General features: G+C 43.8%; 3 protein-coding genes and 3 pseudogenes across 7 annotated transcripts; 4 read left to right on the top strand and 2 right to left on the bottom strand.

The window, feature by feature from the left end:
• The first annotated feature begins 4,123 nt into the window (after nt 1–4,123).
• Nucleotides 4,124–10,619, top strand: LOC125522241 (annotated as a pseudogene).
• Nucleotides 10,620–11,967: 1,348 nt separating this feature from the next.
• Nucleotides 11,968–13,059, top strand: LOC125519624 (receptor-like protein EIX2). The gene has a single exon (XM_048684366.1). The coding sequence runs from the start codon at nt 12,355–12,357 to the stop codon at nt 13,057–13,059; it is 705 nt and encodes a 234-aa protein (XP_048540323.1). The 5' UTR covers nt 11,968–12,354.
• Nucleotides 13,060–28,072: 15,013 nt separating this feature from the next.
• On the top strand, nt 28,073–29,516 carry LOC125519622 (annotated as a pseudogene).
• Nucleotides 29,517–44,291: 14,775 nt separating this feature from the next.
• On the bottom strand, nt 44,292–44,430 carry LOC125526115 (annotated as a pseudogene).
• Nucleotides 44,431–45,507: 1,077 nt separating this feature from the next.
• Nucleotides 45,508–51,682, bottom strand: LOC125519621 (probable disease resistance RPP8-like protein 2). Its single transcript, XM_048684365.1, has 6 exons — nt 51,580–51,682; nt 48,237–49,433; nt 48,081–48,146; nt 47,558–47,980; nt 45,994–46,191; nt 45,508–45,728 (listed from the first exon to the last, which is right to left on the bottom strand). Exons 1-6 carry the CDS (start codon nt 51,680–51,682, stop codon nt 45,508–45,510), a joined length of 2,208 nt encoding a protein of 735 aa, XP_048540322.1.
• Nucleotides 51,683–55,223: 3,541 nt separating this feature from the next.
• LOC125524925 lies at nt 55,224–57,442 on the top strand. 5 transcript variants are annotated; one of them, XM_048689951.1, is made up of 6 exons: nt 55,227–55,648; nt 55,733–56,034; nt 56,333–56,464; nt 56,563–56,667; nt 56,854–56,962; nt 57,076–57,442. In XM_048689951.1, the coding sequence occupies exons 1-5, from the start codon at nt 55,300–55,302 to the stop codon at nt 56,923–56,925; spliced, it is 960 nt and encodes a 319-aa protein (XP_048545908.1). In that variant the 5' UTR covers nt 55,227–55,299; the 3' UTR covers nt 56,926–56,962; nt 57,076–57,442. The 5 variants fall into 5 exon arrangements, 4 of the variants coding, with proteins under 4 accessions (XP_048545909.1, XP_048545908.1, XP_048545907.1 ...); XM_048689950.1 differs by having other exon boundaries at nt 56,854–56,971; XM_048689952.1 differs by having other exon boundaries at nt 55,224–55,648; nt 56,854–57,442.
• Nucleotides 57,443–72,089: the final 14,647 nt, after the last annotated feature.

Raw genomic sequence — 72,089 nt, 5'->3', positions numbered from 1 at the left:
AGGTACACATTCTTCCTGCATTTGTCCAGGTATATACTTCCAGTGTCATCTAAATAGTGTGTGCATGCGTGGTATCCTTTGTTTGTCTGTCCTGAAAGGTTACTGAGAGCGGGCCAATCGTTGATGGTCACGAACAGCAACGCCTTTAGGTTAAATTCCTCCTGTCCGTGCTCATCCCACGTACGTACACCATTTCCATTCCACAGCTGTAAAAGTTCTTCAACTAATGGCCTTAGGTACACATCAATGTCGTTGCCGGGTTGCTTAGGGCCTTGGATGAGAATTGGCATCATAATGAACTTCCGCTTCATGCACATCCAAGGAGGAAGGTTATACATACATAGAGTGACCGGCCAGGTGCTGTGATTGCTGCTCTGCTCCCCGAAAGGATTAATGCCATCCGCGCTTAAAGCAAACCATACGTTCCTTGGGTCCTTTGCAAACTCATCCCAGTACTTTCTCACGATTTTTCTCCACTGCGACCCGTCAGCGGGTGCTCTCAACTTCCCGTCTTTCTTACGGTCCTCACTGTGCCATCGCATCGACTTGGCATGCTCTCCGTTTCTGAACAGACGTTTCAACCGTGGTATTATAGGAGCATACCACATCACCTTCACAGGAACCCTCTTCCTGCGGGGATCGCCGTGAACATCACCAGGGTCATCTCGTCTGATCTTATACCGCAATGCACCGCATACCGGGCATGCGTTCAGATCCTTGTATGCACCGCGGTATAGGATGCAGTCATTAGGGCATGCATGTATCTTCTCCACCTCCAATCCTAGAGGGCATACGACCTTCTTTGCTGCGTATGTACTGTCGGGCAATTCGTTATCCTTTGGAAGCTTCTTCTTCAATATTTTCAGTAGCTTCTCAAATCCTTTGTCAGGCACAGCATTCTCTGCCTTCCACTGCAGCAATTCCAGTACGGTACCGAGCTTTGTGTTGCCATCTTCGCAATTGGGTTACAACCCTTTTTTGTGATCCTCAAACATGCGATCGAACTTCAGCTTCTCCTTTTGACTTTCGCATTGCGTCCTTGCATTGACAATGACCCGGCGGAGATCACCATCATCGTGCACATCATTTGGTTCCTCTTGATCTTCAGCACCTTCACCCGTTGCAGCATCATTGGGCACATCGTCTGGTTCCTCTTGATCTTCACCAGCTCCCCCCGTTGCAGCATCACGGTATTCAGGGGGCACGTAGTTGTCATCGTACTCTTCTTCTTCGTCGTCTTCCATCATAACCCCTATTTCTCCGTGCCTCGTCCAAACATTATAGTGTGGCATGAAACCCTTGTAAAGCAGGTGGGTGTGAAGGATTTTCCGGTCAGAGTAAGACTTCGTATTCCCACAATCAGGGCATGGACAACACATAAAACCATTCTGCTTGTTTGCCTCAGCCGCATCGAGAAACTCATGCACGCCCTTAATGTACTCGGAGGTGTGTCTGTCACCGTACATCCATTGTCGGTTCATCTGCGTGCATTATATATAATTAAGTGTCCAAATTAATAGAAGTTCATCATCACATTAAAACCAAAGTACATACATAGTTCTCATCTAACAACATATAGCTCTCCAGAGCATCTAATTAATTAAACCATACATTGAAACTATGTAAAACATTTAAATGCGAAAACAAAGGCGATCATAATCGCAACCAAGGTAACAATTGATCCAACGGCATAATGATACCAAGCCTCGGTATGAATGGCTTATTTTCTAATCTTTCTAATCTTCAAGTGCATTGCATCCATCTTGATCCTGTGATCATCGACGACATCCGCAACATGCAACTCCAATATCATCTTCTCCTCCTCAATTTTTTTTATTTTTTCCTTCAAGAAACTGTTTTCTTCTTCAACTAAATTTAACCTCTCGACAATAGGGTCAGTTGGAATTTCCGGTTCACATACATCCTAGATAAATAAAATCTATGTCACGTTGGTCCGCATAATTTTCATAAACAATAAATGAACCAATAGTTATAAAGATTAATGTATATACCACATCCGAATCATAGACAGGACGAGGGCCGACGGGGGCGGATACCAAAACCATCGCACTATATAAGATGCAATAATAAAAGTAAGAAAATGATACAAGTATCTATCTAAACATACAAGTAAGAATATTTTTCCTTTCAGAAAGAAGATAAGAACAAGAGGCTCACCACGGTGGTGTCGGTGATGAGATCGGCGCGGGTGATCGAAGGCGGTGAAGACGGGGGTGGGGCGTGACGGACCGCTAAATCTAGACAAATCTCGAGGAAAATGGAGTTTTGAGGTCGAGCTTCGAGAGGAGAAAGCTTAACTAGTGTGGCTCGGGCATTTCATCGAACACCTCATGTGCATAGGAGGTGAGCTAGAGCACCACAAACCCCTCCCCTCGCCGGCCAGAGAAAAACAGAGCACAGGAGTGCTCTCCTCGCGGGCGAGGGTATATATAGGCACCTCATTGGTCCCGGTTGGTGGCATGAACCGGGACTAAAGGGGAGCCTTTGGTCCCGGTTCAGGCCACCAACCGGGACCAATGGTGGTGGGCCAGGAGCCAGGCCCATTGGTCCCGGTTCGTCCCACCAATCGGGACCAAAAGGTCCTGATGAACCGGGACCAATGGCCCACGTGGCCCGGCCGGCCCCCTGGGCTCACGAACCGGGTCCAATGCCCCCATTGGTCCCGGTTCTAGATTGAATCGGGACTAATGGGCTAACCCACCCTGGACCGTTGCCCCCTTTTCTACTAGTGTTACTCCCTCCGTCTCATAATGTAAGACATTTTTTGACACTACTACAGGTGCCAAGTTAATGTTACTTCCTGCCTGCCCCAAAGGTAGAGTAATAAACTAACTAGACTTATCTAATCTCAAGAAAAGTACCCTGCATCTCTCATCAACTAGTTGTCTACCTAATTATGATGTAAATGTTTATGTATTCAAACAAGACTTTCAAGCTAGACGAGCCCAAGTCATTCTTGTTAACAAGGCAGCAGTTGCATCAAATATTAATTGATTTGTCATATAACCTAAGAGCTAGCTAGACAACACGCCACATACGATGGAGGACTTAATCAATCCTTGCCAGTTCATTGAATCCACACCACGGTGCATGTGATTAGATGGATAAGAGCGTGCTGCACGACTAGTCGCAGGCAGGTTGTCCGGCATAAACAACTCAAAACGCACTGGCCCAATACTCATATTAGTTGTTTCGAGTTGAGTTGCTCCTATTATCCAGCTCGATCCGAGTGTGATGGCGAATACCAAAATTTAGCCAACATGCATCCTCAAAGTAGACTTTGTTGATTTAAGAAACTTGGGGGTTGAGTTGCTAGCTATCATCCAGCTCGATCTGACTGTGATGGCGAATACTAAAATAAAGCCATCGTGCATCATCAAAGTAGACTTTGTTTTGCGTGCATACCTCTCCACACAATCTATATACTGTACAAGAAGTAGCCATAAGAAGTCTTGACATCAATCGACGTCCTACATAAGAAAGCTCATTTATTTTTCTCAGCCAATCTATGGAGAGCTCTGTACGTTCACGCTAACAAAATGTGGACCAATTCTGGAATTAGCTAAAACGTAGATTTACATCTGAAAGTTAGCGAAGTAACTTACCGGATGGAACAACTGAGAACCCATACCCGCAGCTCATACCGGATGTAATGTTGATTTCGAACCTATTCATTAGTTCGTTTTTCCAGCGAGTCTAGCACCTATATTTTGAAATCTGCTACGATTCACTATGTGTTGACTTTGAACTCTGTTTGTAGACAAGAGTATGCACTTGATGGCTCATGAATTTGTAATTTAAGTTGTTGGTTTTGAACTATTGTTTATGTGAATTTTTGGTTCCCATGGATGACTGCGAAACATGAGTTGGGTTACGTTTATACTGCATCGGTTTAAAGTTTCAGTTCACTTTGCTTGTTGAGTTGTACATGGTCCATCTTCCCAGCTCTCCTTTTGTTCCAAACGGCATGTGGATGGATCAAGTAGCGATGTGGATGGAAAGTTAAACTAATGGCTAAAATTACTAAACAAGATCAGCAACATGACATCAGACCATGTTATGTACTTAGTTAATTATAATAAGCCCCGCCCAGTTCAGCTGTCTGCAGCTCTTATTACTCCATTCAATGCCCCCCGCAGTCTCACGCCTTGCTCCTTCCCGTCCATTTCCACCCACCTGCACCGTCGCCTTTGCCTTTGCCAGAGAACACCTGCTGCTACACCTGTGGCTGTGTAGCTCCACACGGAGGCGACACGCCGAAGGAGGAGCTAAACTGCTGCTCGCGGTGCCGGAACGCCAGAGGGGTTGCTAAGGTGCTGCTCCCGGAGGCGACGCGGGAGAGGAGCTGAGCTTCTGCTCCCAAGGCGACAACCCATCGGACCGACAACGCATTTTCTCCGCTGACCCCCGCGTCTTCTCCATCGTCGTCAATCATCTATCCGTCTCAGAGATTGGTGAGGCAGTTCAAGTGTTATTTGTCTCTCTTTACAACTATGTAGCCAAGTTTCCTGCTTAGATTTAATAATACCTTTATTATTACAGAAAAAATAGACAGCAACAATGGCGATGGTGTTGGACGCATTTGTGTCCTACCTGGTGGACATGGTCACGCAGGTGGCAGCAGATGAGGTAGGGGCTATGCTCGGAGTCTCGGGTGAGATCAACAAGATGGGTGACAAGCTCCGAGACCTCAAAAACTTCCTGGATGATGCCGATAGGAGGAACATCACCGACAAGATCGTCCAAGAGTGGGCGGGGCAGCTGAAGCGTGCCATGTACGAAGCTACTGATATCCTTGACCTCTGCCAGCTGAAGGCCATGGAGCATGGATCATCCTCCATAGATGCAGGGTATTGCAATCCCTTGCTCTTCTGCATGCGAAACCCCTTCCATGCTCGCGAGATCAGCATCCGCATCAAGGCACTCAACCAGAGGCTCGAAGCCATCAAGCAGCGAAGCGACACTTTCGGTTTCATCAATCTCGGGTTTTATGAAGATCGTAGCGGCAATGCCCTTTCCTCTGGCTATGGTAATCCAATTCGGGAAACGATAGGAGACTTTGACAGGTCGGTTGTTGTTGGAGACAAGATTGAAGACGACACAAGAGCATTGGTTGCCCATATCATCCAGACAGGAAAGGAGGTCAACAATGACATCATGGTGGTCGCCATTGTAGGTGTCGGCGGGATTGGCAAGACCACACTTGCTCAGAAGATCTTCAATGATGAGGCAATCCAAGGTGAGTTCAGTAAAAAGATATGGTTGAGCGTCAACCAAAACTTCAGTGAGGTCGAGCTGCTCAAAAGAGCGATCATCGAAGCCGGAGGAGATGCCCGGCTAGCTGGAAATGCAAAGGCCACGCTCCACCGAAGCCTCAAGGATGCCTTGATTGGCCACAAGACCTTACTGGTAATGGATGATGTTTGGGACCATGGAGCATGGGAGAGTGTGCTCAAAATACCCTTAGCCAATGTTGCTGCTTCAGGTAGCCAAGTCCTCGTCACCTCTAGGGATGAAGGTGTTGCTCGAGGGATGATGGCCAGATGGCCCTATCACCAAGTCGACACATTTATTGCCTGAAGATGCTTGGTCATTGCTCAAGAAAGAGGTATGTACTTAATTAAATACTAATCTCTGCCTCAAGTTAATTAAGGAGTGAATTTCGGTTTTTACCCTCTATTTTAACATTTTTGACAATAATTACCCAATTTAGCGAGATTTCATCCATTTTACCCCATTTAGCAAAAGTTTTGCCACAATTTTACCCTATTTAAATTTTTGTGAGCGTTCTGACTGGCGGTCCCAATTGTCGGGTCCAGATGGCATGCCACATCAACGGTTTTTTCCTGCCTATTTTTCTCCCTGCTGAACCGGTCCTTACATCTTCTCCTGACCAGCCCAGCCTGATATGATTGCACTAGAGCCTGTCGCTCACGTCCAACACACATCTCCCGAGTCGGGCCGCACCATACTGTCCTCCAATATTGGCACGCATTGCTCGGACCATGTTGGAGGTACGAAATTGCACAGCCGGCCCCTCACAACTAGCCGATGTCGCTGCTACCCCCAGTGTCGCTGCCACTGCCTGACAATCCCTAACCCTAGGTTCGAGCAAGACTGACGGGTGCATGCGGTCGGAAGCCTACGCAGGCGATGCAATCGAATGGGGGCGACCAACGCAAGCAATAAGCGATTGGAGACCAGTGTGCCGCGCATGGGCGCGTTGTGTGTTAGACGCCGGGCCGGTCCGGCCGGTCGGGAGAAGATGTGCGACCCGATTCAGCAGGGAAAAAATAGCCAGGAAAAACCACAGACGTGACATGGCAACTGGACCTGACAATTGTGAAACATCGGTCAGAACGCTCACAAAATTTTAAACTGGGTAAATTATGGTAATTTTTTTGCTAAATGGGGTAAAATGGATGAAATCTCGCTAAATGGGGTAATCCATGTAAAAAATGTTAAAATAAGGGGTAAATACCGGAATTCACTCTTAATTAAATAGTACTGTGTAGTTAATTAAGAGAAATATTAGTATGCTCCCAAATTAATATGAGCCATTAATTACGTGTAGTTCAGTGACTTGTATGTCCTATTACCTCTTGGAAGGTAAGAGTTTGTTGATAATTTTGTAAGGCTAAGTATTACTTTATAAGTGTCAGCAAAGCATGGTGCTATACTAGGAAATATGCCACATCGCCTATTGGGCTTTCCGCATTTATTTATGCCAACATGACACATGTTTTTTTTTTTTCCAAGCTTCAGTAATAATTAGACATTCAGATAATTATACATGTGTCGTTTTTACCAGTGAGGACATATGGGTCCTATTTTCAGGTAGTGACTAGCTTTTTGCGAATATCTAGTTTCATTTTCCCACTTACGGAAGAAAGTTCTAAGAACTCAGGTACTCAAAAGTGTCATAGGATATAATATAAATGAAAATTTATTTGAAGATGGGAAAATTAACAATTTCGGTGAGCCGCTGCCAATACAACAAAATAATACTAGAATAGAAGTTGGTAGTAATTTTGCTAGAAAATTTGCATGCAAATTTATTCATTAATGTTTGCCCTAGTATTATGCATTTCAGGTGATTGAGGGATAAGATAATTTCACATGACCGTAAAATATGAGAACTAATAAATAATATACAAATTCTGCTAAATTTGGAGTACAACTTTCTATAATGACGATCGCAGAGTAGTGCAAAAGTATATTTTCTAGCAATACACTCCATTTTGTAAAAATAAAAGGAAAGAAGAACTGTTTTTTAGGTATAAAGTACGTATGCTATATATGGAAGCCATTGCACAAATCTTTGGTATGTAGGAGCAAGATTAAAGACATTTAATAACATTTCGTTTGGACATGTACTTTCTATACTTTAAGTATTGACAGTCAATCATACCTTGTACTGTATGTTGCAGGTACTCTCAAGTGAGATAGATGAAGAGCACATCAATACGCTAATGGATATTGGATTGAAAATTATACAAAAATGTGGTTGTTTACCTCTTGCCGTTAAAGTAATGGGAGGACTCTTGCGTGAAAGAGGGTGGCTCCGTCATGACTGGGAGCAGGTTTTGGATGATTCTAATTGGTCAATAACTAAAATGCCCCAAGAGATCAACCACACAGTATATATAGGCTATGACTATATGCCGCCTTATTTGAAGCAGTGCTTTCTATACTACTCACTGCTTCCTAAGAGTAAAGTTTTTCATATGGATGAAGTCATTGCAATGTGGATGAGCGAAGGATTTATTCATGGAAACTCTATTGATTTAGAAGAATTGGGAAAGAACTACTACAAGGAGTTGATATCTAGGAACCTTATAGAGCTAGATAAATCATATTCTCATATATGGGTTTGCAGCATGCATGATGTTGTTCGCGCATTTGCTCAATATATGACTAAAGATGAAGCACTCATAGCTCAAGACGGAGACAATGATATTCCTACAAAACTTAGTTCACAAAAGTTTCTTCGGTTATCCATAGAAACTAACTGATCACAATCAGGTGATCTTGATTGGACATGTCTGCAGGCGCAACAATCAGTGAGAACATTAATCTCAACTATTCAGATCAAGATGAAGCCTGGTAATTCATTGGTTACCTTTTCAAGTCTGCGAGTCTTATATATACAAGCTGCGGATGTGGCTGCATTGGTTGAATCGTTGCATCAACTCAAGCACCTGAGGTATCTGGCACTATTAGATACTAATATTTCTGTACTTCCTGGGAGCATTGGCAAGATGAAACTATTGCAATTCCTTGACCTTCGTGGATGTACAAAATTGGTGAATCTCCCCGATAGCATCGTGATGCTCAGCCAGCTGCAATTTCTTTACATTCCCAACATATATATGATACCTAGAGGGTTCCGTGTTCTGAAAGGAATAAGGAAACTAATTGGGTTTCCAGCCCACATGGATGGTGATTGCTGCAGTTTGGACGAATTGGGGCCTCTTTACCATCTCAAAAATCTTTTCTTAAATGAACTAGAAAATGTTTCTGCTGCCTCATTTGCTGCTAATGCTAGGCTTGGTGAGAAGATGAATCTTATCGAACTATTCTTATGGTGCACCAGCAGACTAGGAGATGATGGGCTGATTAAAGAGAACGAAGGTGTCTCTGAGGAAGAGCAGCGACGAATCGAGAATGTGTTTGATGAGTTGTGCCCTCCGTCCAGTGTAGAGATTATTAATATCAAAGGGTATTTTGGCCAGCAACTCCCGAGTTGGATGATGTCTACATCAAACGTGCACCTCAACACCTTGACGACTCTATTTTTTTCTGACCTAGCATGTTGCACACAACTTCCTAATGGGTTGTGTCAGCTCCCCTACCTGCAATTACTTCAGGTTAATCGTGCTCCATGCATCAGGCGGATTGGGACTGGATTCTTGAAGGCTGTATCAGCTCCATTTCCGAATTTAAAAGAGATGAACTTGGCAGGAATGGTGGGATGGGAGGAATAGGAATGGGAGGAAAAAGTACAAGCCATGCCCCGTTTGGAGAAGCTTCGGCTTATAAATTGCAGACTGAGGGATGTTCCACCAGGCCTTGCCTCTAACACAAGGGCTTTGAAGCAATTAACTCTAGAACATGTCCAGCATCTCAGTTACATTGGGAGCTTTCCTTCAGTTGTTGAGCTTACAGTGGATGGAATCCCCGACCTAGAGAGGGTCACCAATCTCCCCAATCTGCAGAAGCTTACCATCACCAATTGCCCAAATTTGAAGGTGCTGGAGAGTATCCCTGCACTCGATAGGTTGGTACTGGAGGATTACGTCATGGAAGAACTCCCAAAATACATGCGAGATATAAAGCCAAGGCATCTACAACTACTCTGCAGGAGATGGTTGCTATCTTCATTAGCCACGGGACAGTGTGGTCCTGAGTGGCATAAGTTCAGCCATGTGGAGCATGTCAAGGCATATGCACCTGATGGAGGCAACCAAAGAAAATGGTACATGTTGTACACAAGAGGAGAAAACTACAAGTTGGATTCAAATATTAGTGGCTCTACCATATTTGAAGGTAAAGAAAATCAAACATAGGAGCTTTTGTCTTAATTTGAGCACTCTCCTCTCACTCTTCCAGTTTATAAATTTATTTGATTTTATCTCCTGACATTTGTCCACATATACTGCATGATGACTGAACATATTTCGTATGTTTTCTTGTTTCACATGAGTAAGCATAAACAATGGTTGCTCAGTTGTTCTAGACATGCAACTTAAGTATTAGCCACAACACTAGCTGTACCTGTGGGTTGTTTAATGGCTACTTTCTGATTTGGTTGCACTTCCTCACATATGTTGCTAAGTATTTGTCTTTTTACTTGTTTTGCTAGTTTTACCCCGAGGCTCGAGTTTAACAAATGTTGAGTAGTACTTCCCCTGCAAATAAACTATACTATTAAACTGATTAACCTGGTATTCATCTTCCTCTAGTGGCAAATAAACTACACATCACACTAATTAATTAATGTCGGTTGGAACAATTATTATATCCCTTGGCGATATATGTTGAATTGACATGGAAAGAAACTAATCTGATCTATACTTGAACCTATTTCATTAGCAATTTTCTTTTATTTCGAAAATACTAGCAATTTGCTAAGAAGAACATTACGTATTAGGACCGGCTCTCATGTATTCCCTTTCTGCGCAGGCCCTGACTATGCAGCCAAATTGGTGCTGCCACATGAATGAAAAGGTGGATCGCGAAAAAGACAAGTGTCGTGTAGGATTCGTCACATTCTTTGGCAAGACAAGTATCGTGTATTGTGTATCATTGGCAATAAGCTTCGATGTGTTGAGAGAACAATTAATAATGTAGGTGCACAGAGGCTAAAGACTATTTGTGTTGGGTTTGCATGTTGCTTTCTTGTTTGCAAGTTTTAACGGTTGTATATACATGATGGTTGCATCATACGGATGTGCACTGAATGTATGTTCAGGTTACATCAATGGAACTATAGTAGATTCAGAAGAAAAGAATGCTCGTCCCTCAAGCCTCAACTGTGTAATGGTGCCACAGACAGATGGCACTCACCTGTGGAAGAGAAGCCAGGGTTCCGTTTTGTACCTTGCCAACTGCAGAGTAGTGATTGCGGAGGTGCACAGGGTCAGGAGCTGAAACTTCCAAAGAAATCAAAATAGTAATGGCGCACTTGCCCACGGTGCGCCATTAGTATCTTCCCGCCTTCAAAATTCAAAATAAATCAAAAAAAAATAGTAATGGCGCACTTGCCCACGGTGCGCCATTACTATGTCGTATATATGGCTGGGCGCACCTCCTCCACTCCACCTCTCCTCCACTCCATCTCCTTCTCTCCTCTCCTCCACTCCATCTCCTCCTCTCCTCCACTCCATCTTCCCTTCTCTCCTCCACCATACTACCCTCCTCCTCTCCGGCGACCTCCTCCTCCTCCTCTCCGGCGACCTCCTTCTCCTCTCCGGCGACCTCCTCCTCCTCCTCTCCGGCGACCTCCTCCTCCTCCTCTCCGGCGACCTCCTCCTCCTCTCCGGCGACCTCCTCCTCTCCGGGAACCTCCTCCTCCCTCCTCTCCTCCCCTCCCCTCCCCTCACGGTTTCTCCTCCCTCCTCTCCGGTGAGCTCCTCCTCCCTTCTCTCCTCCCATTCCCTCATGGTTTCTCCTTCCTTCTTAGCGGCAGCGTCGTCTGTGGCCTTCTTCTTAGCGGCGGCGTCGTCGGCCATGGTGTCGATGCAGAGGAAGTAGTGGAAGTAGAGGCGAACGGAGTTGGGGACGGATCGGGAGCAGTCACATCGAGACGCTCCCCAAAAACCTTATTGCCGTTCTCCCGGGCAGGATCTCGAACGACAGGGTTCCGGAGGCACCTGCTCTCCCGACCAACCGTGCACGCGGTCGTCGGGATGGGATCACCGGAAGCAGCACAGAGAGAGGAACAGTAGATGACGGCTAGGGTTGTACGAGAGGGAGTGAGTGAACTGAGTTAGGGTTCACTTCCACTGGCCAGCGCCTTCTTATATAGGCCGTCAGGTAGATGGGCCTGGGCCTGGCCCACGACCGAGTCCGCGAACAGCCCATGGTCCAACGTCTGATACGAGATTAATTAACCATTCCTGAGCGGCAAAAATAAGCTTCGGCTCGTTCCCGCAACCGGCGGCGCGCGCGTCGTGACGAGGCGAGGCGAGGTGAGGCGGGCGGCGGAGGAGGAGGAGCGCGCGTGTACAGCTCCTATCCCCAAGCTCCCAATGGCAAGTGGTAGAGCAGCCCTTATAAAGAGGTCTCACTCTTCTTACTGTAGCAGTACGGGACTAAACTTCTCACACTTCCCACCACTTGCCGTACACATGCATGGGCCTTAGAGATTAACTAGGGATTATTGTCTTATATGGGCCTAAGCCCATCCATAATCCATCACTTTATGCCGATTAACTAGTCTGAAACGGTTGGACCTATCAGGAAACAAGTTCAAATCAGGAGATGTTATGCAATGCTTCAGGGAGTTTGGTGCAAACTCTGCAAATCAGTTTGGCTCCCAAATGCTCAGTCTAGCCTTGAACAACAATGATCTCTTCGGTGAATTCCCCAAAATTCTTCAAAGTGCATCACAATTAAAATTCCTTGATCTTTCATACAATAGTTTCTCTGGAGGATTACCAATGTGGTTACCCGAGAAAATGCCCTGCTACAAATATTGAGGTTGAGATCAAATATGTTCAGTGGCCATATTCCGGACAATCTCACTCCCTTGCCCGTCTTCATTATTTGGACATATCAGGCAACAATTTAACAGGAAGCATACCATGGTCACTCTCAAACTTGAAGGCAATGATGACCATAATATCCAAGGACACTACAGAGGAATACAACTTTGAAGAGAGCATTCCAGTAATCACGAAAGACCAAAAGCGTGACTATAGCTTCCAAATCTACAAGCTATTGGTGAATCTTGATTTGTCCAGTAACAGTTTAACAGGACGAATCCCAGAGGAGATAAGTTTACTGATTGCCCTCACCAATTTGAATATATCAAGCAATCAGTTGACAGGAACAATCCCAAATCAGATCGGTGATTTAAAGCATTTGGAATCCCTGGACTTATCATACAACAAATTTTCTGGTACAATCCCATCAGGTTTGTCGGCACTAACTTCTTTGAGCCACTTGAACTTGTCATACAACAATCTATCAGGTCCAATACCATCTGGACCACAGCTACAAATTCTTGACAACCAGATGTACATATACAGCGGCAACCCTGGTCTTTGTGGTCCTCCTCTCTCCAAGAACTGTTCAGCAAATGATGCACCACAAAGCGGCATTGAGGATATAAATCATATGTCGTCTGTTTACCTTGCAGTGGGCATAGGATTCGTGGTGGGTCTTTGGATAGTGTTCTGCACCATTTTAATGAAGAGAACCTGGAGGGCTGCCTACTTCCAATTTATCGATATGATATATGACAAGGTTTATGTGCAAGTGGTTGTGAGGTGGGCTCGCCTGATGAAAAATGCTCAAGACGATGCACCATGAGCAAGAAGTGCCCAATTTCACTGCAAGCTAATTGTTTGAGACTTGCATCTAAATATATTTATTCGGTTTTCTGTACTTTTGCACTGTATCTGTATTTGTAGTTTTTTCCCCAATGATACGGGATGTATCATGATATGTATTTGTAGCTTTAAGTGGATATTTGCTGTGTTGTAAACTTGTAATGCAATTTGTATGTTTCTACCCTACCGAATGAAGAGTGCAGTTATTGTTGGACTATTTAAGCTGAAATCGGGAAAATTATTTGTACTGTCAGGAGAAACATATACAACCCATAAAAGAATGGTCGCGGCATATGCTTGTTTCATAATATTGGATGTACCTTGATTTTAAATGAACTATTGGTGTGTTGAGGTTGCCATCTTGCTTCTCTGCAAGTCTTACGATTTCAATGATGGTTGGATCATGTGGATGTCGACTGAACGTATGTTCAGTTTACACCTATGGAACTAGTGGATTCAGAAGAAAAAAATGCTCGTCCCTGAGGCCTCAACTATGTAATGGTCACACAGACGACGCTGCCGACCTTGGCCTCGTCGATCCGCCTTCTTTTGCCAACGGTCTTCCATCCAATTCTCATGGAAACACTTCATTCATTCATTCATTCATTCATTCATACATTCAAAAGAAGAACTGAGATTGCCATGATCTCACGAGAAAGAAGAGAGCAGAGTTGAGGTCGCCTTTTTACATGTTCAGTTTACGCCCATGTTGTTGTTGGTCACAAAAAAATAATAATCAGGGATTCAGTTGAGAGGAGACAAAAGTGTTGATTAATATAAGTATTCACCAATCCTGCAACCTCAAAAATTAATTAACTGAGCGAGGTGAGATTAGCAAGCTCATGGCTAAGTCGTCTCTGCTCTGTAGTCTGTACAACACTAAATATTCAGAAATTTCAGTTTCTTTAGCTTGACTCAGTTCTGGACCCCTTTTAATAAAAAGAATTTGGTTGGTGTCACCAACTGAAAACATCTGCAAACCCAGACACATCAGCTGAGAATTTGATATGTTTATTCAGAGTGTTTATTGTTAAGAATATATGTTCAGGAGGTTATGCGCCATATGTATTGGCTGGAAATCCTGAAATAAATCCAGGAATAATGCGAGCACCAGGATTTGAACCCTGATGGGTTGGGGATACCACTGTCCACCTAACCAACTCAACCACAGGTTGATTCGCTCCTTATCTCTATCTTAAACCTCCTGTATATCTCTTGCGGTTGTTCCCAACAACCTTGACTTGTAACCCAAACAATCATATCAATATAAATCATGCGGGTGCCCGTGTATGGGCATTGAGACGCTTCCACAATATTTCACATGGTAATCAGAGCCTCCCTCTTCCGCCACATCTAGCATCTATCTTCCTCCCTGCCGCATTTCCTGATCATCCTCTCCACCAAACCAAACCATGTCTTCCTCCACCCAAGTTCCATCCATAGGCCTGTGCAGTACCACATCCGAGCCTCTCACAAGAACCAACTACATCCTATGGAAAGCCCAAGCTCGCTCCCAAATCATGGGCGCCAGACTATATGGGTACCTAGATCAAACCACACCCGAGCTAGCCAAAACCATCATCACCAAAAACTCAGAAGGAAAGGAACAGATTGTTCCAAACCCTGCCTATAACCCATGGCCGATTCAAGATCAGCAGATTGTAGCCTTTCTCCTTCGAAATCTCTCAAAGGAGGTACTCATCCAGGTTGCTTCTTTAGAAACTTCCCACGCCATATGGTCAGCCCTAGCAAAGATGTTCACCGCACAATCTCTCTCCCATGTAAACAACTACCGCATAACCCTATCCAATGCTCAGAAAGGTTCACAGAGTGCCACAACCTATTTTGGTCAGATGAGGGGCCTCTCTGATGAACTAGTTGCAGCTGGGAAACCCATCGGAGAAGGAGAACTTCTTTCCTTTATCATTGCAGGGCTCAACATGGACTATCAGCCGCTGATCTCAGCACTGGATGTGCGCACCGAACCCCTCTCAGTGGATGACCTCTTCGGCATGGTTGCAATTTTTGACCAACGCGTTGAGATGTTCCATGGGACAGGGGCAGGTGCCTTCAAATCTTCTGCCAACGTTGCAGCTCGAGGTCGCGGCAACAACTCCAGAGGCTATCAAGGCTACCGCAACCCTAACAGGGGTGGTGGTGGCGGTGGCTCCCGCGGCGGTGGCAGCAGTGGCGACGGCTCCTACAACAACTCCAACAACGGTGGTGGCAGCGGCCACTACAACAACAACAACTCCAACGACGGCGGCGGTGGCGGTGGTCACTACCAGAACGGCGGCGGCAACAACAGGCGTCCCTACTACAACAACAATAGGGGGCGCCCCTTCCAAGGGTATGAGGAGTATGAAAATAAATGTCAGATTTGCAAGAAAAATAATCATATTGCAAAGGACTGTGATTGGCGTTATGCTGAGAACAACTCCAGGAAAAAGGTTCCAGCGGCTGCAGACACATCATATGGGGTTGACACCAACTGGTATGTCAACTTCGGTGCCACAAATCACATCACCAACGAGCTCGAGAAGGTGACAATGAGCGAGAAGTATCATGGCCATGATCAAGTCCACAATGCCAACGGTGAAGGTATGAACATTGATCATATTGGTCATGCAATTGTCAAAACCCCTCATGGCAATATTCATCTTAGAAATATCTTGCATGTTCCAGACACAGAAAAAAATCTTCTTTCTGTTCACCGTATTGCCATTGATAACAACGTGTTTCTTGAATTTCACCCTTATTTCTTTTTGATCCGAGATCAGGTCATGAGGAACATTCTCTATCGAGGTAGATGCGTGCATGGGCTGTATCCGTTGATTTCCCAATTTAGAAGCTTCAATAAACAAGTCTGTGGTGTCATAAGACTCTCTCCCGAGCGGTGGCATGCAAGATTAGGACATCCATCTTTTATCGTTGTTCAACAAGTGCTTAGAAATAATAAACTCCCATGTGTTGGTGAGCATAATTTTGAAACTATATGTGATTCCTGTCAAAAAGCAAAGTCGCATAAGTTGCCCTATCCAGTTTCAACTAGTATTTCTACTAGACCTTTGCACTTGTTTTCTCTTATGTGTGGGGTCCTGCCCCTATGTCTGTTGGTCGCCATACTTACTATGTTAGTTTCATAGACAATTTTAGTAAGTATACTTGGATCTACGTTCTTAAAAACGCTCTGAAGTTTTCCAAGTCTTCCAACATTTTCAAGCGCTTGTTGAACATCAATTTGATAGCAAAATTCTTGTCGTCCAATCCGATTGGGGCGGCGAGTACGAGAAACTAGATTCGTTTTTCCAAACCTTGGGCATCTCACATCACGTGTCCTGCCCCCACGCCCACCAACAAAACGGCTCCGCTGAATGCAAGCACCGGCACGTAGTTGAGGTTGGGCTAGCCTTACTTGCCGGTGCCTCCATGCCCCTCAAGTTTTGGGATGAGGCCTCCCTCACCGCGGTCCATCTCATCAATATGCTTCCTAGCTGAGTCATCCAAAATGATACACCCATGCACCGACTGCTTAATACTCGACCAGATTATGCCTCTCTTCGTGTGTTTGGCTGCGCTTGTTGGCCCAATTTACGTCCCTACAACAACCGCAAACTTATATTCAGATCCAAACAATGTGTGTTTCTTGGTTATAGTGCCAAACACAAAGGAGTTAAATGTCTAGATGTCTCCACTGGCCGTGTCTATATTTCCCGTGATGTTGTCTTTGATGAAACCGTGTTTCCTTTTGCCAATCTTCATCCTAATGCCGGTGCTTTGCTTCGCAAAGAAATTCTCCTTTTATCTTCTCATTTAACCGGTTATCAGCACGGGGATGACAATTGTATTGATCATATGACTAATGCTTCTAACCATGCAAATGAGGCTTGTGATGCTGCAGGATCTCATCTAGAAGGAACAGAAAAAAAATCCAATGCAAAACAGTGCAGAAAACGTCCCGAACGGACTACATTTTATGTGCCCGCTACGTGACAACGCCGCTGAATTTGCACCGGGATCCGCGGCCGCGTCAGATCCGACAACATCAGCCTCGGGATCAGGGGCGCCAGACCCAGCAACATCAGCCTCGGCCACGAGGCCTCGGCAGGGGTCTTCGGCACGCGCGCCTAGCCAACCCGCAACGAACCTGTTCGGCGCGACACCGCGCGTCTACGTCAGGCGCGCTGACCATCAATCAGGCATTGGCGCTGATCTCCACCCTGATACGGAGGCGCGTGGATCTGGCGTGGAGTCCGGAGCCACGGGATCTTCTGCGCCGCTCTCTTGTTCACCGCGTGGCGGCATGGCCACAGAAGATCCGGTCGCAGATGACAGCAACGAATCTGCGCCAGGATTGATGGGATCCCCTGCAGCCGTCTCTCCCAGATCCTCTGCGCCTGGTTCTGGCGTGGTGGCCCAGCCTGTACAAACACAGCCATGCACCAGACTACGAGCAGGTGTCTTTCAGCCGGTTAATTATAAAGTTAAGTATGGTTTAACTTGTTCTACAGGAGAGCCTAGTACATTTCAGGAAGCATGCAAGGATGCAAAGTGGATGAAAGCTATGAAAGAAGAATTTCAAGCACTTCAGAAAAATAAAACATGGCACCTCGTTCCTTCACAGCAAGGTAAAAACTTGATTGATTGCAAATGAGTGTTCAGAATAAAGAAAAAGTCGGATGGTACTATAGATAGATACAAGGCCAGGCTAGTTGCAAAGGGTTTTAAGCAAAGGTATGGTATAGACTATGAAGATACATTCAGTCCTGTTGTTAAAGCTGCCACTATACGTCTTGTTTTGTCTATTGTCGTATCCAGAGGATGGAGTCTTAGACAGCTAGATGTGCAGAACGCGTTTCTGCATGGTGTTCTGGAAGAGGAAGTTTACATGAAACAACCTCCTGGTTTTGAGGACAAAAACAAACCCTTTCATGTATGCAGGCTGGATAGATCTTTGTATGGACTGAAACAGGCTCCTAGGACTTGGTACTCATGCTTGAGCTCAAAGTGGCAAGCACTTGGGTTTGTTCCTTCAAGGTCTGATACATCATTGTTCATCTATAATAAGTCACGTACATCTGTTTTTGTGCTTATTTATGTTGATGATATCATTGTTACAAGCTCATCAATTGAAGTTGTGATAGCCTTGTTGAAGGATTTGAATTCAGAATTTGCTCTTAAAGATTTAGGAGATTTGCATTATTTTCTTGGTATAGAAGTTAAAAGAAACAAAGAAGGAGGACTTCACTTGTCACAGGAAAAATATGCAACCGATCTTTTGAGCAGAGTTGGTCTGCAAAATTGTAAACCATCACCAACTCCACTATCCAGCTCAGAAAAGTTGTCTCTTGCAGAAGGAGAACTCTTGGATCAAGAGGATAGCACAAGGTGCAGAAGTATGGTTGGTGCACTTCAGTACTTGACTTTGACTAGACCAGATATTTCCTTTGCTGTGAACAAAGTTTGTCAATTCCTTCATGCACCCACAACATCACACTGGACAGCTGCCAAACACATACTTAGATATGTGAGGAGTACTTTAAATGTTGGCTTAACTTTTAACAAGTCGTCATCCACACTTGTGAGTGCTTTTTCTGATTCTGATTGGGCTGGTTGTCCGGATGATAGAAGGTCTACAGGTGGTTTTGCTATATTCCTTGGACCCAATCTCATCTCATGGTGTGCAAAGAAGCAAGCCACGGTATCCAGGTCAAGTACTGAAGCAGAATACAAGGTTTTGGCTAATGCAACGGCAGAGATCATATGGGTCAAATCCATGCTTAAGGAACTTGGCATACACAATTCTCAAACCCCTTGTCTTTGGTGTGATAACCTTGGTGCTACGTATCTCTCAGCTAATCCTGTTTTTCATGCAAGGACCAAACATATTGAAATTGATTATCATTTTGTGAGGGAAAGAGTTGCAAGCAAAGAGCTAGAGATACAGTTTGTTCACTCAAAGGATCAAGTTGCGGATGGTTTTACTAAAGCACTTCCCACGAGGGCGTTTGAAGAATTTAAACGTAATCTTAACTTGGTGAAGTTCTGATTATGGGAGGGTGTTAAGAATATATGTTCAGGAGGTTATGCGCCATATGTATTGGCTGTTATTGTAACTAGAGATTAGTCTAGATCTTCCTTATCTCTATCTTAAACCTCCTATATATCTCTTGCGGTTGTTCCCAACAACCTTGACATGTAACCGAAACAATCATATCAATATAAATCATGCGGGTGCCCGTGTATGGGCATTGAGACGCTTCCACAATATTTCACATTTATTGCATGACAGATTCAGTTGTAGTAGCTGTTAGCATAAAGGCTGTTGTGCATAATATGCTATCCTCGATAATGTGTTTGATGTCAGCTATTTAGAGAAGAACATTCTAGATAGATGACAGTACACATGTCTAGAGTGTTTGTGACGGTTCAAATTGCAAAGCTGTGCTGCAACAGTGTTTGACAGGGATGGCGTCAGAGTTGTCCGAAGCCGGGGTGAAATCGGAGCCAAGTGCTCCTACATTTGTACGGATTCCAGTCAGGTTGCTTTGTCCAGTTAGTAGTATATACTCTATGTTGTAATCGACTGGCCATGAGTAATGCAGAGGAGCAAAAACATGTTCAGTTCCATTTTCTGTAGCAAATCTTGTTACAGAGTTGTGATTCCCTGCATCCTGCTGCATGTCAAAGTTCGTTATTTGTATTAAGGGAGTGATGTCACTGGACTGGAGTCGTCCTCTCAAATTATTTGGGAAGTTTCTTCTTTTAAGCATTTTGCTAAGCAAAGCATTACTACTTAATTGCAGGTTCAGTTTTCCTTTTTCATCTTTTCTTGATGGTCTATTCTCTGTCGAGAATGTTTACCGCATACGCCTGTTTCACCACTATTCATGGAGAATGTTTGATTTGAAATGATGTGGTGATGTGTTCAAGTTGGCATGTTGTTTGTTTGCAAGCCTTAGACTTGTACTTGATGTTTGGATTGGAACATATGGTGTGGACTGAATCTATGTCGAGATTGCAACAATTAAAGTGGATTCAGAAGGGAACAGATGGCGTCGACCTCGGCACGGCCCCTACTTATCAATCTGACCCTGAAGCAAACGCGCTGGAATGAAGTGTCCCCCTTCCTTCACTGATGGTCCTGCCATCGAATTCACAAGAACCAAGAGAGCAGAATTGAAGTTGCCTGTTTATTTGCAGATAATCACCGATGTCGCTCTTCTTCGCAAAATCAATCGGAGATTCAGTTTAAAGGGACCACAAGTGTTGATTAGCAAGTAGATGACTAAGTCGGCTCTGCTCCGTAGTCTGTACAACACTAATTATTTTCAGAAGATCGACGTTAATCATGACTAACAAGTTCACGACAGTAAGCTTTATCTTTGGTAAATACAGGTGTTTTGTGCTGCGTGCAAGAGAACAATTTGTAATGTACTGCAGAATAATTCTTGTGGCATGGAGACCAGAGAGAACAATTGTGTAGATGACAACTGTCAACTGTTAGTTCAAATGATGGATCTCATGTGCTGCATTTTGCATTTCATACTGTTCTACTAATTACTGCATTTTGTAGCATCTTCTTACAGAGTCAATTCACAAATCCCCTGCATCCCACAAAGTTCTCTCTCTTTGGTCGTTTGTGAATCGTAATCACCGAAAAAGTTACTGCTTGACGAGGAATACAAATAGCAGCATGTGATGGTCCAAGTATGGACCGATTATACATACATACATACATACATCATGATTTGTTACATCATCATACCTAAAAAAGGTAATATGCATATGTCCAAGGAACTAGTAAGACTGAACTAATCGTCACATTTTAAGAATTTAAGAAAAATACATTTTCCTAGTGCCATGGAAGGAAAGCGCCATTCATCCTGACAGTTACTGGAGACGCTGTCAAGTTCAAACTGAGAGCCCAGTAAAAGTTGCCTGCTTTGCATGCAGCTTCAGACATGCTCTTCTTCTTCTTCTTCATCACAAAATCAACTAGACATTCAATTCAGAGGGAAGAATTACTGCTCATAAATGATAATTCGACTAACCAACAAAGGATTCAGATATTAGCAAATAAATGAACCGATCATCTCTGCTCTGATTGGATTTTTCTCGGCCAAAGAATAAAACCGATTATTATCAGAGCAAACTTTGTGATAGACATTCAGGGGCGTCTATTTGTGGTGTTTCCTACATCAAACTGTTGACGCTTCGCACAGGTCTTTTTTTGGTTGCTTTCTGCTCTGCCTTTAAGCAACATTTGAATATGTTGGAAAAAAAGAGAAGAAATTAGGAATTCAGAAACTTTTGATCAATGAAATGCAGCTCTCTGCTCTGCCTTTCTGTCCAAAAAAAAGGTTGCTCTTGGGCCAAATTCAGAGCATAGAGCCAAGTGCAGGCTAGACTAATGGGCCAACTGCATCCAATTAGGCCCATTCGGGGGTTCTCTTGCGTATTTTTCTGTTTTCTATTCTGATTTAATTTAGGCAGTAAATCATAATGCTGAAACTTTTTGTGGAAGCTAATTGAATTATTCTGGAACCAAACAATTAAGGTTAGAAATTTTTTGGAGCTGTTAATTAATCCAATTCAAATACACCGTGATTTAAATCAAAGACTAAAATGTCATGGAAAATGTGCCTCAGCTCTGGTAGAGGTTTACGCCAGGTGCCAAAATAAATGAACATTTTTTAAGGGCATTACATTGAGAAAAACATAATTTGTCTAAAAAAATGAAGGGTGAAAAATGCACAAAAAATTGGTGCGGCTGGGGACTCGAACCTAGGACCACATGGGTTTGTAGTGTTTAGGGCTGCGCTGGTAAGCGTTAGGACAAATGGCAAGACTTTGACATGGGTAGGGAAGGAAGGTATACATAGTGAGACTGTGAATTTTTTAAAAAAAAAATAGTGAGACCATGAATGTTTGCACACGCGTGAGAGTGGTTTTCCTTTGTTTTGCACTTAAATTTTGGAGGGTTGGAAGGTTGAAAATGTATGTTGCACTACCACATGATTTTGGTCAGAGTGGCACTTAGTTTAGGATTTAAAGGGAATAAATTTGCATGTTAGTTCATGACTTTTTGTTTGAATGAAACAGAGGGCTTCTCACCCCCTCCGATTTTCATTAATGAAAACCACAAGTTCTCGAACTTCATGACTTGTTTAGGGAAGAAATGATATGTTTGGGCACGGACATTTTTTAACACACATAATAAACCCTAATAACTTACATAAGATGAAACACACCGCACCATTACAATAACTTAGATAAGTTCACGGACAGTTCACGGACACATGACGAAACATGACACGACACGACACGACATAGAAAAGCAACAAAATAAAAAACGAAACATGACGAGTTTGACTCCGGGCTTGAACATCTTCATCTTGACCTCCTTCTTCCACCTTGGCCGCGCGCGCCCCTTCAACACCGTCTTCATCTTCACACCTCCTCCTCCTCGTCGTAGGGAAGGGAGTGCATCTGGCCTGGAGCGGGGAAGATGCGCTCGTAGTTGGTGTAGATGTTGTAGATGGTGAAGAAGATGGCCTCGCAGCCGCACCAAAAGACTTGGCCGAGGAGCTCGCGCGCGTCAAATGGGTTGGTGAAGGTGACCGTGAGCAGTAGGAGGATGCCGCCGCGGTCACGAACCTCGTTGAGGGTGAACATCCTCGGCGAGCCCCGTGGGAGGTGGGCATAGCCGGCTCTGAGGAAGGCGCGGGTGAGTTCGACGGAACCCCTCCACCTTGAAATAGCCCACACACGGAGCTCCCTCTCCACGAGCACGCCCGGTGGGTAGCGCAGCTCCGGCACGACAGGCGGACGGTTGAAGGTCGGCCCATTGAACTGCATCTTCACTTGGTCTCGCTTGGGGAGGGCTCGGTCGCTTGGGTGTTTGAAGTTGGAGAGGATCGGATCTGGCTTGTGGGTGGGAGAGGAAGAGAGGCACCCCATTTATAGGCCTGTGGGTGGGAGAGGAAGAGAGAAAGGATGAGAACAGTGCGTGTGTGAATCCGGACGTGTGTGTGTATCCGTTACGTTTTGCACACTTAAATTTTTGCACGAAAACGATGCATCTTTGACCGGGCGGTGCATGTGAATCGCTGCCCTGAACCACCTAGCTCGCCTAGCGCGCCTCGCTTGCCTCGCTCGCATGCATGCACGTCGCCGCCTCCCACGCATGCAAACCCACGTCGCCGCCTCCATGCATGCAAGGCCTGGAAAGGCTGAGACAGGCTATTTACTGCGGTCTCAGGCCCAGACAACGAGACGGCCCAATGGTCCATCCAGCGCGCCCGGTATTTGTTAAAAAACAATCTCCCAGCCAATCAGATTCCATCTCGCGGATCGCCCCCCTCCTCCCCGCAGATTCCTTCTAGACGGGTTAGATCGATGGCCCTTGATCGCCGCTAGGGTTAGATGAACGGTCCTTGTTCAGCGCTAGGGTTAGCGGGGTTTGGGAGGGGTTTGGAGCAGTCAAAGCTATGTTTGACCAGATTTCAAATGAGCATAATAAATTAAATAAAAATCAGAAAAATAAAAAACATGCGCACATAGTCTTCTTATGTCATACGCTAACGATTTAAGTTGATAAACAAGCTTTACATACATTTAAATGATAAGTTCATGTGTATTGTATGATATCTCGAGTATCTCAAACTCTCTTGTATGAAGTGAAGAGAAGTGTTTTGGTGAAATGAACATGAAAATTTCAAAAAACTCACCACAGCTTCATTTTGGAGTGACTAAGAAGGATCCAGGCTTAGTTTTTCATTTTGATATTTTACACTTGTTTAAATCTTGTCAAAGTTAAGTTTGACCAGAATTCAAATGAGCAAAACAAATTAAAAAAAATCAAAAAATGGAAAAACCAGCGCACATAGTCTGTACATATAGAATATATGTGTAGGAAAGTTATTTGGCTGATTTAGACAAGGTCAAAAAAAACTTGCTTAGAAATGAGGTCGTTTACCCTACCTTTGGACCCCTCTTTTTAGCACATTTTTCATGAAAATTTCAAAAACCTCACCACAACCTCATTTTGGATTGACTAAGAAGTATCCAGGCTTAGTTTTTTATTTTGATGTTTTAGACTTGTTTAAATCTTGGTCAAAGTTAGGTTTGACCAGAATTTAAATGAGCAAAACAAAATTAAAAAAATCAAAAAAAGGAAAAACCATGTGCTCATTCAAACATCATCCAACAGATATTTAAACATCATGTCAAACATACTTCTAACATAGGTCCAACATCATCCAACAGAAATACAACATGTTAAGTGATAAATGTTTCATAATACAACATCATTCCTTATTCATAATGTTTCATTATTATTCATAGATAGCGTTGGGGCTTCTGTCTGTTCCTTGAGCTTCTTGCCATCACTTTGCTCCTCGTGCACCTTGTGCTCATTGTTTCTTCTCTTCTTCTCTTGGTTGTTGGTACCTTGCGCGTCTTCTTCAAACCTACCATAGAGCTGTGCAAAACATAAACGGTAATGAGATCGTGTCAAGTGATACATGTACAGTAGTATTTGACCCTTCCAAGATTTACATACCTAGCAGAACTCACAACAACAGAAGGTTAGTCACCATTTGGAGCCTCACTTGGATCATCATTTGGAGCCTCACTTGGATCACCATGATCACCATTTAGAGCCTCACTTGGATCACCATTTGGAGCCTCACTTGAATCATTATTTGGAGGATATTTTGGATCATTGTCAAAATCATGCGGTTGTTGACCATCATCATTTGGAACCTCGTCAAAATCCTCATCTGATGCAACCGGTTGTTGACCATCATTTTCATCATCTGTTGAGGCAACCGGCTGCTGACCAACATTTTCATCGAAGCCTTCATTGAAACTCTCTCCGAACGCTGGATCTACTGTGTTATCACAATACTTACCAAAATGACCAGACCCACCACACCTTGTGCACCTACGCTTCCTCGCTCCAAGTACAGCTCCTTCGCTGCGAGGTCTGATTCGACTCTTCCTTGGTCTACTTGCTGCTCTCTTCAGAATTGGAGCGCAAAGCTTGAATCCAGGGTCCACCATGTCCCATTTTTGTTTTCCCTCCATAGCAGCCAAGGCATAAGCATATGTGGCTTTGAACCTTGCAACAGAGTAGTAATCATGCACATACTGTTGTATGTTCCCTGCTGGACCTGGGAGAGAAGTGATGAAAAACAAGGCATGAATGCATGGCAACCTAGTTATCTGCCATTGCCTACAACTGCAAGTTCTAGCTTCTAAATCCACTGGATATCTCCATTCCCTCTTCTCTTTATCCAAATATGATATCTCTGCTGCGGTACCCGAGCAAAGTGTCATGTTCATTTCCAAGCCTGTTGTCTTCTGCTTCAGTTCATTCATCACGGCAGGGATGATAATGTGGCCCATGAATTTTGCCTCAGCTATTCCTGCACGATAATGAAATTTCTGCATGTATTCTATCCTTATCCTGTCAAGCAAATCCACCACATAATGACCCTTTAGTTTCCGGATCGTTGAGTTGAAAGACTCTGTTAGATTATTGTGCACATAGTCAACTTTGCTCACTTCACTGAATTGGCTTCTGGCCCATAACTTGGAGTGCTGTGTTTCCAAGTATTCTTTCACTTTGGGATTCATGTATAACTGCCTCAAGTAGTAGTTGTGCTTCTTCACACTGCATGTCAAAGATGCTGGCCATAAATTGTCGGTATACACCTTTCCTTTGAATTTCTTCATGAAATTTGCAGCAAGGTGACGCATGCATTCCCTATGCTCTACTCCAGGGAACACATTGTCCATGGCCAGTTCTAAACCTTTGCAGGCATCTGTATGAATGACCAACCCATTGGGATGTGCAATAGCCCGGCGGAGATTATGCAAAAACCAAGTCCAGCTTTCCTCAGACTCTGTCTCCAGCACACCATAGGCAACTGGAAATACAAAACTATGTGCATCAACTGCACAAGCTGCTACTAACTGTCCTTTAAACCTTCCTGTGAGGAAAGTGGCATCAATTGCCAAATAAGGCCTGTAGCCTGCCAAAAAACCCCGGCGACAAGCCTCAAAGCAGACAAAAACCCTCCTAAAGCATTCCTTGGTCTTTGTCACTCCCCTGAATGTGTACTCCACGGTGTGGTGATCAATATCTACAATACTACCTGGGCTTGTCCTCTCCACTTCACCTTTGAATGAATACAACAATTGAAAACTTTCCTGCCAGTTACCATAAATAGAATCCATTGCATGTTGTTTACCATTGAACAACCTCATGTATGGTAATCTATCTTGAACTTATCTTTGATGTTCTTCTGCAATTCCTTTGGACCCACTTGCTGGTTTTCTTTCACCCACTTCTTTACTTCTTCTGCCACCCATCTTGACTTGGCTCTACTGATTGTATCCTTCCTAAGGGTTGATTCCTAGCATTTGTGCTTAAAAGGGTTCACTTTGACCTGAACATTAGTGCTATTCCGCATTTTAGATGCAAGCAGCCTCCATGGACAACCCTCAGTCGGACAGTGCACTCTGTAACGTACTTGATCGCTCTAGTCAACTTTGAAAGTACGTTCTACCTTGATGCAGTATGTCACAAGTGCATTTCTCCACTTATTCATGGATGCAAAAATTGTACCTTCTTCCATATGAGGGTTCAAAGGGTCCCATTCAACAGCTGCAAGGTCTTCGTCCTCACCCATCGCGTCATCATCCACACGGACTGCATTGTGAGCCTCATCTTGGTTTTCAGTCCGAGGTGCCCGTCGTAAATTCTGAATAACATCAGAATATAGCTTCTCTTCATCAACCCCAGAATTGTAGCCATCAGGCTCCACTTCAAGGGGGACCCTACTGTTGTTGCCCACACTTGTCGAGCCACCACGTCGCCGTGCACCAACTGAACTGTTCTGGCTAGAGATGCCATTACGACGACTTGGTTCTCCCTGAGATGTTGCACCCGTCATCCTAGGTCCAAATGCCTGCTCAAGCACATCAACTTGCAGCCTCACATGAAAATTATCTTCCTCTTTATGCCTAAAAAACATGGTAGCTAGCTCTTCATCATTACTAACTGTCACCCAATTCTTTTCCCCATCATAGTATTTGTATACCACTTCATCAAGCAAACCCCAAGGGTATTGGCTACAAATTACCTCCCCAAATTGTCTGAAACTCCAATTACTAGCCATTGGCAACCGATAATCAAAACCTCCTTGGTATTTCTTCTTATCCTTCGCATCGAACATGTACCGATCCCTTCTAATGTGCACCATGAAAGCAAACCGCAACTCCATCCTAACCGGCGAAAAACAGAGACGCAATCAGCACACTAATTGGGCAAACCTACTCGAATTGAGTGTTCAAATGCAGAACTAAGCTCAATCTAAACAAGAGGCGAGACTTACCCCTCGGGAACCCAGTCGTGGACGCGGCGGATCTCCGGCCCGATGCCTGCCTCGCCAAATACTCCGGGGTCGCCGCTGCTCATCATTTCGCCCTAGGGTTCTTCCTCCTAGTTCAAATAGCTCCAGCAGCCCCCCACCTTTGAGCGCTCCGGCCGGGCGCACGGAAGGAGGCCGTGCCGCGGATCGAGCAGGTGGCGGGCGCCCCACCCGTGGCGTCGCGAGAAGGTGGTGGGCGTCACAGGTAGCCGTGGAGCGTAGGCGCACGGAGGTAGCGGTGGAGCAGGCCGTGCAGCTGGTGGCGGGGCAGGTGCTGGCCGCGCCGCAGGTGGCGGCGGCGGCGGCGCAGGACAGCCGGCCGGGCGGATGGGTGTGAGCTAGAATGATTTGGGGATTTAGTTGCACAGGCCTACATGTCAGCTCCGGACCCACGTCCACGCGGTCCCACGTGTAAGCTCCGGACCCACAATCACTAACGCCGGCGGACGGAATGGACTCAAATATGGCCGTTTGGCCTCGTCATAGTTGCTGTGCTCGGACTAGGGGCAAAACTGAGGACAATTCGCATCTGAGGGCAAAACTGAGCACATGGACACCACTGAGGGTAAAAGGATAATTATCCCTTGATTTTATCTCCTGCTTTTCATCCATATATACTGCATGATGACCAGATATATTATGTACCTTCCTAGTGCATGTTGCCAAATATTTGTCTTCTTACTTGTTCTTCTAGGTTTTCTCGAGTTTAACTTACCTAGAGTATCATGTAACCAATTTTGTGTTTTTCTTTCCGTGAAGAAACCTTATCATCTTCTATCGTGGATGCACAAGGATTTGAGTCTGTGTACAAAATGAGAAGAAGCACCTTCAGTTATGTCTGCAGCTTGGTGAGGATCCCAATTTTCGAAGATATGTTGGCAAGGGAGCCCACCTTTGTCGATGGGAGAGTGTTGTCTTTACAAGACAGAGTGGCTGTCGCTCTGAGAATGCTTAACTCTGGTGGCTCTCCGGTTACCGTAGGATCCTCTCTTGGTGTGAACAAGTCAACTGTCTCGCTGGTAACTCAGGCGTTTGTTGAGGCTATGTGGGACCGAGCAATGCACCACTGCAGCTGCCTGGCTCCACGAAAATGGAGAAGATCAAGCACATGTTTGACAAGATCCACGGCCTGCCAAACTGCTGTGGTGTTGTACATACGGATCGCATAACGTTCGGATCACAAAACCGTGACCATGAGGAGAATGATGTTGTGGTAGTCCAATCCGTCGTTGATCCAGATATGAAGTTTACAGAGATTTGGCTGGACTATGATATCTTGGAGGACTACGAGAGGGGTGGTTGGCTGAATGGCAGTAACCTGAAATTATCAGATGGCTCGGATGTTGGGGAATACATCATTGGTGATGCAGGATACCCTCTTTGTCCCTGGCTCCTGACACCTTACCAGTTTGAGAATGATGACCTGCCATGCTCAGACTCCAAAGTGGAGTTCAACAGGAGACATTCTACAGCTACAGCTATCACTTTTAGGGCGTTGGCAAGGTTGAAAGGCACGTGGAAGTGCCTGCAGGGAGAAGGCTGGCATCCAAATAATAAACGTGTGATGAACCGGACAATCAACACGTGCTGCCAGTTGCATAACATAGTGATAGACATGGAGGAGCTGAAGGAGGATAAGGAAGAGGAGGTGATGGAGGAGCAGGAGGAGAATTACAGGAAGCAAGTGCGACAAGTAGCAGACGAGGACGCCATCAGGGTGAGGGATGCATTGTCCCAGCACTTGATCGAATCTGGAGGTAAAATAACACAAATTTTAATTTACTTGTTCGAATTAATGCTTTATTTCAGTTATCCCATCCTATCCTATTGATTCCATGTTAATATCTCTTCTTGGTTAGTCCACACAATGGCTGCAGAGGAGGAGCAACAAGCAGCAGTAGTTGCATCTGGTTCAGGAGATGGAAACAAGGAACAAGAAACACTTGGACGGTTAAGAGCAGATCGAGGAAAGGAGAAGGTGCTTGCTAGCTAGCTAGCTAGCTAGGGAGATCATATACTAGATCATTATGTCCAGTGAATCAATTTGGTAATTATTTTCAAAGTTTTAAATAGCGCGCTAAGCCTCTTAGCGGCAGACCTCTTCTAAATGCTATAGCGATGCTATAGCGAGCTATTTAAAATGTTTGCTCATATGTTTGGATAAAATACCCTTAGCGCAGAACCTCTTCTAAATGCTATAGCGTGCTATAGCGGAGCTATAGCGGGCTATTTAAAACCATGTTATTTTTCCTCTGCTATTAGTTGTGCTTCAAGTCGTAGTTCTCTTGTTAGTTCCTTCTTCTTCTATGGTGCTAATTAAGTTATGTCACTGGGTACCATTATATCCTTTGGTGATACGTTAATCTACATAGATAGAAACTAAGATGGCCGATGCTTGCACCTGTTAGCAGCACGCTAAGGAAATAATTACCTATTAACTGACTGGCTCTTCTGTGTAATTCCCTTTCTGTACTGGAAATTGTTTTGATTGTTCATTTGTTCAATAGCACGCACGATTTGGATAGTTAATTGGAAGCTATACTTGACAAAACACTAGCTTTAACCCAGCTCGGGTGTATGCTTGCAGTCATATATAGCATCTAACCTAGCAATGGAGAAAAGACTAAAGTTTGATCAACTCGACTTTCTTCTTGCTGTCATATATTTGGCGAATACAATTGTTTTATGTATATTTATACTGTTGGCAGTAAGTGTTTGTGATTGAGAAAACGGCTAAAATGACAATCTGCATGGGGGCAGAGTATTTGGTGATTCATATTCTTTCAGCCGATTTTGCTGTAAACCTTAAGAATCTGTGAACGTAATGGCAGTGAGTTAGTCTTGTAGTGAGTGAGTTATCAATCTTCATTTTTCATGATTCTCAAGTAATGTCAGTAATGTCTTCAGGGCGAAAAGTTGATACTCAATTCCCCTGTATCCCGCATATTAAAGTTAATTCTTGAAAAAAGAAGGGTCGCGCTAACTGCCACACGTGTGGTGCGAAGGGAGACGCACCACACGTCTCTAATGTAAACAGATTGCCATCTCATCGCATGCATGCATGTAGGAATCTTTTTGAATTTTTAGTTTTTAAAATGTTTTATCTCTTAAACGGAAAATCCGATTGAAAATCCGTTTTTACCATTAAATCCCTCGCGATGAGATCTTCGAAACTAGATCCCATGTTGATATGTTTTGATGAATTTTTTTTTGGATTAAGAGTTGCCATGTCTATTGCATATGAATTGCCATGATGTTTACACTGAAGTTGCCATGATATGTTTCAGCTATTTTCTTCTACATTTAAAAGTAAATTTTGACATTTATAAAACGGGGAATTAAGAAACTAGACTTGCCATGAACCATAAACTAAAATTGTCATGATACATGCACGTAAAATTGCCACGGTTCATACAAAAAATAATTTTCATGGTCAAAGTACTGGAGTTGCCATCATCAAAATACTAAAATTGCCATGATCTACAAACTAAAATTGCCACATGGCAACTTTAGTTTAAGCCATATGGCAACTGCAGTGTAAACATCGTGGCAACTTCTGGCAAAAAAAATTGTCGAAACATATCAACATGGGGTCTAGTTTTGAAGATCTCATCGAGACGGATTTAATGGTGAAAACAGATTTTTAGTTCGCTTTTTTATTTAGGAGATACAACATTTTTAAGCCGAAAACCAAAAAAAATTCTGCTGATGTCATCTATTCATACGTGTCAAAATGAGTGGTGATAGAGGTGTGTGGGTGATGTGCAAACGCCCACACGTGTGGGCGTTAACATTTGCGAAAAGAATGAAAGAGTTTGTTCTTTAGGAATGACACTCAGCACCTAGCTTTTAGCAATGTACATAAAAAGAATGACACGGATTCTCAACTGCTATTCTTTTAGGAATGACACTACTGCTTCATTTGGTACCCTCTTTTCCGCTACATGCTTAGCTTCATTCTAAGATGTTCTGCAAGTGTTGTGGTTTCCAAGTTCCCTGCTTGTCAAAAGTTTGTTCTTTCATTGTCGAGATATATAAAAGGCGATTCTTGTGATATGTCACTGATACCAATCAACACTGTTAAGATATTCAGAAAGCAATTAAACTGATAGACCTAGCTAGTAGAAATGTGGGCGTCCCTCGCTCGCTCTCGCGGGAGGCGGCGGGGGAACCCTAGCCCCCACCCCGCGCGCCGCCTCCTACACCATCCCCTCCCCTCGCCGCCGCCAGAATCCTGTTGTAGCACTACCCAACGTTTCAACTGTACTGGCATAAAGGTGCTAGCCTTATTAGTTATGAGGCAGCTGCAAATTCTACTCCCAATGGAAAGTGAAAATTCTTGATATGCTGTGTACTTCGTATTATTGGCAACAAGGCTTTTTTGTGTTGCAAACATGATGACAGGTGTTTGGGCATGATTCATTCATTCAGATTCGGTTACAGCAGCCGTTAGGAATGAATTTCAGAGAAGAGCATAGCTGAGTGCGGGAGATGACAGTAGTACCGTGTAGTGGTGTTTCCTGACAGTCCAAGGTCAACAGATTTGGCACTCACCTGTGGAAGAGAAGCTTTGTACCTTTGTCAACTGCAGAGTGATGATTGTGGGGGTGCACAGAGATGTGTACCTGTCAGGAGCTGAAACTCTAAAACTTCCGGAGAAATCGACACTTTAGTGCGCGCAGGTGGAAGTCTTCTAACGGCTCAGACTGCTACTTGTCGTCGGTTCATGCTATAGCACTCGTCTACGTTAGACTTCGTATTGTAGCCCTACCGTGTAAATCATACTTTATTGGTATTGGACCTGTATGTCATCATTGAAATGTGATAGGCCACCCCTTTAAGGGTTGAGCCAGTTCCCCCAAACCTACGTTTTACATGGTATCGAGCCTAACCTAGGTCCTCCACCTCCACCCCACCCGTCCCCGCCGCCGCACCAAAACCCTAAACCCTAGGGCTGCCGCTGCCGGCGCCATGACCGCTTCCGCTTCGGGCGCCGCCAGCTCCGGGTCTATCCCCGTGTCGCTTGCCGCCCTCCTCAACCTCCCACCTCGCCCCCTGGCTCCGTCAGTGCCTCAGTCCTTCAGCACCACCGCCGTCGGCTTCCTATTTTCAGCGCCGATCCCACAGTCACCGCCCGCGTGGTGATGATGATGATGTTCTACAGATGCAGGGCTTCACCTAAGCACCGCTACAGTATTATTGAGGTGGAGTATGGTGGAGGTGGGCACCATGGCTAAAAGATCAACAGATCAATTGTTGTGTCTCTAGGGTGCCCCTCTGCCCCCGTATATAAAGGAGCAAGGGGGGAGAGGCGGCCGGCCAGGAGGGGCGCGCCAGGAGGAGTCCTACTCCCACCGGGATTAGGAATCCCTCCCTTTTCCTTGTTGGATTAGGAGAGGAGAGGGAAGGAGAGAGAGGGGAAAAGGAAAGGGGGGGCGCCGCCCCCCTCCTTGTCCAATTCGGACTTGGGGGGGGGAGGCCCACGCGGCTGCCCCTTGGCCGCCTCTCCTCTTCCACCAATTGGGCCCATGAGGCCCAATAACCTCCGGGGGTTACGGTAACCCCCGGTACGCCGGTATATATCCGATAACCCCCCGAACCATTCCGGTGTCCGAATATAGTCGTCCGATATATCAATCTTCATGTCTCGACCATTTCGAGACTCCTCGTTATGTCCGTGATCACATCTGGGACTCCGAACAACCTTTGGTACATCAAAACATATAAACTCATAATATAACTTTCATCGAAACTTTAAGCATGCGGACCCTACGGGTTCGAGAACTATGTAGACATGACCGAGACACGTCTCCGGTCAATAACCAATAGCGGAACCTGGATGCTCATATTGGCTCCACACATATTCTATGAAGATCTTTATTGGTCAGACCGCATAACAACATACGTTGTTCCCTTTGTCATCGGTATGTTACTTGTCCGAGATTCGATCGTCGGTATCTCAATACCTAGTTCAATATCGTTACCGGCAAGTCTCTTTACTCGTTCTGTAATACATCATCCCGCAACTAACTCATTATTTGCAATGCTTGCAAGGCTTATAGTGATGTGCATTACCGAGTGGGCCCAGAGATACCTCTCCGACAATCAGAGTGACAAATCCTAATCTTGAAATACGCCAACCCAACAAGTACCTTCGGAGACACCTGTAGAGCACCTTTATAATCACCCAGTTACGTTGTGACGTTTGGTAGCACACAAAGTGTTCCTCCGGTAAACGGGAGTTGCATAATCTCATAGTCATAGGAACATGTATAAGTCATGAAGAAAGCAATTGCAACAAACTAAACAATCAAGTGCTATGCTAAAAGAATGGGTCAAGTCAATCACATCATTATCCTAATGATGTGATCCCGTTAATCAAATGACAACTCATGTCAATGGCTAGGAAACATAACCATCTTTGGTCAACGAGCTAGTCAAGTAGAGGCATACTAGTGACACTCTGTTTGTCTATGTATTCACACAAGTATTATGTTTCCGGTTAATACAATTCTAGCATGAATAATAAACATTTATCATGTTATAAGGAAATAAATAATAAGTTTATTCTTGCCTCTAGGGCATATTTCCTTCAGCTCGTCATTCTCACACTCCAGGACGCGTTGTGAGACTTCCCACACGTCTGCGCGAAGGCCAGCCGCCTGGGCCTCGCAAGACCCCATCAATTTGATGTAAAACTCGTAGATGTGGCGAGAGATGTCCTCTTGTCGCAACAGAAGCCCCTGCTCCGATTACAACCTGAGAATTGCACATTTTCCACTTAAGACCACTACGACGGCGCCAATATTCTTCCTCCGCTCGTAGTAACGCCTCGACCTGCCCCTCTAGAGCATATCGATGGGCCCATTCCTGCTCCGAGAAGACCCGAGCATCAGCCTGCGCATCAATCCTGGCTATCTCCGCGAGGATCGATGCTTTGTGCTCTTTTTCATTCCTCCCTAGGTTGGCACCCCACCCCTTGAGGCTAGCCCTGAGTCGTCCCCCGACCGCGTTCCAGAACTCCATCGGGCCCCACTGGGGCCCAACCTGATTAACGCGCGCCCACCATTTCTCTTTGAAGATCTCCTCAAAGCCTGGCACTTCAAACCAGGTCGTTTCGAAGAAAAAGCGAGGGCTACGTCGCAACCTATCCTCCCCCGAGGAGTAGACTAGCGGGACATGGTCAGAGCCAATGCGGGTCTCCGCAACCAATGTGCATAAAGGGTATCCCATTTCCCATTCCGGCGACATGAACACCCGAGCCAGCACCGAGCGGATCGGGACAAGTTGCTTGTTTGTCCATGTGAATCGCGCCCCCGTCCTGGCCACTTCCCTTAGGGCCATGGAGGCAATATCAGTATTAAACATGGACACCCGAGGCCAATTTATGTTACTGTTATTTTTGTCCGCTCCCGACCTGATCAGGTTAAAATCCCCCCCACCAGGATAGGGAGCGCCGCAGCAGTCACCGTGGTGACTTTCTCTTGGAGTTACCCCAAGAACTCCGCCGATCGAGAGTGATCGGCCGGTCCGTAGACCTGTATGACAACTAACTCGCGAAGCGATGCATGGATGCGAAAATGTGCAGCAATAAAGAACGTACGTACCAACATCCCAAGCGATAATATCATACAAGGCGCGGCTTAAACCCATCAACATGCCACCTGAGTGCCCAACCGCGGGTGCATACTGCCACTCAAAGCGCTCCAGCGGGTCTAGAGAAAGCAACTCGTGAAAACCGAAATCCGCCTTAATCGTTTCCTGAAGACCTACGATATCAACGTCCTCTTTGCGCATGTACTCCTTAAGTTGGGTATGCCACCCCGCGCGGCCGAGACCACGAATATTCCAAAATAAGGCTCGCTTCTAAATAACGCGGTTACGCAGCCGGACACCTCTCGAGGTGACTGCTTTTGCCACGCGCCTCACCTTTCCCCTGCAAGGCGAGGGAGAGGGCACTAGTAGAAAAAGGGTCAAACGTGAAGCACATTAGTGCCGATTTGATTTTGGCCCGGTACTAATGGTACCATTAGTGCCGGTTCGAACGGATTTGCACTAATGCCGGTTCGTGTTGAACCTTTAGTACCGGTTCGTGGCACGAACCGGTACTAAAGGGGTGGTGGCAGGCTGGCGTCAGGCCGGGGCCCCACGATCACCTTTAGGTACCGGTTCGTGCCATGAACCGGTACTAAAGGTCTAACCTTTAGTACCGGTTCGTGCCATGAACCGGTACTAAAGGGGTCTGACCTATAGTACCGGTTGGAGACACAAACCGGCACTATAGGGCAATTTTCAAACTTGAAAAAATCATAACTAAATCATCCTAATTCAGAAAAATACATATAATATATCAAAATTTGCAGAACAAAAAGATTGATCCGTTTCGACAATTTTTTAAAATCACAAAATTCCAAAGGGAAAATATAGTTTTTGGGCGTTTTAGACGTTTTTTTGGACGTTTTTAGCGTTTAGTGCTAGGGTTTAGATTTCAGCGTTTAGGGTTAGGTTTTATGGTCTAAACCCTTAGTTTTTACTGTTTAGCATGGAGTTTCCGACGTTTTAAGTCTCGGGTTTAGGGTTTAGGACAATTTTTGAAATGACAAATTGTAAAAGGAAAAAAAGATATGCTCTAATTTATGTTTTTTTGAATTTTGGTTAAATCTTGTCAAACCGGTCAAACAACTGATTCAAGAAATATAGAGTGTTACTAAATAATTACGCAATAATATTAGTGTTACTAAATAAGTATCTCAGTTTTTTTTGAATTTTGTTCAAATCTGGTCAAACTGTGGTCAAACTATGGTCAAACTACTTATTCAAGAAATATTAGTGTTACTACATAATTATTCAAGAATATTAGTGTTACTAAATAATTATTTCAATTTTTTGAATTTTGGTCAAATCTGGTCAAACTATGGTCAAACTGTGGTCAAACTATGGTCAAACTTATTCAAGAAATATTAGCATTACTAAATAATTACTGTTTTTTTAGAAATATAATAGTTTCAAACTCAAACGGTGAAATGTGTGACTTCATGCTCAAGCTAAACTCCTGAGGGTTAATAGGATTGACATCTTACTATTGTCAGGAAAACAACAAGTGCAGACTCGGAAACGAAGGAGAATAGAACCTAAAAGTTAAGCGTGCTCGGGCTGGAGTAGTGAGAGGGATGGGTGACCGATCGGGAAGTTAGATGATTTGGAATGAGTGATCCACACTTGAGCAGTTAAGAGAGGTGATTAGAGACTAAATCATCAAATAATTCAGAAAAATCAAAAAAAATCAAAAAAAATTTCCAAAATTTTCAAAAAAAAAGAAATAAAAAAAACCTTTAGTACCGGTTGGTAACACACTTTAGCGCCGGTTCGTGCCGAACCGGTACTAAAGGGGGGGGGGCCTTTAGTGCCCACACTTTAGTGCCGGTTCCATAACCGGCACTAAAGGCCCTTACAAACCGGTTTTAAAGCTCCGTTTTCTACTAGTGGGGGGCAACCCCTGTTGCCTGACCCCCCTCATCGTTGGTATGCCTCTGCTCCTCCTACTATGGTTGAGTGCGTTGTGAAGTGAGCGGTGTTCAATATCTAGCGACAGGGATGCCAGGGCGGTAGGTCCATATGGCGGTCCGCATGGTTTGCCTGTCGGCGAGCACCATCGCGATGGTGGTGGCTCCCCTTCCTGGTTGTGTGGGCGACGAGAGGTGTAGCGATGAATGGCTCGGACGTGCCCTCTGTCCTCACAGGGGCGATACCCAAATCCGGTGCTGGGGCTCTGAGGACTAACTGGGCTTGGCATCCCTTTTTCTGCTACTAATCATGTTCAGTTTCATTTTCGGTAGTTGACATTTTCTTCTGCTACTGCTACTAGTACTAGTAGATTGATCATACTAGTACAGAGTATCTCATTCTCAAAAGGTAAAAAAAACCTTGTTCTTTTGTATATGCCACTGATTCAGGAAGCAAACTGCTAGCAATGTACTGTAGATTTTTTGGCAAAACGTTACGTGTAGATTTTTGGAAACCAGCAAACCGGAATACATTGAAAGTGCTGCTCCTGTAGATTTTTGGAAATCATCTTTTTTATCCTTGGCTGTACGCCTTTGTCACTGAGAAAACGGTTGATAGCGTAGCTGCAGGGAGACATTATGTGTGGTTTATATTCTTTGAGTTACTTTGCTGTAACCTGAAGCCTTTATGCATTGAGCTGCACGAAGACAATTTTTGTGATCTCTATCCTTGACATTGAGTTGGCCACTGTACCCTAAAGGAAGGATTTGCAAACATGCATAATTGCAGTTTAGGCTTGACATGTGTTTGGCCCCAATTCAATTGTAGTCGTACTATACTTAGCCTGTAGATTGCCATGGAGGAGGGTGCTGGGCAGGCAATCAGAAGGAGAATTGCCAAGCAGTTGCAAGCCCGCAGATTTTCCGAACCTGGGTCTGGAAGTAAACTGGGCTAAGTGCTCCTGCATTTGAATTCGTTCAATTGATCAGGGTGCTCTGTTCAAGTGATACGGTGTTTAAGTGATCAGATTTGGTGTTCCCATTTTTTGCTCCTAGCAACATTGATCTTCTTACGGTGTTTAACTAAGTTCCCTGCATCCTACATATCAAAGTTTGTTCTGTCAGTCTCAAAAGGAAATTTCTTTGCTCTTTTATATATGCCTATTGATGTCACTCATAAGTGAGAATCATACCGTGAACTTATTCAGAAAGCAGTTAATCCCACACAACTGTCAGCAATGTGATAAGCAAAACATTACGGTTGTACTGATTGTTGGATCATATGGATGTGTAACGAATGTATGTTCAGTTTACAACACACTGTAAACGAGCGAAGAACGTCGTACCTCGTTGGAGGCGACGGTTGCGTGTTATATAGGCAGGGGCATCTCCCTGATAAGCATACAAAGTTGTTGGGATTACATCTTGAGGAACAAGGAATATCTAGAGAGATAGAGAGGTAAGAAGTTACAACAAGATGAACTCTATCTATCTAGCCGGGCCAGGTTCTGGCCGGTGCGCTCTATGGGCCTACTGCAATATGTTTAACACCCTCCCATAATCACGACTTGGACAAGTTGAGATTACGCTTAAATTCCTCAAAACTTCTTGTAGGCAAGGCCTTGGTAAATCCATCAGCAACTTGATCTTGAGAATGAATAAACCGAACATCCAATTTCTTGGCAGCAACCCTTTCTCTGACAAAGTGAAAGTCTATTTCGATATGTTTAGTTCGTGCATGAAAAACTGGATTAGCAGAAAGGTATGTAGCACCAAGATTATCACACCATAAGCATGGAGCTTGTTTGCAGCGTATGCCAAGCTCCTTAAGCAGAGACTGAACCTAGATAATTTCAGCAGTAGCATTTGCTAGTGCCTTGTATTCTGCTTCTGTGCTGGATCTAGACACAGTAGCTTGCTTTTTAGCACACCAAGAAATCAGATTTGGACCAAAGAACACAGCAAAGCCACCAGTTGATCGTCTATCATCTAGACAGCCTGCCCAATCAGAATCAGAGAATGCACTGACAAGTGTTGATGGTGACTTGCTGAAAGTTAGTCCAATACTCAAAGTATTTTTAACATATCTAAGTATGCGTTTGGCAGCTGTCAAGTGTACTGTAGTAGGTGCATGAAGGAACTGACATACTTTGTTCACAGCAAAAGAAATATCAGGCCTAGTCAAGGTTAAATATTGTAATGCACCAACCATACTTCTGTACCTGGTGCTATCCTCTTGGTTCAAGAGTTCTCCTTCTGATAAGGACAATTTTTCTGAGCTGGACAAAGGTGTCAATCCTGGCTTGCAACCTTTCAACCCTACTTTGGCTACAAGATCACTAGCATACTTTTCTTGAGTAAGATAGAGGTCATTTCCTGCTCTCTTTACTTCAATGCCAAGAAAATAATGCAGGTCTCCCAGATCCTTGAGAGCAAATTCAGAATTTAAATCTTTTAACAATCCTGTGACAGCCTCATCTGATGAACTTGTGACTATAATATCATCAACATATATAAGGGCAAATATGGAGGTATTTGACTTATTATAAATGAACAATGAGGTGTCAGATTTGGAAGGAGCCAAACCAAGTGCCTGAAGTTTTGAGCTCAACCTTGAATACCATGCTCTGGGGGCTTGTTTTAAACCATACAAGGCCTTATCAAGCTTGCAAATGTGAAGGGGTTTACTTTTGTCCTCAAACCCAGGAGGTTGTTGCATGAACACTTCCTCTTCCAGAACACCATGGAGAAACGCGTTCTGAACATCCAGCTAATGGAGACTCCATCCCCTAGACATGGCAATAGACAAAACAAGGCGAATAGTGGCAGCCTTTACAACCGGACTAAATGTGTCCTCATAGTCTAAGCCATACCTTTGTTTAAAACCTTTTGCAACTAGTCTGGCTTTGTAGCGATCAATAGTTCCATCAGACTTCTTCTTTACTCTGAAAACCCATTTACAATCTATCACATTTTTACCTTTTCCTTGATGTGCAGATACTAAATGCCTGGTTTTATTTTTGTGAAGCGCCATGCACTCTTCTTCCATGGCCTTTTTCCACCTTGGATCATTCAAAGCTTCTGCTACAGTATGTGGAACAGTATCTGCATCATGTGTGTTACAAGCATAGCCAAATTTTGCTATATGTTTGTAGTTTTTGGGTTGAATTACTCCCCTTTGAAGTCTGGTCCGAGCTGGCGAAGAGGCAGGCACAGAGGATCCGGTGCCTGGAACGGCTGCAAATCCCGAAGACGACCTGTCGGGTGCTGCAGGCGCGGGCGACGAGACGGGTGAAGGAAATATGCCCTAGAGGCAATAATAAAGTTATTATTTATTTCCTTATATCATGATAAATGTTTATTATTCATGCTAGAATTGTATTAACCGGAAACATAATACATGTGTGAATACATAGACAAAACTAAAAGTCACTAGTATGCCTCTACTTGACTAGCTCGTTAATCAAAGATGGTTATGTTTCCTAACCATAGACATGTGTTGTTATTTGATTAACGGGATCACATCATTAGGAGAATGATATGATTGACATGAACCATTCCATTAGCTTAGCACCCGATCATTTAGTATGTTGCTATTGCTTTCTCATGACTTATACATGTTCCTATGACTATGAGATTATGCAACTCCCGTTTGCCGGAGGAACACTTTGTGTGCTACCAAACGTCACAACGTAACTGGGTGATTATAAAGGAGCTCTACAGGTGTCTCCAAAGGTACATGTTGAGTTGGCGTATTTTGAGATTAGGATTTGTCACTCCGATTGTCGGAGAGGTATCTCTGGGCCCTCTCGGTAATGCACATCACATAAGCCTTGCAAGCATTGCAACTAATGAGTTGGTTGCGAGATGATGTATTACGAAACGAGTAAAGAGACTTGCCGGTAACGAGATTGAACTAGGTATTGAGATACCGACGATCGAATCTCGGGCAAGTGACATACCGATGACAAAGGGAACAACGTATGTTGTTATGCGGTCTGACCGATAAAGATCTTCGTAGAATATGTAGGAGCCAATATGAGCATCCAGGTTCCGCTATTGGTTATTGACCGGAGACGTGTCTCGGTCATGTCTACATTGTTCTCGAACCCGTAGGGTCCGCACGCTTAAGGTTTCGATGACAGTTATATTATGAGTTTATGAGTTTTGATGTACCGAAGGAGTTCGGAGTCCCGGATGAGATCGGGGACATGACGAGGAGTCTCGAAATGGTCGAGACGTAAAGATCGATATATTGGACGACTATATTCGGACATCGGAAAGGTTCCGAGTGGTTCGGGTATTTTTCGGAGTACCGGGGAGTTACGGGAATACGGGAGAAGAAGTATATGGGCCTTATTGGGCTTTAGGGGAGAGGGAGAGGCAGGCCGCGCGCCCTCCCAAGGCCTAGTCCGAATTGGACTAGGGGGAGGGGCTGCGCCCCCTCCTTCCTTCTCTTCCCTCTTCCCCTTCCTTGTCTCCTACTCCTACTACATGGAAGGACTCCTAGTTGGACTAGGAAAGGGGGAATCCTACTCCCGGTCCTCTCCTCCTCCACTCCTTTATAGAGAGGGCAGGGGGTACCCCATAGACACACAAGTTGATCCACGTGATCATATTCTTAACCGTGTGCGGTGCCCCCTTCCACCATAATCCTCGATAATATTGTAGCGGTGCTTAGGCGAAGCCCTACGATGGTAGTACATCAAGATCGTCACCACGCCGTCGTGCTGACGAAACTCTTCCCCGACACTTTGCTGGATCGGAGTCCGGGGATCGTCATCGAGCTGAACGTGTTCTAGAACTCGGAGGTGCCGTAGTTTCGGTGCTTGATCGGTCGGGCCGTGAAGACGTACGACTACATCAACCGCGTTGTCATAACGCTTCCGCTGTCGGTCTACAAGGGTACGTAGATCACACTCTCCCCTCGTTATTATGCATCACCATGATCTTGCGTGTGCGTAGGAATTTTTTTTGAAATTACTACGTTCCCCAACAACGGGATCTTCTGCGGCCAGAGAGCGTGAAGTACTGGAGGATGGCGGCACAGAAGATCCCGCAGCTGCGCTAGTCGCCACGTCCGGCTCATGATGGGGCGATGATGAGTGGGCCCCCGTAGATGCGGCGCGGGACTCCACGCCCGGATCCTGCCGAGACGCGCGCCGCGTGTAGTGACGCGGTTCGGGGCCGAACCGACCGGCCGCAGGCGGCGCGTGGTCCATCCACGCGGGCGCGCCGTGATTGGCTGGGCCGCTGCTGTCGTGGCGTGGCGCGGGACCGCGGCTGTCGTGGCGTGGCGCGGGGCTCGGTGCAGATTCGTCTATCCCGTCATGCTCGGATCCCGCGGCTGATGCGCCCTGATCCCGAGGCGGATCCGCCTCGATGGCGCCCAGGAGGCATAAAATGACAGTTTTGGCTGATTTCTTCATCATTTTTTGTCCCATTTTTTTCTGCTTCATCACAAAACTCATCACCACCATTAGTAGGAGAATTAGTCAATAATTGATCATTAGTAGTAAAACCATCCCCATTATCAAAACCGGTGAGATGAGATGGAAGAAGAAGGATTTCCTTTTGAAGGAGAGCGCCGGCGTTTGGGTGAAGATGTGCAAAGGGAAAAACAGTCTCGTCGAACACAACATCACAGGATATATAGACACGACCCGTGGATACATCAAGGCACTTGACACCTTTATGTTGTGGACTATAGCCTATGAAGACACATTGTTTTGACCGGAAAAGGAGCTTGCGATTGTTGTAGGGACGAAGATTTGGCCAGCACGCACAGCCAAACACTCAGAGGGATTTGTAATTGGGTTTGGTGTGAAGAAGGCGTTCTACCGGAGTTTCATTGTTGATGACTCTACTGGGAAGAATATTAATAAGATGAACTGCGGTGAGAAAGGCTTCATCCCAGAATTTTAATGGCATAGAGGCAGCTGCAAGAAGAGCTAGACCTACTTCAACGATATGCCTATGCTTACGCTCAGCAGACCCGTTCTGTTGGTGAGCATGAGGACACGATATGTGGTGAGATATGCCAATCTGTTGAAAGAAGGAATTGAGGTTTCTGTATTCCCCTCCCCAATCAGGTTGGATAGCTAGAATTTTGCAGTTGAACTTTCTTTCTACAAGTGCTTGAAAGTTGTGAAAAACTTGAAACACATCAGATCTCTTTTTGAGGAGATAAATCCACGTGTACTTACTAAAATCATCGATAAAGCTTACATAATAAGTGCGGCGCCCAATTGAGGTAGGCGCAGGACCCCAAACATCAGAGAAAATGAGTTCAAGAGGCTTGGTAGAAACACTTGTAGATATAGGATAAGCTAACTGGTGACTTTTAGCACGTTGGCATGAGTCACAAATAGTTTCACAATTACGCTCACCAACAAACGGGAGCTTATTCTTTCTAAGCAATTTCTCAATCAAAGGAAACGATGCATGTCCTAATCTATCGTGCCATCGTGTTGAAGACACTTTGGTGACACCATAGGCTTGTTTATTCAATCTCCTAAGCTCCGGAATCAACGGGTAAAGCCCTCGAACGCATCTACCTTGATAGAGGATTTTCCTCGTGACCTGATCCTTGATCAAAAAGAAAAACGGATGAAACTCAAGGAATACATGATTATCGAGAGCAATGCGATGAACGGAAAGGAGATTCTTTGATGCACTAGGGACATGCAAAAAGTTTCTGAGACGAATATTTTTGTGGGGAGTTTTTATTACTGAATGACCAAGATCACTAATGCTCATACCTTCTCCATTGGCGGTATGAACTTGGTCTTGCCCGCGATACTTCTCGCGCATGGTCACCTTCTCCAACTCCCCTGTGATGTGATCTGTCGCGCCGCTGTCCACGTATCAGTTCGTGTCGATGCCGTAGGAGCCGTCGGCTGCCCCCGCAACCTTCTCATCTTGGAAAGATTCTTCATCTTCCTCGTAGCGGTACCAGCAGTCCCACGCGGTGTGGCCTGGCTTGCCACAGATTTGGCAGCACGGGACGTCAGGAGCAGCTCGTGGACGGCCTCCGTGGCGACCCTTGTTGCTGTTGTTGTAGGGCCGACCGCCGCCGCCGTTGCCGTTGCGTGGAGGAGGGTTGCCATCGCCGCCTGATGGCTTGCCCTTGGTGCGCTGCGGCCCACGGTAGCGAGAAGAGCTGCCGCCTCCGCATCCGCCGCCATCGCGGCCGCGAGAGGTCGCGTTAGCAGAGGATTTGAAGCCTCCACCGGATCCTGCCGTGCTGTAAAGGGCGAGACGCTAATCGAAGTTACTCATCTGGGCGTAGAGATCGTCGATGCTGATGGGCTCGGTGCGGGCGTCGTTGGCGGAGACAAGAGGTTGGTACTCCATGTCGAGACCGGAGGTGATGTAGGAGATGAGCTCATCATCATCGATGGGCTTGCCAGCAGCTGCAAGCTCATCCACCAGAGACCTCATGTGGGCGAAGTAGGCGGCCACCGACTGCGTCCCCTTCTGCGCCGTGGAGAGCGTGACTCTGATGTTGTTGACGCGCGCCCTGGACTGCGACGAGAACATGTGGGCAAGTGCTGCCCAGAGCTCGTGCGGCGTGGCTATAGATGTGACCTGCACGAGGACTTCCTTGGTGAGATTATTGAGCAAGTATCCAAGTACCTGCTGCCCTTCTCTGAACCAGATCGGATAGAGAGGGTTGGGTGTTTGCTCCTCCTTCCCGTCCTTGTCCTTCGTGACGATGAACTTGGCGGGCTCCGGCATCGTCCCGTCGACGTAGCCGAAGTAACCAGCACCTCTCAGCTGCGGCGTCACCTGGGCACGCCACAGCACGTAGTTGGTGCGGGTAAGCTTCTCGGCGACCTGCCCCATGGAGGTGATCTGAACGGAGCTTGAGGAGGACGACATGGCTGGTGGTAGGTTTTGCTAGATGTAGTGGATAGAGGAGGCTCTGATTACCATGTAAACGAGCGGAGAACGTCGTACCTCGTTGGAGGCGACGGTTGCGTGTTATATAGGCAGGGGCATCTCCCTGATAAGCATACAAAGTTGTTGGGATTACATCTTGAGGAACAAGGAATATCTAGAGAGATAGAGAGATAAGAAGTTACAACAAGATGAACTCTATCTATCTAGCCGGGCCAGGTTCTGGCCGGTGCGCCCTATGGGCCTACTGCAATATGTTTAACACACACATTCAGCACTGAATGTGTCAGGTTGCCCTGTTGAATTGGTCTAGTGCAGACGAGCAACTGGGTTTCTACCGCACACATGTTATATTTCAGTTTCGGTGGAGGCGATCATATGGATGCCAATGAGAAAGCAGTCGAGCAGAGAAGAGAAGAGAAGAGAAGAGAAGAGAAGAGCAGAGCAGAGTGGGGAGATGGCAGTAGTACCAACACGCAGAGTGTTTAGTGCCAGTTCAAGTTCGACCGATTTGTTTTCCCTTGGATGCGTGGAAATCTGCTACTGTTGTTGTTAGATAAACCCTGAACCACCAGTGAACTAGAACGACACCAGTTTCAGCTGACTGGTGTCGCATTGACGGTTGTGCACTTTATCCTGCTGACTTCTGATGATGATCGCCTCCCTGGACAGAATTTGCATCTGGAAGCTCCATTCAGAGGAGGAGCTGAGATTTACATGGTCTCGTTTTTTGTGAACTTCAACAGTTTGTACCACATGAATTTCGTCGCAATTCTTCAGAACAAGAATTACACCATACACTGAACCGGCTAAGGGTAGAATTCAATCAGGGATTCTGTTCAGAGGGGAAGAGTTGTATATAATTTTTTTTTTGAGGGGTAGAGGGGAAGAGTTGTTGATGATGACTGAAGTAAGTGAGACGTTTTTTTTTGGAGTGAAAGTCACTGAACCGTTCTGATTTCTGAACGTTATTTTCAGATGATTCACGACAAATGGGCTTATGGGCCGTAGGCCGTGCGCAGATAATCAAGATGGGGCGGAGCCCTAGTAAAAAAGGAAAATTACGGTCCACATACGCAGCGTCACCATCGCCGTGCCCTCTCAAGTCAACTGATTCCATTGGCTTCCTCGCCGACGGCCAAATCCTAATCCTAATGGGGAGCCCGCTCGACCACTCCACCTCCGGCGAGCCAAACTCATTGCTCCCCAACATCTTATTCCAGCAGTACCCGTTGCTTGAGCTCAGCAACCTAAACAGCGTTGCTGCAGAGGAGAGATACTGTGTCTGGATCTCCTACAGCAAAGCAACCCCCTGGCCTCGGAAATCCAGCTGCTGATCCCGGGATCCGGTCGGCGGCGGCGGCAACGAAGTACTCACGGTGAGTCAATCAGTCATTCGATTGTTAAATTATTTGCCTGTCTTGCCCTACCTTAATTACCTTACGTGGAATGGAACCAATAGTTTATGATGATTTTGACGGTGTCAATCGTTTGTCCTAATTTCGATGATACCATGCATAGCACGATAGGGCTCTAAAATTGCCTGCCTGCACCAAACAATAGCATGCTGCATCTACAACACTTCAATCTACCGTAAGGTTAAACCTGGGGTAAAGTCACAAGACACAACACACGGCAATGTTTTGAATCATTTGAAATCAAAATCTCCTATCATATCTTAAAATGTTTTTGTATGTATGCGGAAAGGACATTATTAGCAGCTGGGTGTATAAAATAAATTCCTTTTTCATAATTCCAACTTAATTTCCCCATATACTATCACACTGCACATCAAGCACATTTACACACATAAAGTTGCCAAGCAGAAGGACACACACTATGGAAGCATTGGTACACACTAGAGAAGCATCACTGTCATCACGGCTGTGACGAGGCGCTACCGACAGGAGAGCTCAATGATGCAGGAGCACGGTTTGACTTATTGGACTGGGTGGGCTGCACAATTGGTTCCTAAATGTGAGGTGCCATGTGGGGTTTAACAAAATGTGAGGTGCCTAAATATTTAGTCAAGCGAGACCAACCTGCACAAAAAATTGATGCCTCGGATCCTTTTTATCCACGACCAACCCTCAAACCATGTTTAATCACTTCTTCCATCACGTTTCTGATGTCATTACCTTTATGACATCCACGGCCAAATTTCTTGGAATATTTTTTGTTTTCTATAAGTGGAAACCAGGAATGTGACTGAATTTACCGGTATTGATCCATGTGGTGTCGGCTCCTAACATTTCGGTATGGGTATTCGGTTTGTATAATGCCCTACCATGTACCAAGCCTCTTGCCTTGTGGTAATAAATGGTGTGAGTAGTAGAAACATTTACATCATGCATTATCTATGATTAATTTGTGAAAAACAATGCACATACATAGATTTTCATGAACTGAAAATACGATTTCAACTCAGGCTTATACAATACACCATGGACTTGGTGCACACACACTTAATTATGCATTACTCTTACACACTAACTGACTCTCACACTCTTACTCGTAATGTAGGATCGAGTCTTTATTTAGGCAATTTACATAAGTGGAGTGGTGACTGAGTGAAGACGATGGTATATAGTGGAAGAAATAAAGGATGCTCATAACTGACAACACGTACTAGTAACAAGCACCCACAAGTTCCTACGGGAGATGTGCATGTTATCAACATGCTCTTTAATTGTCACATGCACGCTTAACCCATCGTCGACAACATCTTCAGATGCTTGGCAATACCCATGGAACCGGAGATCGCGGTTGCCTAGAACATGGCGCAATGTTTTGATTTTCCAGAAAGACATGGGCAAAATTTTCACCTGCGTCCCTCTCACATCCATTGTCTGGAGCTTCTTCAGTTTGCCGATGGTGTCTGGCACCGTTGTCAAGCTCGAGCACCGGACACTGAGGTACTGTAGGTGCAGCATGTCCCCGATTCGAGTTGGCAGCTTCTCACCAATGTTGATGCCCTCTAGGCTGATGACGCGAAGGAATGTGGATTGCTTGAGCAACTGCCTCAAGCCTTCCTTGAACTCCTGTGGTCCTGCTGCATAGTGCCACAACAAATATCCGACATTAGCCCGGTAGCTCAGTTAATAATATGTAAAGAAGCAGTAGGTATTTCTTAACAAATGTGGCTCTAGTACCTTGTGCATCATGGGAGCTGGATTCCTTGAGCAGCTGGTTGGAGGCTTCCTTGAATTCTTGTGACCCTGCAAAGTGCCAGAAATATGATCTCCGATTAGCCCGTAATATGTAAAGAGGTGGTATTTCTTGAGAAATGTGGACAGCACGGTTGGCACCTTCGATGAGCTTGGCATCATGAGCTCCACTGGGCAGCTTGGCACCTCCCATAATGCCTTGTGCACCATGGGACAACACGGTTCTCACCTTCCAAAGCACCTTTGTTTTGTACGGCATTTTGTTGTTGTTGAGAGCTAGGCGCTTCGCGCTGACTGTGGCAGGGGCATACCCACCACCATAGTGCGTTTCCATGAGGCCAATGCGCTGTGCCTCGGACCTGAGAATCTCATAGACCTGGTCATGAATAGCTACTGATTCCACGACGTCTGCTTTCTTCTTCACCAGCTGCATAAGGCCTCGGAAGATAAACTCCTTGAGGTAGCGCTGGCCCAGCTCTTCTTGTTCCACCCCAGGCTGCTGAATTAGGAAGCCCTCCGCCGCCCAGAGGCGCACTAGTTGGCCAGCATCGATCGTGCTGCGCTCCGGGAAGCCTGCCGTGTAGAGCAAGCACGACCTGTGTTCTTTGGGGAGGTCATCGATGCTCATGGACACTATGGTCATGAGCAGGTCGTCTTGGTTGTTCTCCTTGAGGTACTTGGATGCTGCCTCCCACTTGCTGTAGTCCATTGTCCTCATGAGCTTGGCAAGAAGAACCACCGCCAGTGGTAGTCCCTTGGTTATCTTTTCAATGTCTTTACGGATCGTATCCATCATTTCTGTCTTGTAATTACTCATCCGGCGCCCCCGGAGGCCCAGGATCCTGTTGAACAACTTCTCGCTCGTATCTTTGGGTAGACAACGAAGCTCAACGATGTCATCAGCACAGGGACTGGACGTCGCTGTCAGCACAATCTTGCTACCTTCTCTGCCGGCCTTGAGCCAATTCTGTGCCTCGAGTATGGTGCTGCTCATTTGGCAATCTACCACAACCAAGTACTTCACTTGGTCTATATTCTTCCCGCTAGGTTGTAGCTTGGAGCACTCATCTTCCAGCTTTCTTTCTACTTGATCAGTGATGTTATTGGTGTCTTGTGGAAAGCTCACCCACATACATACCTCGAAATTCTTCTTAATGGTTTCATTTTTGTATGCTTTCTCTGCCAGATACCTTTTCCCGATACCACTCTCTCCAACCACATAAATCACACGGCTTTCATTTTTGACAAGGAGGAGGTCATGCAATTCCTTTTCTTCGTCCTTGCGTATTGGCACAGCCTGTTGGTTCTCCTCCAAGTCTGTGTCGTCCCTGTTTCCGACTATTATTTATTAGCTGAAGCTAGTAAACAAAAATAATCTATTGTTGTATTTAAGCAACCGATATAATCCACGTCATCTAAATTATTTCGTACGTTAGAATTTTAATTTATTGTTGAGATGTGTGCTCCAGAATATATATTTATGTATGCTATGACCTAAGATCATGATCATAGTTAAGTACAAAAGCCTGCTTGAATAGAGTAGTTTTCAGTGGTAGTCTCTACTATTAAGGGGGGATCGAACGTCGTGATGGTTTGACCACCTCGTTCGACCTAACATGCCTGCTCTGAGTATTGGTTAAGAAGATTTCCAACGCAAAATCTGGTATCACCTTGCCCCTTCTGCCCTTCATTTCTAATTTTGAAAACAATCCGAGATGTCTGTTTCCTTATCGTCTGTTTGGTTGACTTCGTGTTAGCGTGGAGAGTTAAACTACTTTATATATGACTAAGTACTCACTTCCCTGTTGGATTTCAGCTTCACGGAATGGATTATTTGTATGACAGGGACGTTACAAGTGACGGACCATAATTTTGCATGGTGATTTACTTATTAGGCAAAGCTAGAATTTTTGTTTGGTTTACTGTTAACCGCTGGGCAGTCTTGTTGTGTCCAACTTGGTGATAGCAAACTACTGCATACTTCAATAAAGACTGCCACGTCAATTTTGATGTGTGCAGAGCTCTTCTACTTCTCTTTGTTCTCAAAGAATTTTGTACTGTAGGCTGTACTACTGAATTTCAGGGTCGCAGCAGCAAGGGCGAGGTGGCCGAGTCTGGGGAATGCAGGCATAGGCAAGATGATGTGCTGCCGTTACCAGCTACACACCTATCACTGCCTCCAGTCAGATTTGGGCGACTGGCGTTTTGAAAAAATATACAAAAGATCATGCTGGGGCACGCGATGACACCTCACGCACTGACACCAAGTAAAACCTAGATCAGACGGCAAGGAGATATGACGGTAAAGAAATAGTGGAAGAGAAATGAAAGAACCCATTTAAAGATAGGTTATGTATCCTTGCGGTTGTATTGCTACAACCGAAGTTCATTTATTCGTGCCCTACTTCTATCGATCTTGCATACATGTCTGAAAACACACATGCTTGCAGTATTTTTCATTGGATTTCCTTTCTCAATCAAATCAGATGGTTCTATTTATCAGCCTATCTGACTTGCTCCTACGGAAAAAGTTGAAGGGATTGAAAAAATCAGTCATTCACAACCACCGATGAAGGATTCGCTGAAAAGTTAAGGATTAGTAGTTCTTTTTTGAAATCAATTTTCAAATAATGGATTTGGTATTATATATATGCGAGGAAGGTAATAAAAAAAATAGAAGACACTAATAATACAAAAAATTTAGTTGGTTTCAACGTTGCTATGGTTCCCTTTTAAACGGTGAGGCCCTCTCTACTTTCTTTCGCACTACCTATCCATTATAGAGTAAACAGATCACAATTAAGAGTTATACAGACATTGATGTTATTTAATTATGAAAGTTGGCTAAGTATCAGAGTATCTTTTGTATATCTCAATTTTTTTATGTAAACCACATTGTTATGATAAAAATCAAAATTCACTTGTGCTTCATCCCTCCATTGATGATGCTATCTATTTTATCTTTGTTGTTCCATGGCAACGCACGAGCATTCGACTAGTACGAATAATGTGACAATTTACAAAAATACATATTTTCATGGCATATCACACATGTTTCTCTAGTCAGATTGGAGATATTAAAACACGGGCCTGACTTGTACTCCCGTCCGGAGGTAGTAATCTGTACCGTATGATTTTATTTGTGATTATTATCTGCAGCTTGCACAACCTTTTGTGCATAAGTACCATACTCTGTAATGCTATTTACTGTAATGTTTGGTTTGCTGGTTGCCATTTACAGTGCAATCAGATAACTTGTCATCTGAACTTTCATGGCGTTGGAGACAAAGGCTAAAGTACTCAAATCTTGGGTTGTAAGTTTAAGGATGTAATTTAAATGATGTAAAAAATGACTAGCTCCACTTGGGAGACAGCGCCGGAACTATTCATTGACGTCCAGGTCCATATGGAAGGAAACATGTCGATCTGGATGATTTCAGTGGTAGAATCTGCTAGGAGGCGATCTGGATGATCTGGATGTCACGGAGGCGATCAATCTCATTGCCCACGGCAGCTAGGGCCTTCCCCTCTGTCACTGCTACCGCCTGCAGCTTGCTCAGCAGCGGACCAACAATGGCATCTGCCATCTCTCTCTCTCTCTCTCTCTCTCTCTAATGCCACTAGAGGCTATGACAACCCTCGGCTATGATTTTCTTTTGCTTAGCTAGAGGTGAACTTGAACCACACCCCGAACAGTCACTTTTATAGGGAAAATTTGAAGCAAAGGCACATCTCTTGCTTAGCAGTTCATTTATTGTACCCACCTTTCTATGGCACACTTGGACATATATTTTTTTTTCCAAAATTTACGGGTCAGACCTCATCCCAAAATGCACATCTAATATTTAAATTTCTACATTGCCGGATCTCAAGGATTGCATTTGGCACCAATTGGCTGTGTCTTACCTAATTTATATACTCTTATGTTCATTCAAAGAAGACTTGCAAGCTAGACGAGTAAAGTCATTTAATTTTGTTAACAAGGCAGCAGTTGCACTAACGACTAAGTTGATTCTTGCCAGTTCGCTGAATCTGCACCGGTGCATGTGATTAGACCGATAAGAATGGGGTGCACGCTTAGTCACTGGCAGGCCCACCGGCATAAACAACTGAAAACACACTCGCTCACTGTTCATATTAGTAGATGTTTTGAGCTGAGTTGCTGCTATATTATCGGGCTTGATCCGAGTGTATTGGTGAATTGTATGCATCATCAAAGTAGACTTTGTTGAGTTTAGACACTTGAGAGCTGATCATATCCAGCTGGATATGACTGATGGCAAATACTAAAACGAAGCCACCATGTGCATCATTGAAAGTAGACTTTGTTTTGCGTGACGCAATCTCGGTCTACATATATGAAATAGTAGCTATAAGAAGTCTTGACTTCGATCAGGGTCCTAATGATGAAACTAATGTATTTGATCAGCAGATTGATCGAGTCTATGTACACGTTAACCGTATGTGAACCAATTCTCGAATTAGCTAAATCATGTATTTACAGCTAAAAGTCAACTAAGTAACAACTGATTACTGCAATGGAAATGAAACTACCACATCAAACGGAACCAGGCTGAAGGATAGGAGTTTTTCTGTACAGCTCGTATGTTTCATGTTTGCCATCTGAACACATCTTAGTAAGCAGTAGCCTAGCATGGTATTAGTATGGATTGAACAGTCATATCTTGGCACATGAAAAGGAGGTAACCACCGACGGGGAGTTGAAAAACAACCATTGCAGACCATGAGCTATCAGCCAGCTCTCCAACAACTGGCCGATCAATTGTTAACTGTTAAACAAGACCTAGCTCTGAGAAGACTAGTAATTCATTTAGGTCTGAACGTGATACACACAACTTGGCTAGGCTAGCTTAACAGACTTGACGAGATGATGGAGGTCCCGATTAAAACTCACTGCACATGCAACCAAAGATCTCGATTATTGGACGGTGTCACATGGGGTTGGTTTGTCTCACTGATTGAGATTATTTGGCATTTTCACTTCTCCATGACAAGGCTCATCTTCCTTCTCTCTCAAGGAAAGATCTTGATTGTAGATAAAAAAAAAACTAATACCGCTGGTTGGCACTAGTTAATTAGTAGCTACGATTTCGTCCAAGTTGTAGCAATCTCGATCTCGATCGCATCCAAAGCAATCCATTCCAATCTCAGAATATCGACATATATATATTGATAGAAAAACTTCCGACACCCAAAATACATATAGCTTAAGAGAATGGAGAGCGGTGGATAATTATTTTGCATGTTATTGGTTGCATGCGTCTTGAGATGCACCAGGTGGTAAAATAGTACTATACTTCATCTATTTATCTATAACTAATAACTAATAATAAATGGGTTATTGCTTCTAGTGGTACGTCATCGAAATTGCCTCTAAAGTTGCAAAATATTACCCATCGATGCCAGCTATAAATGATTAAAAAAATGTTTCACACAAGGGAATCACCGCCTGGGCCGGCCCATGCTGTAGGAGCCTTCTATATAGCCAGCTGTGCGTTGTGAGAAGACACAGCGCGCCGTTTGAGCTGGTCCATGTCCGGGCCGCCTGTTTTTCAAATTTCGTTTTTTTGTTTTATTTTTGTTTTTCGTCTTCTCTTTTCTACTTTAACTAATTTGGGACTTCAAAAAATCTCCAGAAAATTCTAACAAATGCAATTTTTAAATAAAATGTTTAATATTTCATAAATGTTTGTGGATTCAAAAAATGCTTGCAGTTTTTAAAAAATGTTAGAAATTTTGAAAATAAATGTTCGGAAACTAAAAAATGTTGATGATTTTTTTAAAGAAGTTCGTGTACTAAAGAAGTTCGTGTATTAAAAATGTTAATGAAATTGAACAAATTTTCATAGATTAAAAAATGATAATTAATTAAAAAATATCCTAAAAAATTCAAAAACTGTTTGAGACCTACGAAGTAGTTTATTGATTCATAAAATGTTCGCTGATTCAAAAAATTATCGTGCATTCTAAAAAATATTCGTTATATAAAAAAAGTCTCTCATGTTTTTCTGAGGAAGACCATCATGGCTAGATTTATTAAAATCCAAAGAGCATTACATCGTCCACAAGCTTAGGGACCAGACAATCCGGAGGTTTCTGGTGATCAATCAGTAGTCCATACCAAAAAATGTTCGTTATATCAAAAAGTTCTCTCATGTTTCTGGTAATCAATCCGCGGTCCATTTTTTAAGTCTGATTTTCGCTTTTTCCAGGAAACTTCCTGATGTTTCTGATAATCAATCTACATGCCAGTTTTAAGTAGATTTTTGCTTTTGCAGGAAACCCTAATATTTGGGTTAATCTATCCGCAGCACATATCTAATAATGTTTTAAATATATTTTAAACCCTGACTCTATATTTAACATTTTATATATGGGATTTGATTAGAAAAATGAGTAGAATCTGAATAGTCTATTCTTTTACATGTTAACCGTTTTAATATTTCCGTGTATCATAGGAAAAAAGGATACTGAAAAAGAAAAAAAAATCCTAGAAAAAGAATCAGGATGTAGAGCAGTACATTAGCGATAGGAAGCCACATGGGAATATCTATGTTTGGACCAGCCCATATTGCAGAACACTTCTGCATTCTCCCTATGTTGAAACTTGCATAAATTATTGGATACTAATTGACGAGAGCAACTAACTGAAGGTTACCCCTCGCCGGTGACCTCTAGGTCTTTTTTGTTGCCCTTTGAGCATGCCAACTGGTGCGTCTATCCGCCACCACATCTCACATGTTGTTTTATGCATTTTTCTAATATATATACCTCCAAATTGTTTATGTTGTGTTATGCATTTTATAGATTTTTTCTATTTTTTAGATTTTTGGGTCCCGTCTTGTTTTCTCTAAGTTTCGGAGAAAAATATTACAACCTTTTTTTGCGCAAAAATAAAATTTGTGCTTCCACGAGAAGCACAGATTAGCTTTTCGTAAAGGCACCGATTTGCTTCCGTGAGAAGCATCCTCTGTCTCTCAAAAATAAAATTCCATGATTTTTTTTGCTTTCACTAGAAAAACATATTTGCTTTTCATGGAGGCACAAATTTGATTTCACGAGGAGCACAACGATGACCTGTTTAATAGCTTATCCCAGGAAGCCCATCAGGTATTATCATGCGCCACGTGGCCCACCATGTCCTCCTCCTCCCCGTCCAGTCCAGTCCGCCGGAACGGAGCTGATGGGCCTCAAAGCCGCCGTCTTCCTCTCCGTCCCCGCCGCCGTCAGGCCGCTACCTACTACACTCCGCCGCCATCACCTCTCCCCCTCCTCCTCCAGGAGCAGCAGGGCGGCCGCCACCCGGATTTCAGCAGCGGTGATGGCCACCGCGGTGCAGCCAGCGGTGGTGGTGGGCGGTGGCCGGGTGGGCCAGGCGTTGCTCTCCATGGGCCCGCCCGCCGGCGGCGACCTCCTCCTCAGCCGCGGCGAGGCGCTCCCGCCCGCCGCGCCCGCGGGGCCCATCCTCGTTTGCACCCGTAACGATGACCTCGACGGCGTGCTCGACGCCACCCCCAAATCACGGTGGCAAGGTGCCTTCGCTCGTCACTACCCCATCTAAATCGCTTGCTCGTTGATGCTGCTGCGAGCTGAGCTAACAATGAAGAAGCTAGCAGATCTCGTCTTCTTCCAGAACGGGATGCTGGACCCGTGGCTGGAGAGCAAGGGCCTCGCCGGAGCAAACCAGGTGCTCGCCTACTTCGTCGTCTCCAAGCTCGGCGAGCCCCCCGTCGACGGCATCACCGACACCAACCCCGAGGGGCTCACCGCCGCCTTCGGCAACTGGGCCCCCGCCGTCGCCGCCCGGCTGCAGAAGCAAATGCTGGAGAAGCTCATCTGGATTTCAGCCTTGATGCTCGTTGGAGCTCGGCATCCGGGGGCCACGGTTGGCACGGTCGAGAAAGAATACCGAGCTGAGGTAATTTCCTCCTGGCTGGTCTCTCATGAAAGATGACTTGGATCTGTCAGAGTTACGAGCTATTTTGTTCCATTAGTTGCTGAAGAACAGTTAAGGAGTACAGGTTTTTAGATATCTCTGTTACCTTTCTGAATTTTTTACACATCAGGTCATGCCTTCATTCAGTTTACTTCAGCAATTAAATTTCGTATTTAATGCCACAGGATTGAGCTTTAGTGCTTGACAACATATCTGTCCAAGAACAACAGCAGTTACTCTTTGTTCAACACATAATCTGTCCATGTTTTTCCTTTTGCAGGTATCCAGCCTCATAGCTGAACTAGCATCTGCCACAGCTGCGGAGCGGGGCCTTTCTTTCGACGAAGGCATGGAAGAGAGGCTCTGCGCCTACTACAGAGCCGTGGCACACTTCCCAACTGCTGTGAAAGAGGCAAGTCCTACCACTTCCCCAATCTATACGATGGAACCTGCACTTGTACTACATTGTCTTCAAAATTAGTAACATGTAAGCATTTCGACATATAACAGTTCAAGTGGAGGAACGGTTGGTTCTACTCGCTCACTGAAAAGGCCCTCGCGGAAGGGAAGCCTGATCCATGCCCGCTCCACACAGCTTGGCTCAAGGAGATCAAGGTCATATAGATAGAAAGTTTTCATTTCATGCGCACGTGGCACGATTCCTGTATTGGGTTAAAATCCTGGAGCAATTTTTGAAGTTTTTAAAGTTGATGTTATGTATAGTCCATAGAGTATGTCTATTGAAAATAACCTTATGTATGTGAAAGGCAAGTGTTGTGTAATTTACTATATTATTGGCAGCAAGCTTTTATGCGGTGGAGAAAACAACTGACAGTGTTGCTTCATGGATTGGAGACAGACTATATGTCTTGAGTTTCTGTAAACTGAAGATTCTGCAAGCATGATGGCAGTGAGTCCTGTATGTCTATGACATGTTTTTTGGCACTACTGAACTGTAGCAGCTATTAGCATTTAGCGCATTCTGGAATATGTCGTCCTAATGTGTCTGCTGTTGCTGTTTAGAGAAGAACAGAGCTGACAGTACATCTAGAGTGTTTGTGACAGTTCAAATGAGCATGGTGTGCTGCATGCTAAATAACAGAGTGATTGACAGGAGGAGCAGGGTGTGCCATTTAGTAGATGAGGACGGCATCAGGGCGAGGGATATACTGTCAAGCACTTGTTGGCCTGCAGATCTTCTAAGCCTGGAGTTAAATTGACAAGTGCTCCTGTATTTGAGTTTGTTCAAAACCCATTGTTCACTTTGTATGTTTTATCATGTTGATTCTATCTTTCATCAGACTCAGGGGAGGAAGACAAGGAACACAAAGCAGAGGTAGGAGATCAGATCATCCTCACTGCATAATTTGGTATTCTTTTTGCCACTGCATTTTCAGTTTCACTCTTGGTAGTTGTTACTACTATCAGCAAGATGTTCTTGAAGTGTTGTGGTTCCCCAAAGCATGTCAAAGCTTGTTGTTTCATTCTCGAAATAAAAAGGTGGTTGCTTTGATATCTCACTGATATCACTGGAAATCAATACAGCTATTAGCAATGTGGTAAGCAAAACGTTAACTCTTTAATGCTTGAACTAGCTTGCATGTTTTGCACAATCAATTAAACTGTTGTGCTGTATTACATGAAATAGAAATACCTTGTATGTTGAACCGAGGTGCATGATTGTATGCCTGATCTGATATAGTATTAAACCCAAATTAACCGTACCTGCGTATTCTCACGCACGCGCATATACTAGATGTATCGTTCATGGTTCGTTCCCCTACCCCTCTTGCTAAATGGATAGCTCATGGCTTTCGCAAAAAAAAAAAAGGATAGCTCATGGTTCTGTGTAGCAGAGTATGTTTAGTTTTTCCCCCTCTATATATACCTTTTTTGGCTGGCGGATAAGCAACATAACTCAAACATGATGCCTTCATGTGCTGGTACATGGTTGTCTTTTGTGGGCCTAGTTCTTCACTGTTATAAGTGAAACTCGCTTCATGGGTCCATGGTTGAACTTTATCTTGAAGCAGCAGGCAAGTTTAGCTCAAAGAAATGCCATTCTTGGAATAAGCTTAGTTGCCCTTGCATCCATGTTGTGGTGTAGTGTTTAAAATCTTCACTTTGTCTTTTCAAGCTCACCAAATGCTTGGAAATTAAGTGATTACTTAAATATATCAAACATATCTTATTAATACCAAATTTTGATATGGATCATGTAATGGTGCATCTTGTGTGAAGAAAAAAAAATATCAAGGTCAACCATCACTTTGCCTTCAAACTTGACTCTCGTTTCGAAACCACATTTCTTCCTCGAAGATAGTCCGATTTCTAAGCGGTGTATGTCACAACTTTTGCGAAACTTTTACCACAAGCTCTATGGATCATATGATGATGTTGAGCCAAGTTTTATGATTATTTTACTTTGTTTGAATATTTAGACATCAGTAAAACTCACGAATACCATCAAAATGTACTGGAGGGGCAGCAATGAAGGTGATGATAAATACAGAAGTTGCGGTCAATAAGGTAGGGATCATCAAAACACCATGTTTGGGGAAGATTCTTGAGACCCTTACGTTCGGAATTCATTTATTTTTCTTTTGTATGGTATACACATAAACTCAAGAATACAAGTATGTTTCTTCAGCCCAAAAGTTACCACTTTTTCATGCAGTTGCAGTTTAAATTTGAATTATATTCACTAAATGTCTAAAAGTGTTTTAATGGATTAATATGGCAAACGACAATCAAACAGTAGCTTGGCTTGCCTACGGGGAGCCGGTAGTGGGTTGGTCACACAGATGGCGCAGACATACATGTTTTCTCAACTTTTGTTCGTATTTTGAAAAAAATGCTAAATACATATATTACAAAGACATAATTTTTTAACTGTTCAGCACACGTTTAAAATATGTTCATGCAGTGTAAAAAATGTTCGCTAAACATTTAGAAAAGGTTTCTAACAATAAAAAGATGTACACGGCATATAAAAACTGTTCACATGTTTCAAAAAAGTGTGTGTGACATTTTTGAAAAAAATGTTATATTGTGTAATTGAAAAAAACATATTGTACCATTCATAAAAATGTACGCTTCATTTTGGGAAAATTACGTGCTTCCAAAATATGTTCGTGATACTTTAGGAAAAGCTCATAAAGTTCAAAAAAGATATGCATCCCTGAAAAAAAGTTTCAACATGTTTTTTTATAAAATGTTTAATGCGTATTTGAATAATTACAAAAACATATATTTGAAAATGATAAATTTCTGCAAAATGATTTAGATAAATGCAAAAAAGGTACACTGTGTATGCAAAATGCTTTACAAAATATATTTAATTTTTTGAATAATGTATTAAAAATGTCAAACATGCATAGAACATGTTTCGCATGTATACAAAAAAATATACAGTATGTATTATAAAATTAGACCTGTGTTGTAAAAAAAGAAAGCCAGAAGAGACTGGCGAGAGAAACAAAGAAAGCAAAGAAAACATGTGAAGAAAAATAGAAAACATAATGAAAAAGGAAAATGTTAAACGAAAAAAAGCGAAGTAAGTGAAAAACTTATTCAAATAGTGAACAACTGATAAGGAAAATCATGGGGGAAAAACTCGCGCGACAGCTATAGTACTTGCCAGGTTGGGTACGGAGTTAAGAAGTCTGGCAATGGGCGATAGATAAATACCTCCTCCATGTATGTTTTTTTTAGGTCCACCTCCCTTTTTTGAGCAATTTGAGGTTTCCCACCTGTGTAAGTTTGACAGATAAACAAGCTTGCATGCCTGCAGGTCGACTCTAGAGGATCCCCGGGTACCGAGCTCGAATTCGCCCTATAGTGAGTCGTATTACAATTCACTGGCCGTCGTTTTCGGCTCCCCGCGCTCACTCTCCATCCACGGCGTCTATTTCTCGCATTAAGCGAGAGAGGAAACTCTCGCGTCGAGAGGTACAGTGTCGGGCCAGCCCTCAGTTAAAGATAAAGGAAAGGGAAAAGGGGTGGACGAGGAATCGATCCCTGGAGTTTGTATTTATTAAAGGGGCTGCGATGTACTTGAAGAGAGGCAAGCGATTTTCTCTGTTTTCTTTTAATTTTTCTCCATTTGTTTATTCAGTTTTTCCATTTTATTTTTCCATTGGTTTTCATGTTTTTTTCCTGTTTTTTCCTTTTTTTGACAAGGTTTTCTTCATTTTTTTGGTTTACCTTTTCCTTCTTCGTTTTTTGTTTGATTTTCCTTTTTCATCACTATTTTTTGTTTTTTCTTATGTTTGCTTTTGTTTTCACCCTACATTTTCATATATGTCAAATATTCTTTTAATAAGTGATCAACATTTTTAATATACACGTTCAGCATTGTTCGAATACTTATTCAATATTTTTCAAATACTTGTTCAACATTTTCACAAATAATTGTTCAATATTTTTTGAATACTAATTCAACATTTTTCAAATACTCGTGTGACAATTTTAAACTTATTCGACATTTTCAAATAGTCGTTCAATATTTTTTAATACTTATTCAGCATTTTTCAAATATTTGTTGAATATTTTTTCAATGTGTTTTGGAGGTTGTTTTTTTGTAATATACACATTTAGAATATTTAAAATTATAAAGAAATGTACAAAAATAAAGAAAAAACAAGAACATAAAACAGAAAAAAAAAACAAAAAACAGGCCTGTGCCTCCCTTGCGACTGGGCCGGCCCATTTGGGCTCCCCCGGACGCGAGGTGTCCCATGTGCTCGCTTAAAGCGAGAAATAGGGGTTCCCTCTCCATCGGCTTTCGTCGTTAAATAAATGGAAAAAAGAACTGCATCATCGGCTTCGTCACCTCCGGCCAAATCCCCTTCCACCAGCGATTGTTAAATTCTTTTATCTGTTGATTCGATGCATTAGGCGCAGTTAATTTCGGTGATCTATACAGAGGTTAGGCGTGTGGAATTGCAGAATTACTTTGTCCTAATTTTGATGATACCAACGCAAAAGAGTAGGGTTGGGGCGCTAAAGTTCCAAACGCTGCTGCACCCACCATTGCTACCAAGCTGTAACCAACCATAGACCAGCTTCGTGGCCGACAGATGCTCCTGGCTCAGTGAATTGTATTAGTTCCTGCCTGCCCCAAGGTTACCAATAAACTAGCCCTAGTAGCTTTCAGATCTCAAGGCAAAGTTCACTACATTTCTCACCAACTAGCTGCCTCACCTACTGATTATACAATAGCTGCCTACCTAATTTCGATGTAAATTGTTTTGTATTCAAACAAGGCTTGCTAGTCGTTCTTGTTAACAATGCAGCAGCTGCATCAACCACTAATTCGTTTGCCCTGTATGTTTGATGGACCTAATTAATCACACCTTGCCAGTTCATTGAATCTGCACTTGATTCGATGGGTAAGATAAGAACGAGCCGCGAGCCTAGTCACCGGCCGGCTTAAACGACACAAAACACATACCCATGCCCTGGCACACCTTACAAAGTCTATAAGAATATTGTACTCCCTGTGATGGCGAATACTACTCCCTCCTTTCTGGTTTATATGGCTTATTTCAATTTTTTCATTTATCTAATTTAAAGGGCTCATCTTCATCTTCTTTTAAGATTTCGAGGTGCATTAAATCTTTGGATGCAAGAATTAAAAATGAACTCACCAATGCATTTATGCTACTACTCATCTAGTGGCCAAATATGCATGCACTGCAATTGATCTCAATTAATGCATCAATTTAGTTTGGGTAGTTTTGTAAAGTACGAGATACACTCCTCCACTCATCATGTGCCTTGGTTGATGAGATTATAGATTTGAGTCCTATAAATCAAAAATGAGGGAGTAAAATCAAGCTAACACGCATCATCAAAGTAGACTTGGTTTTGCGTGCATAATCCCCTTCGTGTCGATCCATATGTAAGAAGTACTCTCTTCGTCTGGTTTATTAGGCCTTTAAGCAAAGTAACCGCGTCTCATTTTTTTAAGGCCCCTGAACATTCGTAATAAATTTCCCTCGTTTCTCTCCGCTCCACGAGCGATGGATTGGTTAGGAAGCTGTATCATTAGCTGCATGCACTATGCAATAACTGGTAGACGTGGGCGTGATTGGCCAGTGAAAAAGTAAAGCAGTCACCGGCTGCATGCAGTAGCTAAGAGCAAGTACAATAAAGTGAAGTAGTTGGAGGAAAGAGAGGAGGAGAGAGAAGAGAATCGGCTCTTGCTTAGTAGCCAGCTGCAACCGGAGACCAAATACACTTTCTGAGGATGTAAGGTGGGCCAACTATTGATAAACTAGTACATATTTAAAACGTATTATTGTACATGCCGGCTAAGAGATTGGCTATATATGACATGCCAACTTTTTATAGCCGGCCGTTGGCTGTATTATTAACCATGCTCTAAGAGCTGGTCTGGTTGGCCATTGGCATGCTCCGAACATTGAGTTCTTAAATCACGCGCCATCAACATTGTATTTTTCCCTTAGTACCTGAACTTTTGTCAATAGGTCTAATAAACCCGGACGAAGAAAGTAGTGTACAAAGTTTTCACATCGATCGAGGTCCTAATTAAGAAAGTAGCTCGTATGTTTAGTGAGCCGATCGATGGAGCCTAGCTACTACCTCCATCTAGGTGAATAAGTCATTTGCGTAGTTCTAGGTCATCAATTTGAGCAATTAAATATGTGTTATATGTCATGAAAAGTATATCACTAGATTTCTACACGGATGTAGTTTTTAAATATATATTTTTTGTCACGTATAATACATATTTAGATAGTTAAATCATTGACCTAGAACTACGCGAATGACTTATTCACCGAGACGGAGGTAGTACGATTCTTTTGTGGAGCTATTCTGAGATTAACTAAACCATGGATTTAAAGCTGAAAGTAACTACCCTAATGAATTATATGAGCCGATCGATGAAGCTATACTGAATTAATTTGCTGTGAATGTGGCCAATAGCTAGCGCCATCATTAGAGCATGGTTAATAGTATAGCTAGCTGATGGCTATATGGAGACGCTATGTCATCTATAGTCATCTTCTACACTCACTCATATAATAAGGCGGGCTATAAGGTTGGCTGTAAAATTAGCACTTTTTCTAAGCTACTCTCTTTCTTTGCATTTATGTATTTGCCTAGAAGTTAGCATATAGCTAGGTTCTTGCATGAGAGCCCATCCCCATCTATTTTTTCATCTCTCTTTCCTTCACGTAGACAAAAATGCCATATAAAAGGGCTATAAGTTCACTATTTTACTTGCTCTTAGGAAACTAAGTTGGCTTTTGTGTAGAGCTGTCAGCAAGGTCTGAACGCAGCATGTCCTTTTCTGGTTGCAGATGTGCACTGTAGAGCTTCGCACAGTTAAGATTTGTGATCCTCTTATCTGCTATGTGAGGTGTAATATAGCTAGAAACGACGTCCCAGACTGTAAACATTACAAGATATCAACTATAGATATATACTTGGGAGTATAAACCTTATTCTCTTTGTGGATTGATTACGATCGCATATGTCTTCATTTTCAAAAAGCTTGATGTGCAACCACAACTGTAAGTTGTTTTTCAGATAATGGGCACTTTTATTGAACTTAAAATGTAGCAACAAATAGATACAATCATGATGAGCAACACCGGGGCTCTGCATATCTAGGATGCACACAACAGCCAAAACACGAACTATCTGTCAAAAGAAAAGAGAAAACCAACGTATCGGCAATCCTTTATGACATACACTATGTCGTTGAGGGAAGTCATTTATGGCATGTGGCCATTGAAGTACACACGGTCTGTTGCCATTTTCCCTTCCACAAACGATTTTTTTACATTTTTAGGGTGTGATTGTTAAATACTTTACCTTTCGACGGCTACATTATGAGCAAGTAATCTTTAATCTTACATATTTGGCGTTTCGATTCAGAGGGTACATAATTCCTTTGTATTTTTTGTCTTCATAGATATCAACGCAGAGAGTGGTGTAGGGCCCTCAAATTGCACGCTAGCTTTGTGCCGACAGATGGTCTTGGATGAATAATACTCCCTTTAGTCCTTTTTAGTCTGCATATAAGTTTTGTCCAAAGTCAAATTATCTTTACTTTGACCAAACTTATAGAAAAATGTATCAACATTCACAATGCCAAATCAATATTGTTAGATTTGTTATGAAAGGTAGTTTCATCTATATATATATTTGGTACTGTAGATGTTGATATTTTTCAAGATAAATTTGGTCAAAATTTGCAATGTTTGACTCGACATAAATCTAATACGTGAAGTAAGAAAGACCGGACATGAGTACAAGTTCCTGCCTGCCCCCAAGGCAATAAACTAGAACTAGTAGCTGACAGATCTCAAGCATTGCATCTCTCACCAACTAGACCTAATTATGATTTAAATTCCTATGTATTCAAACAAGACTTGCGAGCTACAGGAGCAAGTCCTTCTTGTGAACAAGGCATCAGGTGCATCAACCACTAATCAATTTCTCCTGTACCTAGCTAGCTAGCTAGCTAGACAAAACGTCAGAAATCGAGGGACTTAATTAATCCTTGCCAGTTCATTAAATCTACTCGCAACAAGACTGTTGCCAGCTGGCTGGTTCTTTCTGCCGGCGTGGTTGTCCTTGAAAGAGATATATAAAATACAAGTGTACTCCAGTATATGTATGTCGTTTGTCCTATTTATTGTCGTATCTTTCATAGGATCCATGTGGACGTATGGCACAAATCTTTGTTTTAGATTTTCTAGAGCATCAAGTTGAGCAATACGTACTACGTACTTTCTTGTATGGAGCGGTTGAACATTACTTTAAGCACCCTTTCCCATGGTGCAGAGAGCTTTCTCAATCAATTGTATTTCTTAAAACCTTTTTCATGAAACAACCATATGCATAAACGATAGAAAGTAACCAAAGACGTGACTGCGCATCACCTAATTCCAGCGTTATCAAAAGTCGATTGTATGACATACGTGAGATAGTTCAGTCATCCTAAGAAATTATGAGATATTGTTAAAATGTAGACTTCACAAACCTAACATTACCATCAATTAATTACTCATACAGGAGACACACAGCTAATGGCTTGGGTCAATCCATATGTCGTGTCCTGATACCCTTTTCTATCATACAAGTCATTCTCGGTGAATAAAATGCCCAAAGCTGTTGAATGTGGACGTGATTGAACACCTAATTCCAACGTTATCTAAATTGATTGTATGGCTTATGTGAGATAGCTCAGTCATCCTAAGAAATTATGAGATATTGTTACAATGCAGACTTCACAAACCTAATCTTACCATCAGTTAATTACTCATACAAGAGACAATGACCTAATGGCTCGGATCAATGGATATGTCGTGTCTTAATACCCTCTTCTATCATCCAATTCATTGTCGTGAATGAAATACCCAAAGTTGTTGAATGTGAATGCGACTGGACGCCTAATAACATTGTTATCAAAGGTTGATTCTATTTCCGTATAATTCATAAAGTCATGGTATTTGTTAATATTTGCCTTTAATCGATTATGGATTTTAATTCCCTCACCTCCTGTTAACAAGTAACTATGTCCTAATTCAGAAGTTAGACTGGCCAGATCTATGACGTGAGATAGATTAGTGGTAAGAAATTATGAGATATTGTTAGAACGTAGACTCCACAAACCTAATCTTCACAATTTAATACTTGTAGGAGAGACAAACAACTGATGGCTTGGACAATTATATGTCTCACCTTAATATCCTTTTGTAACATCCAAGTCATTGTTGCATTGTGACCTTTTTGGCTCTTAGTCCACACCAGTTTGTTCCCTTTGCAGCGCATACATACGGTAGATAGGACATACCCACCAGCTTGCATGCATCTGCCCAATAGAAACTCTAAACATTCCAAAGGCTAGGCCCTGGTCTATATATGTACTAATATGTGAGCTTAATTTATGAGAGCCTAAAGTGCTACATTTATCAACTTCCGGTCCCAAGCAACAAAGGAAAGAATGTACCTAATGTGCATTATATCTGCTTTGTTCTATTTGTTGTCATCGTCTCTATGAGCGCACTGATTCTTCCATGTCAACTCTTACAAACCTTTATTTTCTTGAGCAGCAAGTTGAACAATACTTGTCTTTCACAGAAAAGTTGAAAAATACTTTAATCACCATACTCTCCCATACTGCAGAGAGAGCTCAACCATTGAGATTTCTTAATCTTTTTTCGGGCGTACAACCATGCATCAGAGAGTGTAAAATAACCAAAGCTATTGAATGTGAAAGCGATTGGATGCCTACTGGTACTATAGTACAACTTTATCAAAAGTGACCCATCCATGTACTATTTTTCAATGATCAATTAAATATTCCCATTAATGATCATGGGGTTCAATTTCGAGTAATTACGAGCTAATTTAAAAGTTGTGAGATGAGCTGAATCTATCAAACAAGACTGGCAAAATCTATCTCATGTGTGAGCACTAGTAGAAAAAGGGTCAAACGTGAAGCACATTAGTGCCGGTTTGAATTTGAGCCGGCACTAATGTGTACATTAGTGCCGGTTCCAACGGCTAGCTGGGCCGCTCTCATTAGTACCGGTTCGTGGTGAACCTTTAGCACCGGTTCATGCTACGAACCGGTACTAATGAGAGTGGTGGCAGGATGTTGTCAATCTGGGGCCCCTCCAGCACCTTTAGTACCGGTTCGTGGCGAACCTTTAGCACCGGTTCATGCCACGAACCGGTACTAATGAGAGTGGTGGCAGGATGTTGTCAATCTGGGGCCCCTCCAGCACCTTTAGTACCGGTTCGTGTCACGAACCGGTACTAAAGGTCGTCCTACATAAACCCTTCGTCCACCCGTCGAGCTCGCTCTGTTCTTCCCCTTTCCCCTCCCTCTCTGTTCTTCCCCTCTTCATCTCGAGCTCATCACACATTTTGCCCAAAATTTGTCAAGATTTGAAGGTTCCCATCGATTCAAATGATCACAAAGGTTAGCAACTTTGTCCTTTCATCTCTCATTGCTAGATTAGCTCTTGCAATGCTTTATATAGTGTTTAATTTGTGAGTTTAGTAATTTGGGAGGAATTATATGTGCTAGTATTTGATTTATATGCAATTTGAGGTCAAAAATAACACTTAGTTTGCATATGTAGGTGTGGTTTACTTAGTGCCTTCAAAATCTCCGCCGTAACCACCGTCGATCGCCCGCACCGTCCCGTCGCCGGCACCACCTTGTGGTGAGCCTCTTGTTCATGAAATTTTATATAAAAATTGATGTTTGTGTGATTTGGATATATAGTTACTCGTATAATTATCTTACCCGTACGTTGTTTGTTATACATAGTGCCATGGTTTTGATATCCGTCCCCGTCGGCCCTCGTCCTTGTTATGATTCGGATGTGGTATATATATTCTCTTTTAAAACTAGTTGCATTTCGTGTTTATGACAAATTATGTCCATCAAGTTGACATAGATATTTTTTCTAGGAGGTATGTGAACCGGAAATTCCAACCGACCCTATTGTCGAGAGGTTAAATTTAGTTGAAAGAGAAAACGAGTACTTGAAAAAAAAATTGAAAAGAATTGAGGGGGAGAAGATGGAATTGGAGTTGCATGTTGCCGATGTCGTCGATGATCACAAGATCAAGATGGAGAAAATGCGCTTGAAGATTAGAAAGATTAGAAAATATGCCATCGATAGTGAGGCTTGGTATCATTATGCTGTTGGATCAATTGTTACCTTACTTGCGATCTTGATCGCATTTGTTGTTGCATTTAAATGCTTTAGCTAGAGAGTTATTTGTTTGTTGCATTTAAGTGTTGTATGAACTTTATGTATGAACTTGTATTAAGTTGGTGTTTTTGGTGCTGTGTATTGAAGATGAGCCGACAATGGATGTACGATAACCGATGCTCTCCCGAGTTCATTAATGGCGTGCAAATTTTTCTGCTTGCGGCTGAGGCAAACAAGCGGGCGGATGGTTTTATGCCTTGTCCATGTGTTGTCTGTAAGAATGATCAAAATTACTCCAAGTCAAGAATCATTCACGTCCACCTGTTTAAGTCTGGTTTCGTGCCCCACTATAATGTTTGGACCAAGCACGGAGAAAGAGGGGTTATGATGGAAGACAATGAAGAAGAAGAGGACGACGACAGCTATCCTGGCCATGGGTTCCCTGAATATGATGATACAACAATGGGGGAAGAAGCTGAGCCGGTAATGCGGGAAGAAGCTGAGCCGACAATGCGAGAAGAAGCTGAAGAAGAGGCATCAGATGAGCCCGTTGATGATCTAGGTCGGGCCATTGCCGATGCAAAGAGAAACTGCGCAAGTGATTTGGAGAAGAAGAAGTTGCAGCGCAGAGGATCACAAAAAATTGTTGTACCCGAATTGCGTAGGTGACAAGAAAAAGCTGGGCACCACACTGGAATTGCTGCAATGGAAGGCAGAGAATGGTGTATCTGACAAGGGATTTGGAAAGTTGCTGGTAATGATAAAGGATATGCTTCCAAAGGACAATGAATTGCCTGAGAGTATGTACGAAGCAAAGAAAGTTGTCTGCCCTCTAGGGTTAGAGGTGCAGAAGATACATGCATGCCCTAATGATTGCATCCTCTACCGCGGTGAGTACGAGGATTTGAACGCTTGCCTGGTATGCGGTGCATTGCGCTATAAGATCAGCCGCGATGACCCTGGTGATGTCGAGGGCGAGCGCCCCAGGAAGAAGATTCCTGCCAAGGTGATGTGGTATGCTCCTATAATACCACGGTTGAAACGTTTGTTCCAAAACAAAGAGCATGCCAAGGCGATGCGATGGCACAGACAAGACCGTAAGAAAGACGGAAAGTTGAGAGTACCCGCTGATGGGTCGCAGTGGAGAAAAATCGAAAGAAAGTACGGAAGGAGTTTGCAGATGATGCAAGGAGCGTATGGTTTGGTCTAAGCGCAGATGGCATTAATCCTTTTGGGGAGCAGAGCAGCAACCATAGCACCTGGCCTGTGACTCTATGTTTGTATAACCTTCCTCCTTGGTTATGCATGAAGCGGAAGTTCATTATGATGCCAGTGCTCATCCAAGGCCCTAAGCAACCCGGCAACGACATTGATGTGTACCTAAGGCCATTAGTTGAAGAACTCTTACAACTGTGGAATGGAACAGGTGTACGTGCGTGGGATGAGCACATGGGGGAAGAATTTGACCTAAAGGCGTTGCTGTTCATGACCATCAATGATTGGCCTGCTCTCAGTAACCTTTCAGGACAGACAAACAAGGGATACCGCGCATGCACGCACTGTTTGGACGATACCAACAGTATATATTTGGCTAATTGTAAGAAGAATGTGTACCTGAGACATCGTCGATTTCTTCCGAGCAGGCATCCCGTAAGAAAGAAAGGCAAGCATTTCAAAGGTGAGGCGGATCACCGGACGAAGCCTCGCCACCGTACTGGTGCTGATGTACATGATATGGTCAAGGATTTGAAGGTGGTCTTTGGAAAGGGTCCTGGTGGACAACCTGTTCCGAATGACGCTAACGGACGCGCACCCATGTGGAAGAAGAAATCTATATTTTGGGACCTGCCCTATTGGAAAGACCTAGAGGTCCGCTCCGCAATTGACGTGATGCACGTGACGAAGAATCTTTGTGTGACCCTGCTTGGCTTCTTGGGCGTGTATGGGAAGACAACAGATACACCTGAGGCACGGGAGGACCAGCAACGTATGCACGGAAAAGACGGCATACATCAGGGTCATGCAAGCTACGCTCTTACCAAAGAAGAGAAGGAAATCTTCTTTGAATGCCTGCTTAGTATTAAGGTACCGTCTGGCTTCTCGTCGAATATAAAGGGAATAATAAACATGGCAGAGAAAAAGTTCCAGAACCTAAAGTCTCATGACTGCCACGTGATTATGACGCAACTGCTTTCGGTTGCATTGAGGGGGCTTCTACCGGAAAACGTTCGATTAGCCATTGTGAAGCTATGTGCATTTCTCAATGCAATCTCTCAGAAGGTAATCGATCCAGAAATCATACCAAGGTTAGAGAATGATTTGGTGCAATGTCTTGTCAGTTTCAAGTTGGTGTTCCCACCATCCTTCTTCAACACCATGACGCACGTCCTAGTTCACCTATGCGAAGAGATTAACGTTTTGGGTCCTGTATTTCTACACAATATGTTCCTCTTTGAGAGGTTCATGGGAGTCTTAAAGAAATATGTTCATAACCGTGCTAGGCCAGAAGGAAGCATCTCCAAGGGCCATGAAAATGAGGAGGTCATTGAGTTTTGTATTGACTTTATTTCTGACCTTAAGCCGGTTGGTGTTCCTGAATCGCGGCATAAGGGCAGACTAGATGGAAAAGGCACGCTAGGAGGGGAACAAATAATATGTATGGACGGACATTCTCTCACTGAAGCACACTACACAGTTCTACAGAATTCCGCCTTGGTGGCTCCGTATATGGATGAACACAAGAATTTGCTATGCTCCAAACACCAGAAGCGGTCTGATGACTGGATTACACGTGAACAAACCAAGCGTTTTGCCAGCTGGTTGCAGACACGTACCATGCATGACACCTCTATTGAAGATGACCTGTACTTGCTGTCCTAGTTACTATCTTCGAATATAATGACTTTCAAAGGGTACGAGATAAATGGTAATACATTTTACACGATCGCCCAAGATAAGAAGAGTACCAACCAAAACAGTGGTGTCCGCTTTGATGCAGAAACCAAGACGAGAAAGGAAACATATTATGGTTATATACAGGACATATGGGAACTTGACTATCGACGTGGTTTGAAGGTCCCTTTGTTTCGGTGCAAATGGGTCAATATGACACGAGGCGGGGTAACGGAAGACCCGCAGTACGGAATGACAACAGTGGATCTCAACAATCTTGCGTATGCAGACGAACCATTCGTCCTAGCCAATGATGTGGCACAGGTTTTCTATGTGAAGGACATGTCTACCAAGCCAAGAAAAAGAAAAGATAAGGAAGCGAATGCATCGTACGATGAGCCAAAGCGGCACATAGTTCTTTCTGGGAAAAGAAACATCGTGGGAGTGGATGACAAGACAGACATGTCAGAAGATTATGAAAAGTTTGATGAAATTGCTCCATTCACAGTGAATATTGACCCGAGCATCCCGTTAAATGATGAAGATTTTCCATGGTTACGGCGCAAAGGGACACACGCGAAGAAAAAGTTTCACACCCAAAGATCTGGGATGTGATCGGCTTCACTATCATCACTTTTTTCTGTGTTTCACACCCAGGAGGGAATCTCTGTAATAGTTAGGGTAGTTATGTGTTTTGGCATTTGAAACGCGAAGAAAATTTATGTGCAAACAAATTCTTTCATGCCTTTACTGATTTTTAAAGTTAAGTTATTCACAAACTAGTGATTCACACTAATTTCAAATAATTCAAAATTTAAACTATTCATATTTGAAAACTACAGGCACTAACAGAAAGTTTGTAATTTTTTGTACCTAAAGCAAAAATATTCACAAAGAAACTCTAAATACACAAAAAAACAACTCAAAAATAAATAAAACAAAAAAATAAAAAAGCCCGCCTACTGGGCCAGAGCGGCCTGGATACGACTAGAAACCCAACCTGTTGTTGGGCCAGGATGCAGGCCCGCAAAGGCCCAGTAGGCCCACAGGGCGGCACAGAACATATAGGCCCAGTAGGCCTGCTTTGGAGAGGAGCTCGAGAGAGCTACCGCACGGGGAGTTATAAACCAGTGCGGACGCCCCTCGGCTAGCGAGGTGGGATTAAACTTGCCGCACCGCACCTGCGCCAACGCACCCCCTTTAGTACCGGGTCGTGGCACCAACCGGTACTAAAGGGGGGCCTTTAGTACTGGTTGGAGCCACCAACCGGTACTAAAGGGGGTGCGCTTCCCACCGCTTGGCCTGGCCAAAACAGGCCTTTAGTACCGGTTGGTGGCTCCAACCGGTACTAAAGGTCCATCCTATATAAGAAAACACTTCAAAAATTTCAGTTTCTCATCTGCTTCTTCTCCTCTACCCCGTAGCCCACCG

Source organism: Triticum urartu, chromosome 7 (assembly GCF_003073215.2).
Source record: "Triticum urartu cultivar G1812 chromosome 7, Tu2.1, whole genome shotgun sequence".
In the NCBI taxonomy this organism is placed as follows: domain Eukaryota; kingdom Viridiplantae; phylum Streptophyta; class Magnoliopsida; order Poales; family Poaceae; genus Triticum; species Triticum urartu.
This window is presented reverse-complemented; position numbering and strand designations above follow the sequence as displayed.

What these genes read in the sequence shown, in the direction of transcription:
- LOC125524925 (XM_048689952.1), top strand. Translation starts at nt 55,300, where the DNA reads ATGGGCCTCAAAGCCGCCGTCTTCCTCTCCGTCCCCGCCGCCGTCAGG. An exon ending in AGAAAGAATACCGAGCTGAG is followed by an intron (nt 56,035 to 56,332) that starts GTAATTTCCTCC and finishes TTCCTTTTGCAG; the next exon opens with GTATCCAGCCTCATAGCTGA. An exon ending in CTTGGCTCAAGGAGATCAAG is followed by an intron (nt 56,668 to 56,853) that starts GTCATATAGATA and finishes TATTATTGGCAG; the next exon opens with CAAGCTTTTATGCGGTGGAG.
- LOC125519624 (XM_048684366.1), top strand. Translation starts at nt 12,355, where the DNA reads ATGATGACCATAATATCCAAGGACACTACAGAGGAATACAACTTTGAA.
- LOC125519621 (XM_048684365.1), bottom strand. Translation starts at nt 51,682, where the DNA reads ATGGCAGATGCCATTGTTGGTCCGCTGCTGAGCAAGCTGCAGGCGGTA. An exon ending in TGATGCCAAGCTCATCGAAG is followed by an intron (nt 48,147 to 48,236) that starts GTGCCAACCGTG and finishes GGCACTTTGCAG; the next exon opens with GGTCACAAGAATTCAAGGAA. An exon ending in CTTGTGGGTGCTTGTTACTA is followed by an intron (nt 46,192 to 47,557) that starts GTACGTGTTGTC and finishes TCTCCTCTGCAG; the next exon opens with CAACGCTGTTTAGGTTGCTG.